The sequence below is a fragment of the Lolium perenne genome, chromosome 2, assembly GCF_019359855.2.
Source record: "Lolium perenne isolate Kyuss_39 chromosome 2, Kyuss_2.0, whole genome shotgun sequence".
Lineage (NCBI taxonomy): Eukaryota > Viridiplantae > Streptophyta > Magnoliopsida > Poales > Poaceae > Lolium > Lolium perenne.
In genome coordinates this window covers 126,780,352-126,852,440 of record NC_067245.2, presented here as the reverse complement: position 1 = coordinate 126,852,440, position 72,089 = coordinate 126,780,352, and the positions used below count along the sequence as shown (strand labels likewise).

Below are 72,089 nucleotides of genomic sequence, written 5' to 3'. Positions count from 1 at the left end.
CCAGAAAATGCATAAATATGATATAAAGTGTGCATAAAACATGTAGATATTATCAATAATGTGGCATGGAACATAAGAAATTATCGATACGTCGGAGACGTATCAGCATCCCCAAGTTTAGTTTCTGCTCGTCCCGAGCAGGTAAACGATAAACAAAGATAATTTCTGGAGTGACATGCCATCATAACCTTGATCATACTATTGTAAAGCATATGAGCTGAGATCAAATCATTCAAAGCAAGTGTCTATATTGATATAAGAGATGATAATGCAAGAGTTAGACAAGCTAGAAGTTTTCATGAACTATTGCTTTAAAGACATGCAACCGTACAAAGTTCATTAAAGATGTATTAAGTATTCAGCATAGAAGTTCTATCCTTCATTCCAAGCATCAAGTAAATTTTCACAACATAAGAAGGATTCAGTCAAGTAAACATAAACATGAACGTCATGAATCAACTGTTTCGAAGTCTACTCAACCGGTGAGCGCAAGCATTTGGTATTGGCACCAGGATGTTATGGCATAAAGAACGTTAATGGGGGTTTGGAAGGCCAAATGGAAGAAAGGCTTGCAAAGCTGTAAATGACCATTAGACAAGAGGAAGCCTTATGATCGATGCTATGCAAGGAGTAGTGATTGCCATGCAACGGATGCACATAGAGCTATATGTGTATGAAAGCTCTCCAATGGAACTAGTGGGGGTGCATCCAACTTGGTTGCTCACGAAGACCTAGAGCACTTTTGAGGAGGCTCATCATTGGAATATACAACCCAAATTCTATAGTGTAAATTCCCCACATAGCTATACTAGTAAAACATGAAAACTCTCTCATATGAATGTAGGTGCTAAACATGAGCACAAATGATGACTATGAATAATGCGGGTGCTAAAACATGAGCACAAGTGTGGATAAAAGATAGTAATGCTGCCCCCTTTTTCTTTATTCTCTTTTTTTCTTTTTTTCTTTTTTTTTCTTTCTTTTTTTTCTTTCTTTTCATTTTTTTTCTTTCTCTTTTTTTTCTTTTTGATGGCCTCCACGGCTCTTTTCATTTTTAGGGGCAACATCCTAATATGACAACACACTTTTTTGGTACAAATAACTCATAATGAATGAAACATGATGTATGAAAATGTATGCCTCTGCCAGTGTAGCAGGATGTGCAATGATCTAGCGTAACATGGGTAAACCACACATCAGCTGTATATGATCATGCAAAGCAATATATAAATAATAAATGACAACATCGCATGTAATGTAAAAATGGATGTTGCATGGCAATATATCTCGGAACAGCTATGGAAATGCTGTGGTAGGTAGGTATGGTGGCTGTTTTGAGGAGATGTATGGGCTTATGTGTAGGAGAACAAGAGAAAGTTCTCCCACGGGTTTGGATGTACCGGTGAAGTATGCACAATTCTCAATGTGAGCAAAAGGAAATGCACAGTACCGAAGAGGCTAGCAAATTTGGATGGTGGAAGTGCCAAAAACCGTAGCTTAACATTAGTCAAAAAGAACTCACAAGCTTATTGCAAACAACTAGCAGGTTCATCATTAAGAGCATGATTAAAATTTACTCCAAGGAGGGCCGTTCACGGTGGCACAAGTACCCCGCTAGCTCCCTCGACCTTCAGCACAACTTAGTTATTACGATGAACTCTCAGACATGGAAAGCTATCAAGTCCAACTACGCCTTCAACTATTTAAATAGAGTTTGTAGTACGGCACAAGCTTAAAGACAACAATCCACTACTAATTTTAACTTATTTATCCAGCAAGCCTTACCATCTAAATACCTCAAAACATTTGCAAAGAATCAAGTTATCAAAGCTCAATGTTCTACAAGTATTTTATTATACACTACCACATGCAACATTTCCCGTTTCCAACCATACAACAATTTAACGAAGAAGAAACTTTGCCATGAATATTATGAGTAAAGCCTAAGGACATACTTGTCCATATGCTACAGCGGAGCGTGTCTCTCTCCCACATAAAGAATGCTAGGATCCATTTTATTCAAACAAAACAAAAACAAAAACAACCCGACGCTCCAAGCAAAGCACATAAGATGTGATGGAATAAAAATATAGTTTCAGGGGAGGAACCTGATAATGTTGTCGATGAAGAAGGGGATGCCTTGGGCATCCCCAAGCTTAGATGCTTGAGTCTTCTTGATATATGCAGGGGTGAACCACCGGGGCATCCCGAAGCTTAGAGCTTTCACTCTCCTTGATCATATTGTATCATCTCCCTCTCTTGATCCTTGAAAACTTCCTCCACACCAAACTCAAAACAACTCATTAGAGAGTTAGTGCACAATCAAAATATACATGTTCAGAGGTGACATAATCATTCTTAACACATCTGGACATTGCACAAAGCTACTGAAAGTCAATGGAATCGAAAAATCCATCGAACATAACAAAACAGGCAATGCGAAATAAAAGGCAGAATCTGTCAAAAACAGAACAGTTCGTAATGACGAATTTTATTGAGGCAATAGACTTGCTCAAATGAAAATGCTCAAATTGAATGAAAGTTGCGTACATATCTGAGGATCACTCACGTAAATTGGCATAATTTTTTGAGTTACCGACAGAGAATTTTGCCCAGATTTGTGACAGCAAAGAAATCTGATTCTGCGCAGTAATCCAAATCTAGTATGAACCTTACTATCAACGACTTTACTTGGCACAACAAAGCACAAAACTAAGATAAGGAGAGGTTGCTACAGTAGTAAACAACTTCCAAGACACAAAATAAAAACAAAGTACTGTAGTAAAAACATGGGTTGTCTCCCATAAACTCTTTTCTTTAACGCCTTTCAGCTAGGCGCAGAAAGTGTGTATCAAGTATTATCAAGAGACGAAGTGTCAACATCATAATTTGTTCTAATAATAGAATCAAAAGGTAACTTCATTCTCTTTCTAGGGAAGTGTTCCATACCTTTCTTGAGAGGAAATTGATATTTAATATTACCTTCCTTCATATCAATGATAGCACCAACAGTTCGAAGAAAAGGTCTTCCCAATATAATGGGGCAAGATGCATTGCATTCAATATCCAAGACAACAAAATCAACGGGGACAAGGTTATTGTTAACGGTAATGCGAACATTATCAACTTTCCCCAAAGGTTTCTTTGTAGAATGATCAGCAAGATTAACATCCAAATAACAATTTTTCAATGGTGGCAAGTCAAGCATATTATAAATTTTCTTAGGCATAACAGAAATACTTGCACCAAGATCACATAAAGCATTACAATCAAAATCATTGACCTTCAACTTAATGATGGGCTCCCAACCATCCTCTAGCTTCCTAGGAATAGAAGTTTCGCGTTCTAGTTTCTCTTCTCTAGCTTTTATGAGAGCATTTGTAATATGTTTCGTGAAAGCCAAATTTATAGCACTAGCATTAGGACTCTTAGCAAGTTTTTGTAAGAACTTTATAACTTCAGAGATGTGGCAATCATAAAAATTCAAACCATTATAATCTAAAGCAATGGGATCATCATCCCCAATGTTGGAAAAAATTTCAGCAGTTTTATCACAGGCAGTTTTAGCGCTTTTAGCAAGCTTGTGCAGTTTTTCGCGCTTTGCATTTGAAGTGGAAACATTGCCAACACCAATTATTTTACCATTAATAGTAGGAGGTGCAGCAACATGTGAAGCATTAGCATTACTAGTGGTGGTAATAGTCCAAACTTTAGCTATATTATCTTCTTTTTCATTTTCTTATCTTTCCCACCTAGCACGCAATTCGGTCATCAATCTTATATTCTCATTAATTCTAACTTGGATGGAATTTGTGTTATCACCAGAATTTGACCAAGTCAGAGGTGGGCCGCGATCAAGATGGATTTGAAGAATATACATGGAAGAAATACGTGAATCGGCCTGTTATGCAAAGTTTGGGCTAGTTGGCCCGTGTATCTGTAATATAGTAGGATACGTGTCGGTTAGTTAGAGTTTGTCTCGTGCACGGTGGGGATTTTTCCCACGTTAGAAAGTCCCCTGGACTATAAATATGTATCTAGGGTTTAAGGAATAAACAACAACCATCGTTCAACACAAATCAATCTAGGCGCATCGCCAACTCCTTCGTCTCGAGGGTTTCTTCCGGGTAAGCATCATGCTGCCTAGATCGCATCTTGCGATCTAGGCAGTACAAGTTTATTTGTTACCATGCGTTGCTCGTACTGAAGCCTTTTTGATGGCGAGCAACGTAGTTATCTTAGATGTGTTAGGGTTAGCATTGTTCTTCGTATCATATGCTGTCGTAGTGCAACCCTTATACATCTAGCCGCCCTTACACCTATCTTAGGTGTAGGGGCGGCACCCCGCTTGATCATTATTTAGTAGATCCGATCCGTTACGGTTGCTCCTTGTTCTTCAAGGATTAGTTTAATATCTGCAATAGTTAGGCCTTACAAAGGGTTGGAGGATCCAGCGGCGCGTAGGGTGTCGTCTGCTAGTCCTAGACAGGATGTTTCGGGGATCAACCTCGTGTTGGTTTTTAGGCCTTGTCTAGGATCGGCTTACGATCACCGTGCGTGGCCGCGAGGCCCAATCGTGAGTAGGATGATCCGATTATGCAGTGAAAACCCTAAATCGTCGTAGATCGCTTTAGCTTTATCTTGATCAAGCAGGATCACCATATGTTCGTGCACCTCGTACGAATCATGGGTGGATCGGCTCCTTGAGCCGATTCATAGGATAACCTGAGAGCCGATCGAGGCTCGTATTTAATGTTTACGTGTATGCCATGCAGGAAACTAAGCGAGGCATCTCCATCACCTTCCTGACCAGGTATAGGTCAGGTGGCACTCCCTTGCACCAGCATCGGACGTGCGTACCAGAGGCTTTGCGGGCCGTCGCTCGGAGGGACCAGGGCCAGCCGCAGCCCTAAGTTGTTCCCGGCTCTACTGTGTTGCCCGTCGCTGCCCACCGGTGGGTTTCTGACCGCAACACATTCTGGCACGCCCAGTGGGACAATCTTCTACATCAACCACATCGCCATCTACATCTGAGATGGCGGACGGCACTCCAGTCACGTACGAGGATCTGACCGACGAGCTCAAGAAGAAGTATGATGAGGTCAAAGCTATCCTCGAAGCCGACCTCATCGGCTCTTTTCACAGGACCCGTTCACATGGCATCAGGTGGAAGGGGTTCTCGCCTGATGGTGCGCTCGATGGAATAGACCTGTCCGCCCCGTCAGAAGAACGCACCAGGTCCCTGCGTCAGGAGATTAACTATCTGGTGGCTCACTCGCTGCACCGCCACTCTGAGAACCTGGTGAACACTTTGGAGCGTGTCGCTCTTCGCGTGATCCAGGAGATCATGAGGCACCAGTACTCTCCGTCAGGACCAGCTCTCGCGACACACCAAGGAGAGATGCCACTCCAGTCCCGTCCACCGCTGCCATTTGCGTTGGCAGCACCAGAAGTGCCGAATTAACCGGCATTCGTCGTCTACAAGATCGGTGGTGACCCTAGTGACTGCCAGTTCTTGCATGAGGCGCCTAAGGAGATCCCTCACGGGTACATGTGCACATACGTGCCAGACTGCGGTAACTGGGCGCTCACATGCCAGGCCGCAACAGCAGGGACTTCTGGGAAAGCAGGAGGAACGTCAGCAACAGATCTTGAGAAGCAGACGTGGCTAGCTAAGTATGCCACTCCGACGAACCTCCAGAGCTCAGCTCCTGCAGTTGGCTCAGAGCTGGAAAAGCAAGCATGGCTGGCTAAGTACGCCACCCCGGCGAATCTTCAGAGTTCAACTCCTGCAGCCAGCACCGCGGATCAAATCAGCACGATCCTGAGAGACCAGTTCGGCATGGTGCCGAAAAGGAGGACAATTGGCTATTCCAAGCCGTACCCCGACGAATACGAATTGGTCCCGCTACCACCCAAGTATCGGCTCCCTGACTTCTCCAAGTTCAGTGGATCAGATGGTTCCAGCTCCATCGAGCATGTGAGCCGATATTTGGCACAGCTAGGAATGGCCTCAGCGTCGGATCCACTACGCGTGAGGTTCTTCGCACAGTCCCTCACGGGATCGGCTTTCGGGTGGTACACCTCGTTGCCACCAGACTCGATTCGGACTTGGAAGCAGTTGGAAGAACAGTTCCACATGCAGTATCACTCAGAAGCTTCCGAGTCTGGCCTTGCCGACCTAGCACAGATACGTCAGAAGCGTGGAGAAACTGTGGCAGAATACATCCAGCGCTTCAGAAATCTAAGGAACCGATGTTATTCGGCTCGTGTAACTGAAAAGGAAGCAGTCGAGTTGGCAGTGGTGGGCCTTGCCTCACAAATCAAGGATATGGCCTCCTGCGAGACTACCCTTCACCGGCGCACATGGTTCGTAAAGCGTCAAGGCATATGAACAGCGCCATCCGGACTTGTACCAGGACAAATTCAAGCGTGCAGTAGTCCTGGTCGAGGCAGATGAAGATGAAGGTTCTGCGGGAGATCAAGAGGTAGCAGTGGCTGAATGGACTCGGGGGGCAACCCCCGTGTCCTGCAAATGGGTAAAGCCACCAGGTCCGCCCAGAGGGTTCGATTTTGACGTGACTAAAACTGAACAAATCTTCGACCTCTTACTCAAGGAGAAGCAGTTGAAGATACCCGAAGGCCTCAAAATCCCCACGGTACAGGAGCTGAACGGAAAGCCATACTGCAAATGGCATAACTCGGTCTCCCATGCCACCAACGACTGCAGGGTGTGGCGTCGCAGATCCAAATGGCGATAGAACAAGGACGTCTGATTTTTAACCGCACGCCATGAAAGTCGACACCCACCCCTTCCCGCCGTTAACATGGTGGAGTACACTTACCCCGAAGGTTGCCAGCCAGGATCCTCGTTCAGCATCAACATGGTAGGACCTGGACACCACTCTGGCAAGGATGGAGACGAGGGCAGCTGCTCTCGTAGCAAGGACACAGAGGAGGCCGCTCCACGCGATCGGCTCCGTCACGATGGCAAGCGCTGCGTCACAGAGGGAGAAGTAAAGAACATAAGATATCAGCAACCTCTCTCTGATCACCTCCTCAATAAGTATGTCAGTCAATATAGCCAACGCCGGCGATCCAGCGACGATGACGATGAAAGAGATCGTCTGGATAGAGAAGCCAGAAGACATCGTCGGCATGATCGCGATGAGGAGGAGTACGAGCGCCGTACCAAGGAAAAGTCAAGGGAGCAAGACGACGAGGATAGGCACTGGGACTGCCCCTTCTTCAGACACTGCTGGGATTCAGGAATGAGCCGATTGCCTACGATCGGCAATTGCCCAGAATGCAACCAGAAGAAGAAGGAGGCAGCCAACGTGTCCGTGTTCCAACGCTTAGGGCCTCTCCCGCCTCGAAGCAAACGCGCTGAGTCCCCTCGGATGGAAGATCTTGAGGATCTGGAAAACGAAGAAGAAGAAGAAGACAGGTACCACCGGCCAAGGTGGTGCCTTGATGGGCTCAGCCGTTCCCAAAAGCGTAGGGTTCAGCGATTGCGCGGCTTGGAGGAAGCCGAAAGGTTATACCTGCACACGCTAAGGAAGGCGCGACCTGATCTGGCCGCAAAGATCCAGTGAACCCTGGATGAAGAGGGTCGACCACAAAAAATGGTGTGGCGCCCCAAGCAAAGGAAAGCCGATGATGAAACATCGGCTGGCACAAACATGGTGCTCGTCCTTCCAACGGAGTTTGGTGCTCCAGGATTACACGAGGCACTCAATTTCGACGACTGCGAGCACATCAACGTGACACAGGATGGGGCTAGGTTGGTCTTATCCACTGGCCCAACCGTGTAGCAAGCGCAAACCGATGAGCAAATGTGGCGAGGCCGATCCTTGAGATCGGCCCCCAAAGATCTATGAGGGAACACTACAGAGCCTTCATTGGGCGATCAATATGGAGGCCGATTCCAGCAATCGGCCAAAATTATCCTCACCACATGTTCTGCTTATGTTCAACATCGATCTACTGGGCAGCGGTCACGTCGGCGGATGAGAGTCAACACGAATCCTAACGGAGCCGACGTGCAAATACAGTGCCTTGGTTAACCACAAAGCCGATATCTGCAGTCACCTGGCAGATTCAGCTCGGGGGGCATCTAATCAGATGAACATGTGCAAATGGACATGTGTGCAGTGAAATGTTAGGGGCCGATAGGAAAAATCGGCCGGTAAAAAAAAATTCACGATATGCAGCCGATGCAAGGACATCAACTTTAGAACTAAGGAACAAAGCCGATGCACAGTCATCGACTCTAGTACAATTACACAAGACCTACCAGCTATGTGCTCCAGGCTCAGATTTTCGCAAAGATGGTTTTTCAGTTCGGCTTCAAGAGCTTCTATTTCCTTGGAGGGAATGTTTCCTTGGAGAGCTTCTATGTCCTTGGGGTGGAAGAAAACTGATTAACGGGGGCAAGTTTGGCTGACTTTTCCTGGTGACTGTCTCAGAGTTACCTGAGTTCAAGGCCCTCAGTCTGATCTGTGCATCCTCACCAATATTCTCGCCATGACTGAGGCTCGGGGGGCAACTAACTTGGTAGATGCTCTATTTTTGGGAGCCGATTGGAGTTGCATCGGCTGACCCTGCATCATGACCTTCTCCGAAAGCGGTGAGCTGTTTGCAGAAGAAGATTGCTAAAGTTACGGAGAGGAGCTGGAAAGGGGAGCCGTCGATTTTTACAGGGTTTGGACCGTCCTGTTGCTGCAAGAAAAGGAAGTAGACTGGATTCTCAAAATAGCCGATGAACAGTCATCGGCTATAGGATTGCGAAATATTATGGTCAGGTATCAAATCACAGTCTGAATTTGAGAAGTGCTTGACTGACGGTCTAATCGATATCTGAGTCCGGCTTCATGGGCGTCTAAGGAAAAAAGAAAAATCCGATACGTTGCTATCGGTCTTGGTGTGGCAAGCGGAAGGATTGAAATTGGATTAATTGAAAGATAAATTGGAAGAACAATTATCATTAATTCAAAGGAGCGGCTTTACAGGAAAGAGCCGATGGCTCTCAAAAGGGGGATCTGGTGCCTAGTGCACTGCTACTACTAGTCCTACTCTACTAGTCGTCGCTGTCCTCATCGTCGCCGTTGTCGATGCCGTCGGCGCTGCTCCCAGGAAGTTCCTCGTCGCTGCTGCCCCAGCCCTCGGCCGGAGCTTCTTCTTCCTCGTCATCATCATCATCCTCGCTGTCCGCCCAAGAGCGGAAGCGCTTTGTCGGCGGGTATCCGATGGAGGAGGAGGATTCATCCTCCTCCTCGTCCTCCTCGTCATCATCATCGTCTTCGCTGTCCGCCCAAGCGCGGAATCGCTTTGCCGGCAGATGCTTAGTGGGGGAAGAGGGATCATCCTCCTCCTTTTCCTCTTCTTCCTCTACTTCTTCTTCTTCCTCCTTCCCGTCGGAGGAGGTGGGTTTCACCCAGGGATGGAGGTCGTCCTCGCTTTCACTTATCAGCTCCCCTTCGATGAGGAACTTGAGGTCGTCTTCCCCGTCGGTCAGAGGCAGGTCGCCATCTGACCCGACGAATGCTTCGGGTGGACCGTCTGGCACATGATCGAAGTTCCACTCCGGCTCGCTTGAGGAGAAAGACTGGAGGGAGAGGCCGGAGGAGACGGAGGAAGAGGAAGACATTGCTACAGGGGAAGAGGGTTTTTTGGTGCCGATAGCTAGAACAGAGGAAGGGGATGAAGAGGGCTAATCAATCGGCACGGTTAAATAATGGGGAGCCTAGTGGAGATTTAATGCCATTGCAGTTTCCGAGGAGGTGATGCTAAAGCTATCAAATTTTGCAGAGAAGCTGAGAAGACAGGGCATCATGATGAAGGATACTGCAACGGTTCTGCTCTGCCACGACATGACCCGACGAAGAAAAAGCAGAGTGATTTTGGAATTATCAATTCCAAAACCAGGGGGGCATGTGTTATCACCAGAATTTGACCAAGTCAGAGGTGGGCCGCGATCAAGATGGATTTGAAGAATATACATGGAAGAAATACGTGAATCGGCCTGTTATGCAAAGTTTGGGCTAGTTGGCCCGTGTATCTGTAATATAGTAGGATACGTGTCGGTTAGTTAGAGTTTGTCTCGTGCACGGTGGGGATTTTTCCCACGTTAGAAAGTCCCCTGGACTATAAATATGTATCTAGGGTTTATGGAATAAACAACAACCATCGTTCAACACAAATCAATCTAGGCGCATGGCCAACTCCTTCGTCTCGAGGGTTTCTTCCGGGTAAGCATCATGCTGCCTAGATCGCATCTTGCGATCTAGGCAGTACAAGTTTATTCGTTACCATGCGTTGCTCGTACTGAAGCCTTTTTGATGGCGAGCAACGTAGTTATCTTAGATGTGTTAGGGTTAGCATTATTCTTCGTATCATATGCTGTCGTAGTGCAACCCTTATACATCTAGCCACCCTTACACCTATCTTAGGTGTAGGGGCGGCACCCCGCTTGATCATTATTTAGTAGATCCGATCCGTTACGGTTGCTCCTTGTTCTTCAAGGATTAGTTTAATATCTGCAATAGTTAGGCCTTACAAAGGGTTGGAGGATCCAGCGGCGCGTAGGGTGTCGTCTGCTAGTCCTAGACAGGATGTTCCGGGGATCAACCTCGTGTTGGTTTTTAGGCCTTGTCTAGGATCGGCTTACGATCACCGTGCGTGGCCGCGAGGCCCAATCGTGAGTAGGATGATCCGATTATGCGGTGAAAACCCTAAATCGTCGTAGATCGCTTTAGCTTTATCTTGATCAAGCAGGATCACCATATGTTCGTGCACCTCGTACGAATCATGGGTGGATCGGCTCCTTGAGCCGATTCACAGGATAACCTGAGAGCCGATCGAGGCTCGTATTTAATGTTTACGTGTATGCCATGCAGGAAACTAAGCGAGGCATCTCCATCACCTTCCTGACCAGGTATAGGTCAGGTGGCACGCCCTTGCACCAGCATCGGACGTGCGTACCAGAGGCTTTGCGGGCCGTCGCTCGGAGGGACCAGGGCCAGCCGCAGCCCTAAGTTGTTCCCGGCTCTACTGTGTTGCCCGTCGCTGCCCGCCGGTGGGTTTCTGACCGCAACAATTTGCTGTAGTATTAATTTTATTATGATGATTTTCATTAGGCATAACTTTCGATTTCAAAAGATCAACATCAGCAGCAAGACTATCGACTTTAGAAGCAAGTATATCAATTTTCCCAAGCTTTTCTTCAATAGATTTGTTAAAAGCAGTTTGTGTACTAATAAATTCATTAAACATGGCTTCAAGTCCAGGGGGTGAATTCCTATTATTGTTGTAAGAATTCCCATAAGAATTACCATAGCCGTTGCCATTATTATAAGGATATGGCCTATAGTTGTTACTAGAATTGTTCCGGTAAGCATTGTTGTTAAAATTATTATTTTTAATGAAGTTTACATCAACATGTTCTTCTTGAGCAACCAATGAAGCTAACGGAACATTATTAGGATCAACATTAGTCCTATCATTCATAAGCATAGACATAATAGCATCAATCTTATCACTCAAGGAGGAGGTTTCTTCGACAGAATTTACCTTCTTACCTTGTGGAGCTCTTTCCGTGTGCCATTCAGAGTAATTGATCATCATATTATCAAGAAGCTTTGTTGCTTCACCAAGAGTGATGGACATAAAGGTACCTCCAGCAGCTGAATCCAATAGGTTCCGCGAAGAAAAATTCAGTCCTGCATAAAAGGTTTGGATGATCATCCAAGTAGTCAGTCCATGGGTTGGGCAATTTTTAACCAGAGATTTCATTCTTTCCCATGCTAGTGCAACATGCTCAGTATCCAATTGTTTAAAATTCATTATGCTACTTCTCAAAGATATAATTTTAGCAGGGGGATAATATCTACCAATAAAAGCATCCTTGCATTTAGTCCATGAATCAATACTATTCTTAGGCAGAGATAGCAACCAATCTTTAGCTCTTCCTCTTAATGAGAAAGGGAACAATTTTAATTTTATAATGTCACCATCTACATCTTTATACTTTTGCATTTCACATAGTTCAACAAAATTATTAAGATGGGCAGCAGCATCATCAGAACTAACACCAGAAAATTGCTCTCGCATAACAAGATTTAGTAAAGCAGGTTTAATTTCAAAGAATTCTGCTGTAGTAGCAGGTGGAGCAATAGGTGTGCATAAGAAATCATTATTATTTGTGGTTGTGAAGTCACACAACTTAGTATTTTCAGGAGTACCCATTTTAGCAGTAGTAAATAAAACAAACTAGATAAAGTAAATGCGAGTAACTAATTTTTTTGTGTTTTTGATATAGCAAACAAGATAGCAAATAAAGTAAAACTAGCAACTAATTTTTTTGTATTTTGATTTAGTGCAGCAAACAAAGTAGTAAATAAAACTAAGCAAGACAAAAACAAAGTAAAGAGATTGGGATGTGGAGACTCCCCTTGCAGCGTGTCTTGATCTCCCCGGCGACGGCGCCAGAAATTTGCTTGATGCGCGTGGTTGACGTATTGTCTTTTCGTTCGACACGCGTCCGTTGGGAACCCCAAGAGGAAGGTGTGATGCGCACAGCGGCAAGTTTCCCTCAGTAAGAAACCAAGGTTTATCGAACCAGTAGGAGTCAAGAAGCACGTGAAGGTTGATGGCGGCGAGATGTAGTGCGGCGCAACACCAGGGATTCCGGCGCCAACGTGGAACCTGCACAACACAAACCAAGTACTTTGCCCCAACGAAACAGCGAGGTTGTCAATCTCACCGGCTTGCTGTAACAAAGGATTAGATGTATAGTGTGGAAGATGATTGTTTGCAGAAAACAGAGAACAAAGATTGCAAAGAGATTGTATTTCAAAGATAGAGAATTGGACCGGGGTCCACAGTTCAATAGAGGTGTCTCTCCCATAAGATAAACAGCATGTTGGGTGAACAAATTACAGTTGGGCAATTGACAAATAAAGAGGGCATGACCATGCACATACATATTATGATGAGTATAGTGAGATTTAATTGGGCATTACGACAAAGTACATAGACCGCTATCCAGCATGCATCTATGCCTAAAAAGTCCACCTTCAGGTTATCATCCGAACCCCCTCCAGTATTAAGTTGCTAACAACAGACAATTGCATTAAGTATTGCGCGTAATGTAATCAATAACTACATCCTCGGACATAGCATCAATGTTTTATCCCTAGTGGCAACAGCACATCCATAATCTTAGAGATTTCTGTCACTTCCCCAGATTCACGGAGACATGAACCCACTATCGAGCATAAATACCCCCTCTTGGAGTTAAGAGTAAAAACTTGGCCAGAGCCTCTACTAATAACGGAGAGCATGCAAGATCATAAACAACACATAGATATAAATTGATAATCAACATAACATGGTATTCTCTATTCATCGGATCCCAACAAACACAACATATAGAATTACAGATAGATGATCTTGATCATGTTCGGCAGCTCACAAGACCCGACAATTAAGCATAATGAGGAGAAGACAACCATCTAGCTACTGCTATGGACCCATAGTCCAGGGGTGAACTACTCACACATCACTCCGGAGGTGACCATGGCGGCGTGGAGTCCTCCGGGAGATGATTCCCCTCTCCGGCAGGGTGCCAGAGGCGATCTCCTGCATCCCCCGAGATGGGATTGGCGGCGGCGGCGTCTCTGGAAGGTTTTCCGTATCGTGGCTCTCGGTACTGGGGGTTTCACGACGAAGGCTTTAAGTAGGCGGAAGGGTAGGTCAGGGGGCGACGCGAGGGGCCCAGGAGACAGGGCGGCGCGGCCAGGGCTTGGGCCGCACCGCCTGCCCTCCTGGCCACCTTGTGGCCCCACTTCGTTGACTCTTCGGTCTTCTGGAAGCTTCGTGGCAAAATAGGACCCTGGGCGTTGATTTCGTCCAATTCCGAGAATATTTCCTTACTAGGATTTCTGAAACCAAAAACAGCAGAAAACAGCAACTGGCACTTCGGCATCTTGTTAATAGGTTAGTTCCAGAAAATGCATAAATATGATATAAAGTGTGCATAAAACATGTAGATATTATCAATAATGTGGCATGGAACATAAGAAATTATCGATATGTCGGAGACGTATCACTTAGTCACTCTAAAATGAAGCTTTTGGGAGGTTTTTGAAATTTCCATGTTTGAAACCAAAAACCACTTCTCTTCATGCTTGACTTCATAAGACGAAGTTTAGGGTCGATAGGGGGTAGATACATGATTTGTCTGGTTTGAATATGTCTAGACCTTGTTTATCAACTTGAATGCTTACTATATGACATAAGAGGACTATGTGCATTGGTATTTCATTTTTTGATTTCTATGCCCATTTGAATCTTGGTAAATCCTAGGTTTGAGCAAGATTTAAACAAGTTTAACATGTGAAAATGAAAAGGTAAGTCTGGATCCTTCTCTTAGAAACTCCAAAATGAAGCTTTTGGGAGGTTCTTGAAATTACCATGTTTAAAACCCAAAACCACTTATGTTCATGCTTGACTTCATAAGACAGAGTTTAGGGTTAGGGGTAGATACATGATTTTTCTGGTTTGAATATGTCTAGACCATGTTTATCCATTTGAATAATTACTATATGACATGAGAAGGCTATGTGCTTTTGTTTTTCATTCTTTCGATTTTTTCTAAATTTTTATGCCCATTTGAATCTTGGTCAAATCCTAGGTTTGACCAAGATTTCAATAAGTTTAAACGTGACAATGAAAAGGTAATTAATCATGGATCCTTCTTAATTAACCAGTCAGTCTAATTAAAATGAAGCTTTTTTTGAGGTTTTTGAAATTTCCATGTTTGAAACCCAAAACCACACTTCTCTGCTTCATGCTTGACTTCATATACAATTAAGACAGAGTTTAGGGTTAGGGGGTACATGATTTGTCTGGTTTGAATATGTCTAGATCTTGTTTATGAACTTGAATGTTTACTATAGGACATAAGAAGACTATGTGCTTTGGTTTTTAATTTTTTTTTTGAATTTTGGTCAAATCCTAGGTTTGACCAAGATTTAAACAAGTTTAAAACATGAAAATGAAAAGGTAAGGCTGGATCCTTCTTAGTTACTCTAAAATGAAGCTTTTGGGAGGTTTTTGAAATTTCCATGTTTGAAACCAAAAACCACTTCTCTTCATGCTTGACTTCATAAGACGAAGTTTAGGGTCGATAGGGGTAGATACATGATTTGTCTGGTTTGAATATGTCTAGACCTTGTTTATCAACTTGAATGCTTACTATATGACATAAGAAAACTATGTGCTTTGGTTTTTCATTTTTCTGATTTTTTTTGGAATTTTGATGCACATTTGAATCTTGGTCAAATCCTAGGTTTGACCAAGATTTAAACAAGTATAGAACATGAAAATGAAAAGGGAAGCCTATATCCTTCTTAGTCACCCTAAAATGAAGTTTTTGGGAGGTTTTTGAAATTTCCATGTTTGAAACCCAAAACCACTTCTCTTCATGCTTGACTTCATAAGACAGAGTTTAGGGGTTAGGGGGTAGATACATGATTTGTCTAGTTTGAATATGTCTAGACCTTGTTTAATTACCAACTTTAATGCTTACTATATATATGACATAAGAAGACTATGTGCGCTTTGGTTTTTCATTTTTCTTATTTTTTTTGAATTTTGATGCACATTTGAATCTTGGTCAAATCCTAGGTTTGACCAAGATTTAAACAAGTATAGAACATGAAAATGAAAAGGGAAGCCTATATCCTTCTTAGTCGCTCTAAAATGAAGCTTTTGGGATGTTCTTGAAATTTCCATGTTTGAAACCCAAAACGATCTTTCTTCATGCTAGACTTCATAAGATCGACAGGGGGTAGATCGATACATGATTTGTCTGGTTTGGATATATCTAGACCTTGTTTATCAACTTGAATGCTTAAGACATGACATAAGAAGACTATGTGCTTTTGTTTTTCTTTTTTTATTTTATTTTTTGTGCCCATTTGTATCTTGGTCAAATCCTAAGTTTGACCAAGATTTAAACAAGTTTAAAACATCAAAATGAAAAAGGAAGCATGTATACTTCTTAGTCACTCTAAAATAAAGTTTTTGGGAGGTTTTTGAAATTTCCATGTTTGAAACCCAAAACCACTTCTCTTCATGCTTGACTTCATAAGACATAGTTTAGGGGTTAGGGGGTAGATACATGATTTGTATGGTTTGAATATGTCTAGACATTGTTTATCAACTTTAATGCTTACTATATGACATACAAGACTATGTGCTTTGGTTTTTGATTTTATTTTTTTTGAATTTTCTGCCAATTTGGTTTGACAAAGATTTTGACAAGTTTTACACGTGAAAACGAATAAGTAAGCCTAGTTCCTTCTTAGTCACTCCAAAATGTACCAATTGATAGGTGTGTTAACTCTGCTTCATGGAAAAAATAATGTCATGTAAATGAGTTAACTTGGATTTCCTACCCTTGAATCCATAGGAAACTTTGTTCTAATGCACTATAATAATCAACCGAGTTTTTACACCAACGGGTCTGTCACTTACGTGTGGTGCCCATGCGTGAGGTCCCACACTTCAGTGAGCACAAGTCACGTGCAATAGGTACGCAAACTCCCAGCCATTTTCTTTGTCAAGAGAAGACGCATCAGGATTCAGGATGCGTATTGGGAGTCTGTGGGTCCTTCTGGATCCTTCGGTTGTCCCTCTCACAAAAAAAACAAATCTCTCTCATTCTTGGCCTCGCTCGACTCGCTCGCTCGCTCGCACCTCCTCCTGCTCACTGACAAACCCTGCACAATAGTCAACATCGGCACCCGAAAAAGGGGAGACACCATAATGCTCTCCCTTCTTCTGTCCTTCCGAGTGATCCCTCTTCCTCCGAGTTTCACTAGCTAGACGGGCAAACACACATGTGCTGCATAGTAATAATAAAAAGATGAGTTGAAAAATCGACCTACGAATCTATAATTAAATAGGTTAAACTAGGGTTTTGCCCAGTACTACAGATCAAGGTTCAAAAAAATCCAACTACGGGGTTCGAACAACCCCATTTCTAATCCAAGAATTTTTTCGACCTCATCCAATGGCCTCAAACTATAGGGTTAGCATCTAGTGCAGTATGTATGAACATGTATGCACTATGTGTGATATAACTTGTATGTCTTTCAAATTTGAACCAAATTTGAATAAGTTTGAAATATTTGAAATGGGGCTTTTGCTTTAAACGTTTGAAACCCAAAACGACTTCTCTTCATACTAGACTTCATAAGACCGAGTTTAGGGTTAGGGAGTAGATACATGATTTGCCTGGTTTGAATATGTCTAGACATGCTTGTTTATCGACTTGAATGCTTACTATATGACATAAGACGACTATATGTGCGTTGATTTTTCATTTTTTTTTTGTTTTTTCTGAATTAATGTTTATGCCCATTTGAATCTTGGTCAAATCCTAGGTTTGACCAAGATTTAAACAAGTTCAAAACATAAAATGAAAAGGTAAGCCTGGATCCTTCTTAGTCATTCTAAAATGAAGCCTTTGGGGGGTTCTTAGAAATCTCAATGTTTGAAACCCAAAACCACTTCTCTTCATGGTTAACTTCATAAGACAGAGTTTAGGGTTAGGGGTACATACATGATTTGTCGGGTTAATTTGAATATGTCTAGACATGCATGCTTGTTTATCAACTTGAATGCTTACTATATGACATAATAAGACTATATGTGTGTTGGTCAAATCCTATGTTTGACCAAGATTTAAACAAGCATAAATCCTGAAAATGAAAAGGTAAGCTTGGATCCTTCTTATTCACTCTAAAATTAAGCTCTTGGGAAGTTTTTGAAATTTCCATGTTTGAAACCCAAAATCACTTCTCTTCATGCTTGACTTCATAAGACATAGTTAAGGGCTAGGGGGTAGGTACATGCTTTTTCTGTTTTGAATATGTCTAGACCTTGTTCATATCGATCAACTTGAATGCTTAATATATATATATATATATGACATAAAAAGGCTATGTGCTTTGTTTTTTTTTTTGATTTTTCTGAATGTTTAATGCCATTTGAATCTTGGTCAAGTCCTAGGTTTGACCAAGATTTTAGCAAGTTTAAAACACATGAAAATGAAAAGGCAAGCCTGGATCCTTCTTAGTCATTCTAAAATGAAGCTTTTGGGGGTTCTTGAAATCTCAATATAATGTTTGAAACCCAAAACCACTTCTCTTCATGCTTGACTTCATAAGACAGAGTTAAGGGTTAGGGGTAGATACATGCTTTTTCTATTTTGAATATGTCTAGACCTTGTTTATCAACTTGTTGAATTAATGCTTATTTTATATGACATAAGAAGGTTATATATGTGCTTTGGTTTTTCATTTTTATGTTTTTTTAATTTTATGCCCATTTGAATCTTGGTCAAATACTAGCTAGGTTTGACCAAGATTTAAACAATTTAAAAACATGAAAATGAAAAGGCAAGCCTGGATCTTTTTTAGTCACTCTAAAATGAAGCTTTTGGGAGGTTCTTGGAATTTCAATGTTTGAAACCAATACGACTTCTCTTCATGCTATGCGCGCATGGCATACCTTGCATATCATTCGTGCATATATTTCAATATATATTTGAACATATTCTTGGGGATATATATATATTTCAATCTCTCTCTCTCTCGATCTATATATCGTTGGTGGCCAAGAAACACACTTATATATATACGCATGCACTTTATGCGCAAAGGCGCGGGTGCCTCCAATAATGTGTGTGCACTCGATCGATGATCCCTAAACCTTAAACCCTAAAACCCTAATCCCTAATCCCTAATTATACCCTAAACGTACACCCTAAACACCCTAAACACTAAAACCTAAACCCTAGACCCTGAACTCTAAACACTACACCCTAAGCCCTAAACCCTAAACACTAAACCCTAAACCCTAACCCTAGACCCTAAACCCTAAACCCTAAATATATTTCAATCTCTCTCTCTAGATCTATATATCGTTGGTGGCCAAGAAACACACTTATATATATACGCATGCACTTTATGCGCAAAGGCGCAGGTGCCTCTAATAATGTGTGTGTGCACTCAATCGATGATCCCTAAACCTTAAACCCTATGTTTGACCAAGATTTAAACAAGTTAATTTAAAACATGAAAATGAAAAGGTAAGCATGGAACCTTCTAAGTAACTCTAAGATGAAGTTTTTGGCAGGTTTTTGAAATTTCCATGTTTGAAACCCAAAACCACTTCTCTTCATGTTTGACTTCATAAGACAGATCGAGCTTAGGGTTAGGGCCAGGGTAGATACATGATTTTTCTTGTTTTAATATGTCTAGACCATGTTTATCAACTTGAATGCTCATTATATGACATAAAAAGGCTATGTGCATTGTTTTATTTTTTATTTTTTATGCCCATTTGAATCTTGGTCAAATCCTAGGTTTGACCAAGATTTAAACAAGTTTAAAGGTAAGCATGGATCCTTCTTAGTCATTCAAAAATGAAGCTTTGGGGGGGGGTTCTTGAAATCTCAATGTTTGAAACCAAAAACCACTTCTCTTCATATGGTTGACTTCATAATTAAGATAGAGTTTATGGTTAGGGGGTATAGTAGATCGATACATGATTTGTCGGGTTTGAATATGTCTAGACATGCTTGTTTATCAACTTGAATGCTTACTATATGACATAAGAAGAATATATGCGCGTTGGTTTTTAATTTTTTATTTTTTCAGAATTAATGTTTATGCCCATTTGAATCTTGGTCAAATCCTAGGTTTGACCAAGATTTAAACAAGTTTAAAACATAAAATGAAAAGGTAAGCCTGGATCCTTCTTAGTCATTCTAAAATGAAGCTTTTGGGGGGTTCTTGAATCTCAATATAATGTTTGAAACCCAAAACCACTTCTCTTCATGGTTGACTTCATAAGAAATAGTTTAGGGTTAGGGGGTATATACATGATTTGTCAGGTTTGAATTTGTCTATACATGCTTATTTATCAACTTGAATGCTTACTAGCTATATGACATAAGAAGACTATATGTGCAGTGGTTTTTCATTTTTTGTTTTTCTGAATGTTTATGCCCATTTGAATCTTGGTCAAATCCTAGGTTTGGCCTAGATTTAAACAAGTTTAAAACATGAAAATGAAAAGGTAAGCGTGTATCCTTATTAGTCACTCTAAAATGAAGCTTTTGTTGGGAGGTTTTTGAAATTTCCATATTTGAAACCCAAAACCATTTCTCTCCATGCTTGACTTCATAAGACAAAGTTTAGGGTTAGGTGTAGATACATGATTTGTTTGGTTTGAATATGTCTAGACCTTGTTTATTAACTTCAATTCCTACTATATGACATAAGAAGACTATATATGTGCGCTTTTGGTTTTTCATTGTTTTTTGATTTTTCTGAATGTTTATGCCCATTTGAATCTAAAGGTGAGAGAACACGTTAATGGTTATTCTAACAAAGGTCATGCTTGGTATCTTACCTATGTATTATGGTACATCACAAATGTAAAATGAAAGTATGTACATCTCTATAAACCCTAAACCCTAACCCTAACTATATAGAAAAAGATGAACAATCCATGCTTTTCGATTGCCTTTTTTGTTTGGCTTGATTTCAAATTTAGTGGGGAGGGGAGGTAGGGGACGAGTGTGTTTCTTTCGATGCCTCTCTCGTATTTGCTAGTTTTTGGGGGTCACACAAATTCAGGGTAGCATACTGCCCACCTCCTCCCTTCACGCGCGGAAAAAGTGTTAGGCGAGTAGTAAAATGGCATGACCAACAAGTTTCAAGTAAAATTTCGAATATAACCAGAATGTACCAATTGATAGATGAGTTAACTTGGCTTCATGGAAAAAATAATGTCATGTAAATGAGTTAACTTGGCTTTCCTACCCTTGAATCCATAGGAAACTTTGTACTAATACAAAGATAATGATCACCTGAGTTATTACACCAACAGTCTACACCGACGTGTGGTTCCCATGCGTGAGGTCCCACACTTCAGTGAGCACAAGTCATGTGCGGTAGGTAGGCAAACTCCCATCTTCTTTGTCAAGAGAAGACGCATCAAGACGCTCTCTCTCTCTCTCTCCAGTTATCCACCTCTAAAATCGATGCATATGTAGCGGCTACATATATATTCTTGGTCATAATCCCCTTATCTAAAGATGATGGATGCATGGCTTCACATCGTCGTCGCTTTCATCGTCATTATCTTCGTCGTCCGAGTAGTAGTACTTCCTGCACATTGTTCCGTCGAACACCTTCACTGTGAGCACATCATCGCCTTCATATTTGAAGTGTACGAAGCAGCCGAAATCCACACCGTGCGCGATGGCGAAATTCTCCCAGCCCTTGTCGAGGTACATCCGGCCTTGTCCGTCAAATAGGACCTCCACGGTCCAGAGACGAGGACCGCAGTCAGCTGCTCGCAGATACACCTTAGCTGGCTCCTGGCCGTCAAGATAGTCCGCAAACTTTTTTGGGAGAGCCTGCAAAGAGATCGAGCGCCGATCATTTAAAATTAAAGGTTTTTTAGAACATGCCCATAATCAATCACATGCATCATATATGTGGGAACGCGTACGTACCTTCTTGACCAAAGGGTCTTCATAGACAACGATGAAGAACTCCTCTATGATCAAAGGCAGTGTTGACGGTGGTGGTGGCAATGATGATGATCCATCACCCCGGCCGCCCCTTCCCCTACCCCTTCCCCTTCCCCTTCCCCTTCTGGTCGGCGTCCGAGACGTGGAAGCCATGGCAATGGGATCAAGTGTATGTGAACGAAGAAGAGAGAGGCAGAACCTATTGACACAAGGGATGGCCGTTGTGGTTGTTTATAAGGAAGAGATGACCATTGTAGGGGTTAACACAGTAAATTAAGGAGGAGGTGACCGTTGTGGGGGTTTTACACAATAAATTAAGGAGGAGATGGCCGTTGTGGGGGTTTATATCTCAACAAAAAAGTAACACGGACTATTTTGACAGAAATGGAACTTCGTGATATAGTTTATCATTTTACCGTGAAAAGTAATGCCTAAAATAAAAGGTAATTCATGATAGTTTATCATTTAACGAATGGGGTACATAAGATACTGGTCAAAATGGCGCCTCTACATTTTTAAGATAAACTATGACATATTTTAGTGCCAATTCCCAACTCTTTACGACTTTTAGTGTTTTTAGCCAGTTTCACACATTTAAATGACTATATGCTGATTTATTGGAAGTAATTCAAATTTGAAATGTAGGTGTGTTATAACTTGGTCATAGAAATCCCCCAAAATCATTTTTAGATTCATATTACTTACTATATAAGAAGGCTATGTGCTTTGGTTTTTCATTTTTTTTCTGTTTTTTTTTTAATTTTATGCCCATTTGAATCTTGGTCAAATACTAGCTAGCTAGGTTTGACCAAGATTTAAACAATTTTAAAACATGAAAAGGAAAAGGCAAGCCTGGATCTTTTTTAGTCATTCTAAAATGAAGCTTTTGGGAGGTTCTTGAAATTTCAATGTTTGAAACCAACACGACTTCTCTTCATGCTAGACTTCATAAGATCGACCGAGTTTATGGTTAGGGGGTAGATACATGATTTGTCTGGTTTGAACACATGTCTAAACCTTGTTTACCAACTTGAATGCTTTCTATATGACATAAGAAGACTATGTGCTTTTGTTTTTCATTCTTCTATTTTTTTTTTTGAATTTTATGCCCATTTGAATCTTGGTCAAATCCTAGGTTTGACCAGGATTTAAACAAGTATAAAATATGAAAACGAAAAGGTAAGCCTGGATCCTTCTTAGTCACCCTAATATGTACCTTTTTTTGGGAAGTTTTTTAAATTTTCATGTTTGAAACTCAAAACCACTTCTCTTCAGGATTGACTTCATAATTAAGACATAGTTTAAGGTTAGGGGCAGATATATACATGATTATCTGGTTTGAATATGTCTAGACCTTGTTTATCAACTTTAATGCTTACTATATGACATAAGAATGCTATGTGCTTTGGTTTATCATTCTTTTGGTTTTTTCCTGAATTTTTATGCCCATTTGAATCTTGGTTATGGGTTCGACAAAGATTTAAACAAGTTTAAAATATGAAAATGAAAAGGTAACCATGGATCCTTCTTAGTCACTCTAAAATGAATCTATTGGGGGCTTTTTGAAATTTCCATGTTTGAAACCCAAAACCACTTCTCTTCATGGTTGACTTCATAAGACAGAGTTTAGGGTTAGGGGTAGATACATGATTTGTTGGGTTTGGATATGTCTAGACCTTGTTTATCAACTTGAATTCTTACTTTATGACATAAGAAGGCTATGTGCTTTGGTTTTTCATTTTCTAATTTTTTTGAATTTTATGCCCATTTGAATCTTGGTCAAATACTAGCGAGGTTTGACCAAGATCTAAAATGAAGCTTTTGGGGGGTTTTTGAAATTTCCATGTTTGAAACCCAAAACCACTTCTCTTCATGCCTTACTTCATAAGACAGAGTTTAGGGTCGTTAGGGAGTACATACATGATTTTCCTGGTTTGAATATGTCTAGACCTTTTTTATCATCTTGAATGCTTACTGTATGACATAAGAAGACTATGTGCATTGGTATTTCATTTTTTCATTTTCATGCCCATTTGAATCTTGGTGAAATCCTAGGTTTGAGCAAGATTTAAACAAGTTTAACACGTGAAAACGAATAATTAAGCATGGATCCTTCTTAGTCACTCCAAAATGTACCAATTGATAGATGTGTTAACTTTGCTTCATGGAAAAATTAATGTCATGTAAATGAGTTTTAACTTGGATTTCCTACCCTTGAATCCATAGGAAACTTTGTTATAATGCACTACAATAATCAACTGAGTTTTTACACCAACAGGTCTGTCACTTACGTGTGGTGCCCATGCGTGAGGTCCCACACTTCAGTGAGCACAAGTCACGTGCAGTAGGTATGCAAACTCCCAGCCATCTTCTTTGTCAAGAGAAGACGTGTGACGCCCCAAAACTGGTACCGTGTGGATCCCAGCGAATCCGCCGAAATCCGCACGATATCGATTTTAGGAGACGCACCACCAAGCGCTTCGTACACGCCGAAGCATGCACGCGATGCAGGTGGAATCAATCACGAGCACTAGCATTACAACAGGATTACAATAGAGCCCACAAGAAACATATATATTACAACAACGACTCCCACGAGTCAAGATACAAATAGACAATACAAAGATCCAAATCATACAGAAGATCAAATACATCCGAGTACGGACAAGATACAAATTGGACTAAGAGTCCTGAAGATAACCAGTGGCATCCATAACCCTGCCCAGGCCAAGCCGGAAGGGTAACCTTGCTAGCGTCGTCTTCATCGAACATATCTTCATACCTGCCCGGTTATATCCCGTTGAAGCAGCAATAAGTACGGGTTCGTACTTAACAAGACTTCAAGACGTATAAGCATTCGTGAACCAGTCGTCCTTTGTACTTGAGGCACGCAGGGGACTTAGAGGACGCAAGAGGAACGTCATAGGCAATATGGTGGGGTTAAGCGGCAGCGCGCAAGCACTAAAAACCTATAGAGACACTCTACAACATTCGTCTATCAGAGAAGGTGAGAGAGCGCATAAACTAACAGTTCTATACTCTGCAAACATAACGCAAGGAAGTACTTACAAGGGCACTCACACGGTTGACAAGTTTTAACCATTTATTATTAAAGTTGTACTAACTTACTACGCAAGTTATTATTAATGAACAACATGTGTAAGTTGTCTATGGTCGAGTCATACAGCTCCAAGTCGTCCATAACCGCGGACACGGCTTATCGATAAGATGTACACCCTGCAGGGGTGCCCAAATGTGCCCACACACACGATCGACCCACTTATGACAGGTGGATATCACGACTCGCACTCTCCTTCACGACAACAATGTCCAGGAAGCCACCTAACCAAGTTGAACCCGAATCGAAGTCCGGCCGTATCTCCGAAGCGGACTTAGCTGTTTGAGTCTACGGCTAAGTCAGTTCTGAAAGTATAGAGATGGTAAACCTAGAGGGGGGGTGAATAGGTTTCTACAAATTTTAATTCTTTCTTTGCAATATTAGGCTTTGCGGAATATAAAGATGAGCCTAATGCAAACTAGGTGAAGCAACCTATATGAGGATACAACTAACTCGAGCACGAAGGCTCTCACAAAAGCGATTAAATCACAAGTAAGGAGTTCGGTTAGAGATAACCGATAGCACGCGGAGACGAGGATGTATTCCCGTGTTCCCTTGCTTTGCAACAAGGTACGTCACGTTTGGAGGAGTGGAGGTCCCACGAAGGATTCCCCGCGCCACGAAGGCTCACCCTATTCTCCGGAGCCTATCCCACGAAGGAATAGCTCACTCACTTGTGGTAGACTTTGAGGTAGCCTCCAAACCTTCACAATCTTACCCGGAGCAAATCCACAGCCCGGATGCTTCCGGACTCCTCTTGCCTACCTAGGGTTTCCAAGGAACCCTAGGAAGCAAGCTTCTCACTGAATACAAGGGGGAATGAGATTTGGCTTGGTAGAACGGTAGATCGGGTCCTCCTCTAATGATTCCCCGGAGGGATTTGAGTTTGAGTGGAGGAGGAGGGAGATCTGAGGCTTTTGGTGTTTCTAGCAATGGAGTATGAGAGAGAGAGCTCAAGAACAGTTTGTAGTGTAGTACCTTTTTGTCTAGAGGTAGGAGAAGGGCTATTTATAGTGTTCTTCGAAATATGGCCATTTGCCACTTGCCACCTCAGCTTTTCCTCGACAAACCCGGTCGACCGGGCCACAGACCGGACAGCCCGGCTGAGAGGCCGGTCTGACCGGGCCAGTGACCGGACGCCTTTTGCTGGTCCTGGAGCTCCTCCGGTTGGCGGCCGGTTGGCGCCCGGTTGCCGCCCGGTGGACCGGACGGAGCACCGGACACGCCGGTCGAGAGCCCGGTTGACCGGGCGCAAACCGGATCTGCTGGCTCCTCCTTTGGAGCCCGGTTGCCGCCCGGTTGACCGACCACCACGCCGGACTGGTCGGTTGCTGGCCCGGTTGGACCGGGCAGGTGACCGGATTTCTCCTGTAACCCCTTTTTGATTGTTGTTGAAATGGGGGGTCACCTTTAGCCTTCTTGTTCCTTTGATACACCATTTACGCCTCATTGCCTAATACCTGAGATTGTACTTATAAACATATTAGGCCAAATACTTTAGCACGGTGTCATCGTTACCAAAATAATGGATAAGGGTGAAATACCCTTACAATCTCCCCCTTTTTGGTATACGATGACAAACTGAGCTAGAGTCACAAATAGATATTATGATAAGCTCTAAACCTTGATTCCATATAAGATATTACGAAAGCTCCCCCATAATGTGTGCACTTGGAGAATTTGCGTTTGAATGCAAAGTGCACCATTTGAGAAACATGAGAAGCTCCCCCAATATCTTTAGGAAACAAGCATGGTATGGAGATGTGCATATCAAGATATATAAGCATAGCATAATCATCCTAACATGGAGTAGCACACATAATAGTCATCCATACATATCCATACACGAATAGCAAATGGTTCTTGGAAAACTCAAAGTAATCTAGCACAAGCCATATAAAATCCAAATAAAGCAACTCCCATGGCTTGTGGCGATCAAAGAACCCCCGTGGTCTAGACTCTACTCTCTTCTCCCCCTTTGGCATCGGAACACCAAAAAGGCGAAGAAAAGAGGAGAGATGCTATCGCACCCATCAGTAGTGACCAAACCCAAGCGAGGAGGAGCTCTCGCGTGCATCATCAGCACCGGCATCATCATCACCGGCACCATCATCACCCTCATCATCATCAGCAAAGCCAGCAGGAGGAGCACGAGCAGGCCTAGGGAGAGCACCATGAGCGTACACAGAGTAGTCGAAGTTCTGGAGCATCTCATCGGTAAGAGGAGGCATCTCCCACTGAGGTGCTATCACAGGCTCCATCTCAGGGCCAGGAGGAGGAACAGAGTGGTTCTTTGAGGCCATGAATTCATTCTGGCGCCTCCGTGTCTCTTGGACCATAGTAAGGGTCTGATGGGCAACATCATGGCTTCTCTTGCACATTTGGAACATGCATGTGAAGAAACGAGCGGCCCCATGCTGGGAGCGCCGAGAGTGACTGGAGCTAGCATCATGATCATGGTGTGCCTTGGAGCGGCGCTCAGTGGTGGGCATCATGGAGGGAACGTCTGAACGAGTGGCCTCCTGAATGGGGAACCTGAATGGATCCATGATGACTTTCTCACCAATAACGTTCCGAGGAGCAGGAACAATGTAGTTGATGAGCCGCTGAACATATTGGGCGTAGTTGGGAGTCATGCGGTCCATAATTGCCCTCTTCAGTTCACAGTAGATAAGATCACAGCCATCAATCTTCCTCACCCTGTCAGGATGACAATAGTACATCAAGTTGAGGTGATAGTTCCGGACTTCACTGTGGTCTCCAGACTTGCTGATGAGGTTCTCCCGGAATAGCTTGGCAAGTACCAAATAGGAGTAGTACATCCCAGAGATGGTGGGAGGTCCAGGCGAAGGGTTTGGAGGATAGCAGAAAGAGATGTCACCCCTAGTGAGCCTGGACCATGAATGAATCTTGTACCCTGGATCACTGTCATCACCACAACCCATGGCTGCACGGAACTGAGAGTAGGAGCATGAGTACTTTGTCTTGCCGGTCATCCAAGTGAGGGTGCGGTCTTCATCATCATGGAAGAAGACAGTGCAGTGAAACTGACGGACAAGGAGGGGACAAAAGATAGGATCATCTTGAGTATCATCAGGCTTGAGGCACACAAGGTCATACAATCCCAGACTCCTCAAGGTTTGAACCACAAACCGATACTTGGTGGCTTCATGCAAGGCCAGTTCTTCAGGATTGATAGCCTTGGGTGATACAATATTACCATGCTTCATAAATTCATGAGAATCATAGAAACCCTCCCAGAGGGCTGCCTGTGTGTTGGTCCAGAATGCCTTGTCCGAACGAGTGTAAGTTGGCTTCTCAAAGCGATACGGATTCAGTGTCCTCCACTCCTGCCACTCAAGACGATTTGCAGCCCCAACATTGATGGTTGGTACTACCTCATCATCCTCTTGGACAACATTCTTGTCCTTGCGCTTGGTAGCAACAGACTTGGTTCTGCCCCGAGCTGAGCTGCGTGTCGCACTTGCTGAGCTTGGGGGGGTGCACGACTACTAGAACGGCGGGGAGGATCAGCCATCCTACCTCGCTTGGCAACATTGCCACGTGGTGGCTCACCACTCCAACTTCCTGTGAATGAGAAAAATATAGCAAGGATAGCAGTGGGATAAGTGTACACGTCATCAATAAGAGAGAATCCAAAAAGCATAGCATATATTCAAGTGTAGTGATGAGTTTGTGTGAAAACTGGGCAACCCGGCGCACAGGCCGGTCAAACCGGGCAGCAGACCGGACGATCCGGTTTGCGACCGGTTGACCGGGCCACACACCGGGCCGGCCGGTTGAGCGGCCGGTCGACCGGGCTGGAAACCGGGTCTGTCGATTTGTGATGTTGTGCCCAGATTTCTACCACAAATTCATGCAAAAACTCGAAAAACTTGAGTACATGCTATAGCAATAGAGTGAAGAATGTGCTTTGTGTGGAGAGACACTCTAAAGGCATGAGGACTTGCAAACCCTAAACCTAACCCTAAGATTTCCTCAAATTTTGGCAAGAACTTGCAATGTGTGAGGAGGACTAGAACTTAGGGAGGAAAGGAGAGTACATTACCCGAAGACATTGTCCTCCTTGATCAAGGGAACAAGAAGAACACAAGGTAGGGCTTGAAAACCAAGAACTCCAAAAATTCCCAAGCTAGTTGGAGAGGGACCAAATCCTTCGGTGGAGATGTTCCAATGGACCCGATCTATGGTGTGGTGAAGTTTGGGGAAGTTCTTGTGGTGGGAAGTGCCTAGATCTTGGTGGAGGTGTTGAGGGCGCCGGCCATGGAGGTTGGGGATTGGGGAACAATGGGGAAGAAGACCCCAAGGGGTATCTCTTCCCAATATATAGTGGGCTGCGCGACCGGTCAGATATCCGGTCAGACCGGGCTGGTGACCGGCTGACCCGGCCCAGACCCCGGTTGCCGCCCGGTCCACCGGACCATCCGGTCAGGGACCCGGTCCGACCGGGCCAGCGACCGGCCAGCCCAGAATTGTCGAATTTTGCCTCGTTTTTGCCCCTATGCTGTGTGTAAGTGTGTGTAAATGCTCAAATGATGACATGTACATATAGATAGATAGATGATGATGAGATGAGCATAGACATGGGGTTGGAAACACAAAGTTCTCTAGGCATACCCATTGGAGAGAAAATCCAAACAAGATGTGAATAGCAACAATGGGCATGATTCGAAGTGTATATCAAGAATCATAAGTTAGTTTGAAATAGTTTTTGCAATAAGATCATTTGGCCTTATATAGTCAAATCAAGTGGTAATGAAGGCTCAATGAGGGGCGGGGGATTACTCCCCCTATGTGAAAGCGCAAATGTCATGAGACCTCGAAGAGACATGCTTGGGTCCATATAATGACATTGGGTCTATTTATGTTGCACACATAGGTATGCATCATACCAAGACATGGTAAGATGACTATCCCCATATGTGCTATGCCTCTAAGCTAGATAGCAAGATAAATGCAAGAATATAGTGCAAGAAGTTAATCAATCCAAGTTTTTAGGATCAAGAATACCAAGTTCTCCTCTCAAGTTAACAAAGCGGGCTTCATCCAAAGGCTTAGTGAAAATATCCGCCAATTGGTAGGTTGTTCCCACATGAGTGAGATCAATATCCTTATTGGCAACATGATCACGTAGGAAGTGATGGCGAATGTCAATATGTTTGGTGCGACAATGTTGAACCGGGTTGTTGGCAATCTTTATTGCACTTTCATTGTCACAAAGAAGAGGCACCGTACCAAGAGACACACCATAGTCTTTCAAGGTTTGCTTCATCCATAACAATTGAGTGCAACAAGATGCCGCGGATATGTATTCGGCTTCGGCGGTGGATAGGGCGGTGGAGTTTTGTTTCTTGGATGACCAACTCACCAATGACCGGCCAATAAATTGGCAAGCCCCGGAGGTAGACTTCCGATCAACCTTATCACCGGCCCAATCAGAATCCGAATAGCCAATGAGTTCAAAGGTTGACCCCTTTGGATACCATAGCCCGAGAGTAGGAGTGAGAACAAGGTATCTTAGTATCCGTTTGACCGCCACTAAATGGCTCTCCTTGGGAGCGGATTGAAAACGAGCACACATCCCTACACTTAGCATGATATCCGGCCTAGAGGCACAAAGGTAGAGCAAGGATCCTATCATGGAGCGGTATACCTTTATGTCCACATCCTTCTCACCGTCACATGAACCAAGTTGCCCCTTTACGGGCATGGGTGTCTTCATTGGACTTGCATTGGTCATGTTGAATTTCTTGAGCATGTCCTTCACATACTTTTCTTGAGAGATGAAGGTGCCTTTTGCAAGTTGCCTCACTTGGAAGCCTAGAAAGAACTTCAACTCTCCCATCATGGACATCTCAAATTTCCTAGTCATCAATAGCTCAAAAGCTTTGTTATGATTGGGGTTAGTTCCACCAAAAATAATATCATCAACATATATTTGACATATAAAGAGGCCACCCCCTTTAACCCGCTTGGTGAAAAGGGTGGAATCGACCGTACCCATGCAAAACCCATCATGTAGTAAGAAATCCCTAAGGAACTCATACCAAGCACGTGGAGCTTGCTTGAGACCGTAGAGTGCCTTATGGAGTAGATACACGTGGTTGGGTCGGCATGGGTCTTCGAAACCCGGGGGTTGAGCCACATATGCGGTTTCTTTTAGGGGACCATTCAAAAATGCACTTTTCACATCCATTTGATATAATTTGAAATTGTGGAAAGATGCAAATGCAAGCAAAAGACGAATAGCTTCAAGACGGGCTACCGGCGCAAAGGTATCCTCAAAATCCATACCTTCTATTTGGGCAAACCCTTGCGCCACTAACCTTGCTTTGTTTCGTATAACAGTGCCATTCTCATCTTGCTTGTTCTTGAATACCCATTTGGTCCCAATGACATTGATGCGATGATCCTTGGGTCTCTCAACTAGAGACCATACTTCATTACGAGTGAAACACTCCAATTCTTCTTGCATGGCAATTACCCAATCCGGATCAACCAAGGCTTCATGTACCTTAAGTGGTTCAAAACTAGACACAAAAGCATGATGTTGACAATAAGTGATAAGTAATGCATGGTGTCTACGAGTTACCACTCCTCTTGAGATGCTACCAAGGACTTGATCCACTTTCATGTCACTTGCCCTTGTAGCGGCCTTGATCTTCCGAATGGTTCCTTCATGATCAATGAATTCATCTCTTGCAAGTACTTGATCATGAGGGACCACTTGAGCTTGATCATGAGTTGAGGATGTCTCTTGATCGTCATCATGATCTTGCTCCATGGAATGAGGATCTTCTTCTTGTTCTTCGGACTGAGACTCATCTTGAGTGGAGGGTGGTTCTTGAGTTGCACTTGATGGTTCGGCTTGAGTTGAGCTAGGCTCTACTTGTGGCGTGCTTGAGACATCTACTCCATCATCTTGATCATCATTATGAACCTCCATGGGCCGGATGTGTCCAATGCCCATATGCTTGATGGCACTAGATGGATCAACATCATTACCTGCAACACATGGAACAACTTGCTCCACTTGGGAGCCATTATCCTCCAAGAACACCACGTCACAAGATACTTCAATAGTCCCGGAGGACCGGTTGTAGTATCTATAGGCGTGAGAGTTCTCCGCATATCCAACAAATATACCCTCTATGGTTCTAGTTTCAAATTTACCGAGCTTTCCTTTGTTGTTCTTAACAAGGCATTTGCATCCAAAGACACGAATATACATGACATTAGGCTTGTTACCGGTAAGTAGCTCGTATGGGGTTTTGTTGTGGAGGGGACGGAGGAAGAGCCGGTTGGAGTAGTGGACGGCCGTAGAGATGGCTTCTCCCCAAAAGTTGTGGGGTGAGTTGAATTCACTCAACATGGTTCTTGCCATCTCAATGATAGTCCGGTTCTTCCTTTCAACAACACCGTTTTGTTGAGGGGTGTATGGCGCCGAAAACTCATGCTTGATGCCCTCATCATCCACAAACTCTTGCATAGTGTAGTTCTTGAACTCGGTGCCATTGTCGGTCCTAATTGCCTTGATCTCGGATTCATACATACGTTGAGCTTTCTTGGCGAAGGTGATGAACTCTCTATGGGTCTCGTCCTTAGACTTAAGGAGAAAGACCCAAGAGTATCTTGAGTAATCATCAACAATGACAAGTCCATACTTGCTTCCACCAAGAGTATCATAGTGTGATGGCCCAAAGAGGTCCAAATGAAGGAGCTCCAAAGGCCTAGATGTGGTAACAATACTCTTGATGGGATGCTTCTTCTTGAGTTGCTTTCCGGCTACACATGCACTACAAACACGATCTTTCTCAAAAGAAACACCGGTTAGTCCCACAATATGCTCACCCTTTAGGAGTTGTTTAAGATTCCTCATGTTAACATGACCAAGGCGGCGATGCCACAACCATCCTTCTCGCCATGCTTGGCCGCCATTAGACATGTGGAGAAGGAGGGGCTCTCTTTCGAGAGGTCAACCACATAAAGGTTGTTCTCCACAAATCCAACAAGGACCAATTTGAGATTGTCACTCCTAAAGACTTGCACATAATATTTAGTGAAATATGAATTGTACCCGGCATCGGCAAGATGATATATAGAAAGTAAGTTATAGCCAAGGTGTTCAACAAGCATAACCGTCTCAAGGCACAAGTCCTTAGAGATTGCTACCTTGCCATACCCAAGTACCTTTCCCTTTGAGTTGTCACCAAAGGTAATGCTTGACTTCTTGTGGATATCTTCAATGAATTGATCAAGCACACCTTTTCCTCCGGTCATATGATTGGTGCATCCACTATCAAACACCCATTTTGGACCACCTGAGGAATACCCCTACAAAATCAAGTAGAGGATTTAGGAACCCATCGATTAATGGGTTCCTTTGCAATGGCAACAATATCTTTTGGTACCCAAATTGAGTACTCTCTATAAGCATAGCCATTAGGAGGGCCAACATAGTTAGCATAGACATCACCATAATAATCAACAAATAATGCATAGTGATCGTTTGGCCCCGTGCTGGCACCACTAGTGGCTTTGCCCTTTGAGGCTTTGCCATTGTTAGTGACCTTCTTGTTCTTATCTTGAGCGGGTTTCTCCTTCTTGTAGTTGTTCTTCTTGTGGGACTTGGGAGTATATCCAAGTCCATACTTTTGATTGTTTGACCTTTGCTTACTCAAGAGGTCATCCAATCCCATCTTGTTCTTGGCGGTGGTGAACTTTGCAAGTTCCTTTGTTAGCCTAACATTTTCCTCAAGAATAGATGCTTGCTCACAAGAAGATTCATTAGGATGATAGTCAAGACCATATTTGGTCACCAAGGACTCAAGATATGCATTGGTCTCAACATGCAAAGAAAGTTCCTCTTGTAAACGAACATGTTCCTCAACAAGTTTAGCATGCTCACTAGTAAAGGAAATGGAGGAACAAGCAAGCTTTTCAACATCAATGGGATCCTTCATTGATCCAAGAGCCTTTTTGTAGGATTCTTGAAGTAGATCATGATTCTCTCCAAGTTTCTTGAGCTCATCCTTGACAAGCTTGTTAGCTCTTTCAAGGTGGTCAAGATCCCTAGTGAGAGAAGCATGAGCAACTTCAAGTTCCTTCTTTGAAGCATTGAGCTCTTGGGTCAATAATTGAGCCCTATCAATAGTTTCTAGGTCCTTAACTTTATCAAGTTCATAAGTTTCAATTTGTTGCTTAAGGCCTTGAGATATGCACCTTTCGGTTTTTAGCTCTTGTCTTAGGAGATTGAATCTCCGTTCCTTCTCATTCAATTGATATTCTAATTCCTCAATGGACTCATCCTTTTCTTTGAGTGAGTCCATCAAGAAATCAAACTTGACAAGAGCTTCACCACGAAGGGTGCATCTAACATCATATAGTTCCTTAAGCATAGTTAATTCTTCTTGATCTTCGTTTTCATCATCAAGAACACTAGATAGGGAAGGTGGAGGTTCCATTACCTTGGTTTCCCTTGCCATAAGACAAGAGCCAATGATTGGAGAGGAGGGAGAGTCATCGGAGTCATCATCTTGAGTTGTTCTTGCCATGAAAGAAGAGCCAACATCATTCTCCGTGGAGTAATCTTTGGAGTAGTCATATGTGAAGAGTGACCCGGGCTTAGAGTATGCCAAACCGGCCACTCCGGCCTCCTTCTCCTCATCTTCCTCTTCTTCATCGGACAAGTACTCGGCCCCAACAAAAGCTCTTCCCTTGTTCTTCTTGTACCGATCGTTGATTGGGTTCGGCTTCAATCTTGGCTTGACCCCTTTGATGAACTTTGGCTTGTCTACCCTTTTCTCATAAGGGCACTCATTTGCAAAGTGGTTATCTTCATCACAATTGTAGCAAGTTCTCTTCTTCTTCTTGTCATTGAGGAGCATTGGGAACTTTGCCTTGTACTTCTTGGCAAAGAAAGCAAAGTCGGTAGCAATGTCACTAGTTGAAGTCATCTCTTCATCTTCTTCAATCTCATAGTCTTCTTTGCTTTCATGGTCGGCTCTAGCTTTGAGAGCAAGGTTGTGTGACGCTTCATGGTTGTGTGAGGCTTCATCAACACGGTTCATTGCCTTGAGCCTCTTTCCGGCTTTGGCCATGCTTTCATTGGCGGCCACATAGGAGACTAGATCATCGGAGTTGAGATCGGCACTCTTGGTCATGATTTGCAAGTTGAGTCCAAGGTTGGTGTCTTCTTGTTTGACGGCAATCATAGCAATGACCTTGGATTTTATGAAGGCTTCTGCTCATCTCAAATCCGTCATTGTACTTCTCAACACCAAGTCCCTTGACCCTTACTTTCAGAGCACCAAGCCTAGCATAGGCATCAAATATGGATTCTCCATCTCGAATCATGAATTGGTAGGCCTCTTGCTTTGCGGTCTCATAGAGAGCTGATTGGATCAAATCGGTTCCCTCTTGTAGTACTACGATCCGATCCCACAACTCTTTAGCGGAGACAATGTCATCGACTTGATCAAGAAGCTTGCGGTTGATGCCACTTCTAATCTTGTCACGTGCGGATGCATTGAGTTGACGGTTGTAGAACTCGGTGGAGGTCAACCGAGTGGGATCTTGTGGCTCCCGATGTCCATGAACAATGAGCTCCCATAGCTCCACACTCGCACTGCGAATATGAGATTCCATAGCAGATTTCCAATGTGGAAAGTGAGTTCCATCGTAATGGGGAACGGTCCCACTATGGTTTATATGAGGCATGGGTGAAGTGTTTCTAGGATAGTTATAGTTAACATCATGGTAGGACTCCTTAGAGACCGAAGCCCCACTAGAAGTTCCACCCGCAGCTTAGGTTCTTAAGCATGGCGTCATTTCGCCATTTGGTTTTGTAGCTCATCCTCCTTTTTCTTCTTCTCGGCCTCATATGCCAAGAATCTAGATTTCATCTCTTTAACCGAAAGGTTAGAGTCTTCATCTAGACCCTCGAAGAGTTTATCCATCTCACTCTTAAGGCGGTGAAGCCCTTAATAAGAGTCCAGGCTCTGATACCAATTGAAAGTATAGAGATGGTAAACCTAGAGGGGGGGTGAATAGGTTTCTACAAATTTTAATTCTTTCTTTGCAATATTAGGCTTTGCGGAATATAAAGATGAGCCTAATGCAAACTAGGTGAAGCAACCTATATGAGGATACAACTAACTCGAGCACGAAGGCTCTCACAGGCAGTTAAATCACAAGTAAGGAGTTCGGTTAGAGATAACCGATAGCACGCGGAGACGAGGATGTATTCCCGTGTTCCCTTGCTTTGCAACAAGGTACGTCACGTTTGGAGGAGTGGAGGTCCCACGAAGGATTCCCCGCGCCACGAAGGCTCACCCTATTCTCCGGAGCCTATCCCACGAAGGAATAGCTCACTCACTTGTGGTAGACTTTGAGGTAGCCTCCAAACCTTCACAATCTTACCCGGAGCAAATCCACAGCCCGGATGCTTCCGGACTCCTCTTGCCTACCTAGGGTTTCCAAGGAACCCTAGGAAGCAAGCTTCTCAATGAATACAAGGGGGAATGAGATTTGGCTTGGTAGAACGGTAGATCGGGTCCTCCTCTAATGATTCCCCGGAGGGATTTGAGTTTGAGTGGAGGAGGAGGGAGATCTGAGGCTTTTGGTGTTTCTAGCAATGGAGTATGAGAGAGAGAGCTCAAGAACAGTTTGTAGTGTAGTATCTTTTTGTCTAGAGGTAGGAGAAGGGCTATTTATAGTGTTCTTCGAAATATGGCCGTTTGCCACTTGCCACCTCAGCTTTTCCTCGACAAACCCGGTCGATCGGCCAGACCGGACAGCCCGGCCGAGAGGCCGGTCCGACCGGGCTGGACCGGACGCCTTTTGCTGGTCCCGGAGCTCCTCCGGTTGGCGGCCGGTTGGCGCGGCTGCCGCCCGGTGGACCGGACGGAGCACCGGACACGCCGGTCGAGAGCCCGGTTGACCGGGCGCAAACCGGATCTGCTGGCTCCTCCTTTGGAGCCCGGTTGCCGCCCGGTTGACCGGCCACCACGCCGGACTGGCCGGTTGCTGGCCCGGTTGGACCGGGCAGGTGACCGGATTTCTCCTGTAACCCCTTTTTGATTGTTGTTGAAATGGGGGGTCACCTTTAGCCTTCTTGTTCCCTTGATACACCATTTACGCCTCATTGCCTAATACCTGAGATTGTACTTATAAACATATTAGGCCAAATACTTTAGCACGGTGTCATCGTTACCAAAATAATGGATAAGGGTGAAATACCCTTACAAGTTCCTAGGAGATGCTGATGAGGTCTAAGACCCCGTGTGTGGCCCGATCTTGCGGTTGACCCGAAATCCAAAGGAGGGAGAGAGGGAGAACGCGAAGAACACGATGAACATGAAGAACACGATGAACTCACGCACGCACACCAACCCGATACAATCGATACTTACCCCGTGGCTCGATGGACCATGCCAATAGAATCAACCCGGAAGAGACACGCGGTAGAATTCCGAGCGGAGAGATTGGTGAGGGAGATGAATCTAGGAGTGGGAGAGAGAGTGGGTAACACTAGAATCTCACACACCAAATCCAATCATCCAACATAGGTAGCCTTGATACAAAGGGGATGAAACCCTAGGGAGACAAAGCTCATCTTCATGTTTAAGCTATCATCTTGTCTAAAGAGGTAAGGGGGCGACCTGGGGGCTTATATAGGCATACAAGGCAGCATGGGTCGAAAAAGTACAAGTGGGTGGGTCAAACCCGACGAATCCGGTCACAGGGCCGGTCTGACCGGGCCTGGGACCGGCCCATCCGGTTCACAACCGGATTCTGGACCGGGCGGTGACCGGGCGAGGCTTCGGGAGCCCCGGGATTGCGTCCGGATGGCACCGGTCCGTCGTTCGGCCGAAAACCGGCCGGCCGGTTAGGGGCCGGTCAACCGGGCCTGTGACCGGGTGGCCGGTCAGGGGGCCGGTCAACCGGGCCTGTGACCGGCCGGCCTCCCTCCTCCCGCTTCTTCTTCCTCTTCCTTCCTTCTTCCTTCATTCTTCCTTCCTTCTTCTTCTTCTTCCTTCTTCCTTGCACCATGATGAATGGCTCCTCTTCCCTTCCCTCGCTTCCTTGCACCATGGGTGTTCCTCCTCTCCGGTCCTCGATGACTCTTGTACCTAATGACATATAACATGCCGACATGAGGTAGCATTCCATTCAAGGTATCTACGAGGTCGAGTATCGAGAGGAAGGAGTTCACCTTGACGCGTGTAGCGTGGGTTAGGGTTGAAGGTCCACTTGGGGGACTCTTTGGCCATGGTGTAGCGTCGACGATAGGCGGGGCTGCACTTGATGGTCTTGGTGTAGCGACGTCGGTGACCGGGGCTACATCATCTCCCCCCCTTGGGGAAGAGTCGTCCTCGACTCTTGTTCCTCCTCATCGAAGAGGTAGTCTATGACGGGTGTCCCATGTTGTGGTAGAGGGATAAAGTCGCGGTCGAAGAAGAACTTGGAGAAAAACCACTTGCGAAGGGAAAGCTCCAAGAGGCATTTGGCAAAAATGGGAACCAAAAGAGTGTGGGTGTATCCAACATGTGGAAGGGCAAAAATTTGTGCATGTAAGAGTTGTATGGTGTCAAAAATGTGTGGTGTAGCATTGTCCCAAACAAGTGGAACAAACAAAAGGCAAGTATCGTCGGCAAAATTTGGGACAAAATTGTTATGTGCAATGGCAAAGCGATGGAGACTTCAAACTTGGGAGAGTATGGTTGGCTTGAGCCGAGTATGAGTGTCCTCAAGTGTGAAAGAATCCATTGCAAATGCCAAAGATGAAATGAGAAATCCAAAGAAGAGCAACTTTTTGTGTGACATGTGGCACAAGATGCATACGGTGTCTCTCACATGTATGACATGGTCCTTGAGATTCTCGGAGTGTATGATGAAAGCATCAAAACATACAACAATCATTGTGCCAATAAGATGTGTCAAGATATGTTGCAAAAGAGGCAAAAGAGGCGACGAGGAGTTGGACCAAACCGGAAACTCGACAAGGCAAGCCGGAAACACACGAGGGCGAAGGCTTGTGGGAACATACCCTTTGGTGTGATTCCCGCGGGTTAGGTCCTTGTTGGGGTAGCTCTCAATTGCGCGTTTCGTGAGCTCATGCTCCGTAGCGGTGGAGGTAGTCATTCGGGTACCTATACACACAAAAGAGAAAACAAAAAGCGTGTGTGCATGGTAAAGGAACACATCATCCATCATGATGTTCCAAGACTTGTGCACATCACCATTAGTGTCAAGCAAGATAGTATGAAATGCATGGCGATAGTGCAAATGGCATGAAGGTGCATGTGTGGTATGTGGGTACTCATGATCATCAAAAATGGAGAAGGCTATGGGGGCCATCTCGTGGACAATGAAATAAGCATGTTTGCATACCAAGCATAAGAAAGGGGAATTGTTCACAATCTTGGATGCAACGATCATGGAGTAGTGCAAACATTTTGGGCAAAGCATGCGGAAGCTAATATCATCATTGTCATTGCAAGCAATACATGTGAAAGAGCAAGTAGGTAACATATTGCAAGCAATGGTTGGAAAATTGAAGCTCTCATAGCATGGCATGGTCATGGTATCACAAACACTCAATTCCACATGATCAACAATATTATCAAGCAAAGCATCACATGGGAAAGTAAAAGTAGCATGTGACGTAGCAAATGGGTCATCAAGATCATGCATGCATTCATGAGTCATCATGTCCACTAGTGGGATCATGGCATCACCAACACCTATGTTGTTACCTTTGTAGGCCGACTCATGTGAAGTAGGTGTGGTGGAAGTAGGAGGATCCATGTGGTCGACTTGTCCATCTTGGAGCAAGCATGGTGAGATATCATCATCTTCATGCACCATGTACATCGTCTCCATGAGCGGGAACTCGTCCTCCGTGGAACCTAGTGCAACATAAGAAGACACAAACGAGGGAGAGGTTAATGTGTTAGCAAATGCGATGTCCTCCATGGACCTATCATCTACCTCTCTCAACTCACTTAGTGTATCACTCATGTCCTCCAAACGGAAGCACTCAAACTCGCATATGGGGTGGAAGTCACTCAACTCACTATCACTCTCACTCAAGTGGGCTAAGTGGCTCTCATCCTCACATGGGATTGGTACCAACTCATCAATCAAGCATATAGGAGTAGGCTCGACTTTCGCATCTCCATGCGCCTCCTTGGTTGAAGGGAAGTTCCCATGCTCAACCAGCTCAACTCCATGCGCCTCCTTAGGTGAAGGGAGAATCCCATGGTCACCATGCTCAACTCCATCGCCTCCCAAGTCGTCCTCAAGTGGTGGCGTCGTGGTGTAGTAGAGAGCTAGGCTCGAATCCACATCAACCTTGAGTTGACCTTGGCGATCTTCATCTTGAAGTGTGGGCGCGATAGGCATCTTGGAGACTTGTGCATTGAGATCGTCGAAGTAGAGCTTCTTGGCGCTTGGCGTTGTGCATTGCCATGCCACGTGACCCTTGGCCTTGCACACCTCACATAGGAGATTGGGACATTCCCGTGGAGGGTGGCCCTGTTGCTTGCACTTGTAGCATCGGAGTCCATAGGCACGTGACGAGGTAGAGGCCATTGTGGTGGTGGCACAAGAGGTGGAAGTCGCCTTATGAGGAAGGTATGCTCGATGTGCACTTGCCATCCTTGGAGTGGTAGGCACCCTATCATGGTGTTTGTCGCCTTCATGTCGAGGCTCTCGTCTTCGTACATCATCACCATGGCTTGAGTGGTGTCGTCGAAGACTCGTGGAAGATGTTGGTCGATGGCGATCATGAAGTGGCTTGTGGCGGCGAAGCTCATGTGGTGACGTATGTCGATGATGGTCCTTGCCATGCCTAGATGATGGCTCATGCGACTTGGCATATTGCTTGCGGCGCCTTGTGGAGCTTGGAGAAGAGTGTCGATGACGCTCATGGTGGGGACGCTCTTGATGCTCCATATGGTGTACTTGAAGTCGACGATCTTGTGCATAAGCACTCTCATGGTGGCGCCTTGTGGAGCATGGAGAAGTATGTCGATGACGCTCATGATGGGGACGCCCTTGACGATCCATATGATGGTGCCCTCGTGGAGGTCCTCCATCTTCATATGTAGCTCCATTGGCCAAGTAGGGGTATGTAGGAGCATCGTCTTTGCTCCTCGTGGAGCGTAGGTGAGGCTCCGCCATGGTGTCGATGTCGTACTCGTGGCGTTGCTCCACCATGTCGTCCATGAGTGGTGAGCCATTGTCGATGTAGAGCTCGTCGATGTTGTCCTCAAGGTTGTGCTCCACCATGTTGTCCATGCTTGAAGAGCCATTGTCGATGTAGGGCTCGTCGAAGTTGTCCTCAAGGTGGCGCTCCACCATGTCGTCCATGCTTGAGGAGCTATTGTTGATGTAGAGCTCCTCGACGTCGGTCATGTCGGTGATGCTCGCGGAGCCATAGTCGGTGTCGAGCTCCACATGTTCCTCCACATCCGCGGTGCTTGAAGAGGAATCCTCCTCGAAGTGCTCCGTGTACTCCTCCGTGTCTTCTTCGTCGCTATACATGTTAGCACGAGAATATCTATATGGTGTATGTTAGTGGAAGAACACTACCCCGCAACCTTACCGTGGTATGACAAGATTGGGGTGATCCAACAAAACCGAGAGTTAGAACAATTGTATCGGGTACTCACACAAAAGCACACGCAAAAGCTAGCAAATATGGTGTTAGGTGAGTATGGTGGAAAGCCAAAAGACGAAATCCGAAATCAAGTGTATTGTCAAGAGTGGGTGAAATCCAAAAATTCAAATGTCAAAGCGATGATCACTATAAACACGGAAAAGATGTGGAACGCACACACGAGATGAACGGGGTTAGTGCGACCAAGGAATGAGCGGAAAAGTGTAAGAAGCCCTTAAGCAAGGGTGCTTGGTGTCACACTAACACAAGAAGAGATCAAAGCTTTGGTTGCAACGGAAGAGACAACAAGATTCACACGTGGCCTCTCTTCTCGTATCTCTCTTTGCTTAAAAGCTTTTTCTCTTTTGTATATGGTGGCACTTGCACTCGTTTGTATCTTTGGTGGCACGTGGACACTTTTGTATGTATGGGCGTATGGATGTATGGATGTATGGATGTATGGATGTATGGTGCTACTCGCACTCTTTTTGTGTTTTTGGGGCTTTTTCACGCACTATGTTAGCGTTAGCCTCGCTTTTGCTATCTTGCCAAACGAGTGTTTGCTTGGGTGCCTTACTCAACGCGACACACACACCTCACAATGCGGGGCCACGTGCAATGTCTCGCAACACTTGATAAGCAATGCTCGATAGGATAGATCGCAAAAGAAGATGGGTTACAAGGGGAATGCAAGTTATACCTAGATGTTAGGCGGTGATGAACACACAACTTGCGATGATGGTGGTGGTGTCAAGAGTACGTTTGCAAGTCCGGGGTGCCGAGGATGTCGTCGCTTGCTTCGGAGCTGCGGGTTAGTTTCACAAACAAGGCACTCAAACCGAAACAAGCAAACACAAGTTAGCGGAAGAAGTCGGGTCAATATAGCTTGGCGGTGGTGGCGGTGGTATGCCGGTGGAGGTGGTGTCGATGCTCTTACGGATGCGGCGGTGTTTGTTGGGGCCGCGGTGGTGTTTGCCGGTGGTAGGGTATGATGGCGGTGCTTGCCGGCGGAGGAGAGGAGTGGCGGTGGTCGGCGGTGGAGGTGGAGGGGTGGCGCCCGGTTCAGGGGCCGGTTGGGCCGGACCTGGGGCCGGCCTGGCCGGTCACACGGCCGGTCGACCGGGTTCTGCGCCGGCCCGGCCGGTCTCGGGCCCGGTCAACCGGTGCTCAACCGGACAGCTCGTTTTCTCTCTCCTGTTCTTGAGCAAAACCAAGCCAAATCGACCAAATCGAAGGGGAAACGATGGAATTGGGGCCTAAAAGTTGGGGAGATAGTAGATCAAGCACTCCAACACCAAATCCATGGACCAAAACCACTCAAAACGCAACGAAATCGCAGATCGGTCAAGAGGCAAATTAGGGCTATTTTTGGGGATTTTTTGGGGAAAATTTTTAGAGACGAAATTGGATGGGTGGGGGGTCAAATCCGCGGAAACCAAAGGCTGCTGATACCATATGATGAGGTCTAAGACCCCGTGTGTGGCCCGATCTTGCGGTTGACCCGAAATCCAAAGGAGGGAGAGAGGGAGAACGCGAAGAACACGATGAACATGAAGAACACGATGAACTCACGCACGCACACCAACCCAATACAATCGATACTTACCCCGTGGCTCGATGGACCACGCCAATAGAATCAACCCGGAAGAGACACGCGGTAGAATTCCGAGCGGAGAGATTGGTGAGGGAGATGAATCTAGGAGTGGGAGAGAGAGTGGGTAACACTAGAATCTCACACACCAAATCCAATCATCCAACATAGGTAGCCTTGATACAAAGGGGATGAAACCCTAGGGAGACAAAGCTCATCTTCATGTTTAAGCTATCATCTTGTCTAAAGAGGTAAGGGGGCGACCTGGGGGCTTATATAGGCATACAAGGCAGCATGGGTCGAAAAGGTACAAGTGGGTGGGTCAAACCCGACGAATCCGGTCACAGGGCCGGTCTGACCGGGCCTGGGACCGGCCCATCCGGTTCACAACCGGATTCTGGACCGGGCGATGACCGGGCGAGGCTTCGGGAGCCCCGGGATTGCGTCCGGATGGCACCGGTCGTCGTTCCGGCCGAAAACCGGCCGGGCCGGTCAGGGGGCCGGTCAACCGGGCCTGTGACCGGCCGGCCTCCCTCCTCCCGCTTCTTCTTCCTCTTCCTTCCTTCTTCCTTCATTCTTCCTTCCTTCTTCTTCTTCTTCCTTCTTCCTTGCACCATGATGAATGGCTCCTCTTCCCTTCCCTCGCTTCCTTGCACCATGGGTGTTCCTCCTCTCCGGTCCTCGATGACTCTTGTACCTAATGACATATAACATGCCGACATGAGGTAGCATTCCATTCAAGGTATCTACGAGGTCGAGTATCGAGAGGAAGGAGTTCACCTTGATGCGTGTAGCATGGGTTAGGGTTGAAGGTCCACTTGGGGGACTCTTTGGCCATGGTGTAGCGTCGACGATAGGCGGGGCTGCACTTGATGGTCTTGGTGTAGCGACATCGGTGACCGGGGCTACATCAGATGCACATTGGATCAGAGCTCACTCTGGGGAGATGACCAATGACCTCACTCTTTCGGATGCCGCTTAACATCGTATCCCACCTATACGTGCGTACAAGAACAAAGGGATACAAGGCATAAGGCTTCCCCAAAAGTAACAGAAGGAAACAAGCTTGCACGCACGCATCAAAAAGGAAACGTTATAATCTAGTTGTGGCCACTGGACAAAGCTGTAGATTCCGGCAGTGGTCGAGGGGAGACCCATAGGCATACCCACGTGTGGTTAGAGCGCTCAGTCTCAGAACAGATAACAGGAACTCGGGTCCTAAGCTTTAAAGAAACACAAGTGAGCCGCCATAAAACGAGCAACTGACCCACCGATGTCTCCGCTAACAATTATTAACAAGTAGCCATGATACTTCCAACAGATAGGTAACCATAAACCATGTGTCATGTTCCCCAACTGATAACCCGATAAGATAGCGGTAACGGTAACGAGATATAAACAGCACTAGCATGCACTACGACTCGCAAGGCAGACCCGATAACCAAACATCAGCTGTAGGAGGTTGGTGGTTGGTGATGGCAATATGGGCTGCTTGAGGTAACAAGTGGAAGGGACACGTGACAAGAACGCAACTTAAGGATAGCATGAGGGAGAAGGCAAAATAAAATAGGTGAGCGACTCCTGCAGGGACAGGAGTATAGGGAAAATGCTTGCCTGTTAAAGCTTGCCGAGGGACATCCGGAGACCTTGTCGTATCTCACCGCACCACTTCGCGGTCCTATCCGGGAAGAAGCAAATACTGGAACACACAACGATTGCAAGTCTTACTACTACGGATAAAGAAGAATCGGCATGAGCAAGATGATATGCATGACATGGCAAAGATGGTGCAATGCATCTTATCCAAATTAATCGGAGTCGGAACCCCGGACAAACAATTAGGTTGGAGTTGCATTTCTACCGGCAAAGTTAGGTGTTGTTTAACATGGCATGTGTGAGCTACATAATTTTAAATGAAATCGGGAAAACAATTAAATTATATCCCACATAATCCAAGTCATTTATTAGGTGATATGCAAAACTATATGACACTACATGATGTGAGATACAAATATGCATATGAATGACAGATTTATATTCTACATATACTTTTGACTCGGAAACATACTACATTTTTTTAAAACAGATTTAAATGGCAAAAGATGTGATAGTTTGAATTGTACAGGGATGGTTCAAAAAGTTGGGATATATGTGCTCTGACTTGAAACGGACTGCAGGTGTTTTTTGAAAACTGAAACAGAGTGGCGTCTGTCTTTCCTGGGATTTGATCTTGGGCTGCTGGAATTGGATCAAGAGCATGAACAGCAGGCTAGGAAACGTTTTTGGAGAGCTACGGGTAACAGACTGAAAACTCCAGTCAAGCTACAGGTAACTGAAAGTGTCACTTTTTAACTGGATTTTTAACAGATTCTAAAATCTGGAACATCGGATGGTAAAAGAAAGATGTGTGTGCCATTGGAAAGTTAGATACACAAGCTAGCAGGCAAGCTGCTGGATCGTTTCATGTTATGCATAGCTAGCTAGCTAAGCAACTTAGATAGCAGGTGGATGGATATAGAATTGCAAGATGTTGCTAGCTGAAATAAAACAAGTGAACAATCTGCTGCTGCTGTGCTGAACATGATTGAGACACATACATGCACGATCCTAAGTAACAACATAGAGCAAGGATTTAATTGCACCGGCCAGAATTTGATCTACAGATCGATCAAGCAGATAAAGGAGCCACAGTAGCCAAAGGGCTACTGCTCAGATTCATAATCAAAGGGAGGCGTGGGGACTTTTGAAGCAACCCAGGTCGACGTTCTGGCCAAGAGTTGGAGCTACGCGATGCACTGTCGAACCTGATGAAACTGAACAAACAACAGGGAACCGTGGCGAGGTGAAGAGACTGATCGGCAACGGAGACCAGCAAAACAAGCCTTGAGCTGCTCGTGTGGCGCAGAGATGGAGCATGGTGTGTGTGCGTGGTGAAAAAGCAAGCAGCAGCAAGCGTGCGGGTGAGCTGTGGTGGGTGCATGATGCAGAGGCGTGCACGGCCAGGACGTGCTTGGCATAGCATCGGTCATGGCGGGCGCCTGCGCGGAGTCGAAACAAAGGTGGAGCAGGGGACTTAGGAGAGGAAGATGAGGGCTGCTCACCTAGGTGTGCTGGCGAAGGAAACATGGTCGGAGACGAGGTCGACGACGGGTACTCCGGGTAGAAAACCATGGCGAGGCAGAATTGCAACAGCTACAGGTGGCGTTTCCGGCAAGGAGACGAGGTTGAAGATGAAGTCCCGAAGCTGCACCTGCTCCGTGGACTCAGCGAAGATGAAGAAGATGCCATGGCGGTTTCATCCCCACGTTCAGCGCGGCGAACGACGGCGAGAAAAAGCGACGCAGTTCAGGAAAACTCCGGCGAAAACCCTCGGTCAAAACAGCGACAGTTCCGTCAGAATTTGGCGACACCAAACAGCGAGCAAACAGGGAGGGGAAGAGGGGGAAAAGGGGCGCCATCTCACCAGGAAACTGATGAACACCTCGGAGGTGGCGGGCGACGTCGGAGGCGGCCGGAAACAACGATTTCCTCGCCGGAGTCGGGGAAGAGAACGGGGTCGTTGGTGTCGATTGCGTGCTCGATTCGAGGATTATTGGGTCGAGGATGGACAACGTGATGAGGGTAAGCTCTTGGTGGCCTTGGTTCGGCGAAAGGTGGTCGGAGACGACGGGGCGACGGCGACGCTACGGCGGATGTGTGTGGTGTTTTTCTCTGAAACTTTTGTCCCTTTCTTCTGCGTGGTCTAGGGAAAAGAAGGGGCGGCGGCACAAGGATGGAGAGGGAGTGGGCTAGGGTTTGCTGCGGATTAGGAGGGGACGCGATGGTTGGCTTGGTCCAGCTAGGGAAGGATCAGGTGAGCACTAGCTCACCTTTTCTGCCTGGAAGAAGAAGGCTCACGTTTTCTGTCTGGAAGAGAAAGACAAACATTGGAGCTGGCTCCAGGAAAAGAACGAGCCTGAAGATGTGCTCGGCCTCTTGCAATTTTTCTGGGAAAGTTGCAAATAAATTTGCAGAAAGGCAAGAGAGAACTTCTGAAAATTTTAGAGAGTCTAAGATGAGGAAAACAGAATGAGAAGGTAGGATGGAAAACACACTTTGAAAAGATTTATTAATGACCAAAACAATTTGCAAGAATTTAATATTTGGTTTTGGGGTTTTGTTAAATAAGAGGAGAAATGAGGCGGATCTTATAAACCATACAATAAAGAAATAAAAAAATAGGATTTATTAAAATAATTTTATTTTGCCAAAAACATGTAGACATGATGCAACATGATGATGCATAGAAGAAAACAAACAAACAAATCTAATAGGGGTTTTTTTTTCCGGGGCCGTTACAAGACGCATCAGGATGCGTATTGGAAGTCTGTGGGTCCTTCAGGATCCTTCGGTTGTCCCTCTCACAAAAAAAAATCTCTCTCATTCTCGGCCTCGCTTCGACTCGCTCGCTCGCTCGCACCTCCTGCTCACTGACAAAACCTGCACAACAGTCAACATCATCACCCGAAAAAGGGGAGACACCATAATGCACTCTTTTCTTCTCTCCTTCCGAGTGATCCCTCTTCCTCCGAGTTTCACGCGACGGGCAAACACACATGTGCTGCATAGTAATAATAAAAAAGTAGAAAAATCGACCTACGAATCTATGATTAAATATAGGTTAATCTAGGGTTTTGCCCACTACTACAGATCAAGTTCAAAAATATCCACTTGAATGGTTCGATTTTGGGCTACTAATGTGCGTTGGTTTTTTAATTTTTTCTGAATGTTTATGCCCATTTGAATCTTGGTCAAATCCTATGTTTGACCAAGATTTAAACAAGCATAAACATGAAAATGAAAAGGTAAGCTTGGATCCTTTTTAGTCACTCTAAGATGACCAATCTAGTTTAGGGTTAGGGGGTAGATACATGATTTATCGGGTTTGAATATGTCTAGACATGCTTGTTTATCAACTTGAATGCTTACTATATGACATAAGAAAACTATGTGCTTTGGTTTTTCATTTTTCTGATTTTTTTTGGAATTTTGATGCACATTTGAATCTTGGTCAAATCCTAGGTTTGACCAAGATTTAAACAAGTATAGAACATGAAAATGAAAAGGGAAGCCTATATCCTTCTTAGTCACCCTAAAATGAAGTTTTTGGGAGGTTTTTGAAATTTCCATGTTTGAAACCCAAAACCACTTCTCTTCATGCTTGACTTCATAAGACAGAGTTTAGGGGTTAGGGGGTAGATACATGATTTGTCTAGTTTGAATATGTCTAGACCTTGTTTAATTACCAACTTTAATGCTTACTATATATATGACATAAGAAGACTATGTGCGCTTTGGTTTTTCATTTTTCTTAGTTTTTTTGAATTTTGATGCACATTTGAATCACAGTCAAATCCTAGGTTTGACCAAGATTTAAACAAGTATAGAACATGAAAATGAAAAGGGAAGCCTATATCCTTCTTAGTCGCTCTAAAATGAAGCTTTTGGGATGTTCTTGAAATTTCCATGTTTGAAACCCAAAACGATCTTTCTTCATGCTAGACTTCATAAGATCGACAGGGGGTAGATCTATACATGATTTGTCTGGTTTGGATATATCTAGACCTTGTTTATCAACTTGAATGCTTACGACATGACATAAGAAGACTATGTGCTTTTCTTTTTCTTTTTTTATTTTATTTTTTGTGCCCATTTGTATCTTGGTCAAATCCTAGGTTTGACCAAGATTTAAACAAGTTTAAAACATCAAAATGAAAAAGGAAGCATGTATACTTCTTAGTCACTCTAAGATGAAGTTTTTGGGAGGTTTTTGAAATTTCCATGTTTGAAACCCAAAACCACTTCTCTTCATGTTTGACTTCATAAGACAGATCGAGTTTAGGGTTAGGGCCAGGGTAGATACATGATTTTTCTTGTTTTAATATGTCTAGACCATGTTTATCAACTTGAATGCTCATTATATAACATAAAAAGGCTATGTGCTTTGTTTTTTTTTTATTTTTTTGATTTTTATGCCCATTTGAATCTTGGTCAAATCCTAGGTTTGACAGTGATTTAAACAAGTTTAAAACATAAAATGAAAAGGTAAGCTTGGATCCTTATTAGTCATTCTAAAATGAAGCTTTTGGGGGGTTCTTAGAAATCTCAATGTTTGAAACCCAAACCACTTCTCTTCATGGTTAACTTCATAAGACAGAGTTTAGGGTTAGGGGTACATACATGATTTGTCGGGTTAATTTGAATATGTCTAGATATGCATATGCTTTTTTATCAACTTGAATGCTTACTATATGACATAATAAGACTATATGTATGTTGGTCAAATCCTATGTTTGACCAAGATTTAAACAAGCATAAATCCTGAAAATGAAAAGGTAAAAGCTTGGATCCTTCTTATTCACTCTAAAATTAAGCTTTTGGGAAGTTTTTGAAATTTCCATGTTTGAAACCCAAAACCACTTCTCTTCATGCTTGACTTCATAAGACATAGTTAAGGGCTAGGGGGTAGATACATGCTTTTACTGTTTTGAATATGTCTAGACCTTGTTCATATCGATCAACTTGAATGCTTAATATATATATATATATATATATATATATATATATATATATATATATATATATATATATGACATAAGAAGGCTATGTGCTTTGGTTTTTATTTTTTGATTTTTTTTGAATGTTTAATGCCATTTGAATCTTGGTCAAGTCCTAGGTTTGACCAAGATTTTAGCAAGTTTAAAACACATGAAAATGAAAAGGCAAGCCTGGATCCTTCTTAGTCATTCTAAAATGAAGCTTTTGGGGGTTCTTGAAATCTCAATATAATGTTTGAAACCCAAAACCACTTCTCTTCATGCTTGACTTCATAAGACAGAGTTAAGTGTTAGGGGTGGTAGATACATGCTTTTTCTATTTTGAATATGTCTAGACCTTGTTTATCAACTTGTTGAATGCTTATTTTATATGACATAAGAAGGCTATATATGTGCTTTGGTTTTTCATTTTTATGTTTTTTTAATTTTATGCCCATTTGAATCTTGGTCAAATACTAGCTAGGTTTGACCAAGATTTAAACAATTTAAAAACATGAAAATGAAAAGGCAAGCCTGGATCTTTTTTAGTCACTCTAAAATGAAGCTTTTGGGAGGTTCTTGAAATTTCAATGCTTGAAACCAATACGACTTCTCTTCATGCTATGCGCGCATGGCATACCTTGCATATCATCATTCGTGCATATATTTCAATATATATTTGAACATATTCTTGGGATATATATATATATATATATTTCAATCTCTCTCTCTCGATCTATATATAGTTGGTGCCCAAGAAACACACTTATATATATACGCATGCACTTTATGCGCAAAGGCGCGGGTGCCTCCAATAATGTGTGTGTGCACTCGATCGATGATCCCTAAACCTTAAACCCTAAAACCCTAATCCCTAATTATACCCTAAACGTACACCCTAAACACCCTAAACACTAAAACCTAAACCCTAGACCCTAAACCCTAAACACTACACCCTAAGCCCTAAACCGTAAACACTAAACCCTAAACCCTAACCCTAGACCCTAAACCGTAAACCCTAAACCCTAAATATATTTCAATCTCTCTCTCTAGATCTATATATCGTTGGCGGCCAAGAAACACACTTATATATATACGCATGCACTTTATGCGCAAAGGCGCATGTGCCTCTAATAATGTGTGTGTACGTGCACTCGATCGATGATCCCTAAACCTTAAACCCTATGTTTGACCAAGATTTAAACAAGTTAATTTAAAACATGAAAATGAAAAGGTAAGCATGGAACCTTCTTAGTCACTCTAAGATGAAGTTTTTGGGAGGTTTTTGAAATTTCCATGTTTGAAACCCAAAACCACTTCTCTTCATGTTTGACTTCATAAGATAGATCGAGTTTAGGGTTAGGGCCAGGGTAGATACATGATTTTTCTTGTTTTAATATGTCTAGACCATGTTTATCAATTTGAATGCTCATTATATGACATAAAAGGCTATGTGCTTTGATTTTTTATGCCCATTTGAATCTTGGTCAAATCCTAGGATTGACCTAGATTTAAACAAGTTTAAAACATGAAAATGAGAAGGTAATCATGGATCTTTCTTAGTCATTCAAAAATGAAGCTTTTGGGGGGTGCTTGAAATCTCAATGTTTGAAACCCAAAACCACTTCTCTTCATATGGTTGACTTCATAAGACAGAGTTTAGGGTTAGGGGGTAGATCGATACATGATTTGTCGGGTTTGAATATGTCTAGACATGCTTGTTTATCAACTTGAATGCTTACTATATGACATAAGAAGACTATATGTGCGTTGGTTTTTCATTGTTTTTTTGTTTTTTCTGAATTAATGTTTATGCCCATTTGAATCTCGGTCAAATCCTAGGTTTGACCAAGATTTAAACAAGTTTAAAACATATAATGAAAAGGTAAGCCTGGATCCTTCTTAGTCATTCTAAAATGAAGCTTTTGGGGGGTTCTTGAATCTCAATATAATGTTTGAAACCCAAAACCACTTCTCTTCATGGTTGACTTCATAAGAAATAGTTTAGGGTTAGGGGGTATATACATGATTTGTCGGGTTTGAATTTGTCTAGACATGCTTGTTTATCAACTTGAATGCTTACTAGCTATATGACATAAGAAGACTATATGTGCATTGGTTTTTCATTTTTTGTTTTTCTGAATGTTTATGCCCATTTGAATCTTGGTCAAATCCTAGGTTTGACCTAGATTTAAACAAGTTTAAAACATGAAAATGAAAAGGTAAGCGTGTATCCTTCTTAGTCACTCTAAAATGAAGCTTTTGTTGGGAGGTTTTTGAAATTTCCATGTTTGAAACCCAAAACCATTTCTCTTCATGCTTGACTTCATAAGACAAAGTTTAGGGTTAGGTGTAGATACATGATTTGTCTGGTTTGAATATGTCTAGACCTTGTTTATTAACTTCAATTCCTACTATATGACATAAGAAGACTATGTGTGCTTTTGGTTTTTCATTGTTTTTTGATTTTTTCTGAATGTTTATGCCCATTTGAATCTAAAGGTGAGAGAACACGTTAATGGTTATTCTAACAAAGGTCATGCTTGGTATGTTACCTATGTATTACGCTACATCACAAATGTAAAATGAAAATATGTGCATCTCTATAAACCCTAAACCCTAACCCTAACTATATAGAAAAAGATGAACAATCCATGCTTTTCGATTGCCTTTTTTGTTTGGCTTGATTTCAAATTTAGTGGGGAGGGGGGGTAGGGGACGAGTGTGTTTCTTTCGATGCCTCTTTCGTATTTGCTAGTTTTTGGGGGTCACACAAATTCGGGGTAGCATACTGCCCACCCCCTCCCTTCACGCGCGGAAAAAGTGAGTTACTAACTTGGCTTTCCTACCCTTGAATCCATACGAAACTTTGTACGGAGTTCTAATACAGTATAATGATCACCCGAATTATTACACCAACAAGTCTGTCACTTACGTGTGGTTCCCATGCGTGAGGTCCCACACTTCAGTGAGCACAAGTCACGGACAATTTTTTGCATATGTTGCAAAGGATAAAAGGTGGAAGAGGGATCACACGGAAGGAGAAGAGGAAGGGAGAGCAGTCACGGCCTCGAAATGCCTCAACCTTTCCGGGAAGTGATGTTGATCGGCACGCAAGGTTTTTCAAAGGTCTGCAAACCTGCGATGCGGCGATTTTGACAGTAAATAACCCTTTTGGCAAAGAAAAGCACGGACTGACCCTCCGAGCAATCTATTTCACCGGACTAACCTTTTTGTGTGGCTCATTCCGTGTTTTTCTTCGCCAAAAGGGTTACTTTGTCAAAATCGCCCCTCGCAAAGGCAGCCTAGGCCCCCGTCTAATATTCTTTTTTTTCAATGACAAAAGGGGGGAGATAGAGAGAGAGAGTCTTGACGACGTGTCTTCACTTGACAAAGAAGATTGTTGGAAGTTTGCCTACCTACCGCACATGACTTGTGCTCACTAAAGTGTGGGACCTGCATGCATGGGACCCTGCAGCCCTCTTAGGGCAGACGTGTGAGACGCAAAATATGGTTTTTAGTTTAGTAAGGCAAAAAATAAGCCTTGGAGGGCCGAGGCGGGGCGGCCGTCCGCCATTTTATACCTTTACGCCCCACACCTCGTTTCATTTGTCATGTCTACCAAGGAAGAGCTCGGAGGAGAAGATGCGGTCCTAGCTTCTCGACCCCCGGCGCCCACGCATAAATACTACTACCAAGTACACCGTCTCTAACAATCCTGCTCGCGAAGGGAGATCTCGGAGGAGACGATGCGGGCTCAGCGTCCCCGCCGTTGATGAGCCAGGACACAAGGGTTACTACGCCTCTTTTAATTACCTTCGTTTTGGCCGGTAATACTCGGACTTATATCTCGTTATCTTCCGCAGAGAGGGTCGATATCGCCGGAGAAGATGATGTGAGTGCGTATGATCAAGCTCGCAGGAGAAGATGATGTAAAGGAGATGGTCAAGCTCGAGCAGAAGATGATGTAAAGGAGATGGTCAAGCTCGGAGAAGATGATGTAAAGGAGTTAGTCAATCTCGGAGAAGATGTGGTGGCATTGGACCAACCGCGGTCGTTGGGCGAGATCCCGAGATTCACTTACCTCGTTTGCACCGGTAATGATATGCCCGATCTATAACATTTTGAACATTTTTCGTCGGCTTACACATGAGCTATCTCGGCTTAGGGTCAACAAGGCCCCGGGAGCGGAACTTCCGCATCTCGGCGCCGAGAACTCCGAGTTACGCCGTAAGTGCCCCCGGGGAATCGCACGCGCAGTGCAAGACATCCATTCGCAGGATCTCTCATCCTTCGACTTCAGGTTCCAGCGAGAGGTCGTAGAAGAAGATAAGTTGCCAGCTTCCCAGCCGTTCAAGAGGATGAAGGAGCTGAAGATGGAGGTTAATATTAGCTGACGTGGGGTTGCTTGTTTTTGGTACTTGAGTCACTGACATGTAGACACCACTTAAGTCTGTCCTACATGTTAGTGACCACATTCGTTAATCAGCTAATTTGTGCATTTCGTTTGCCGGTAACGCTCGATATGTTTGTTGTTACCTTTGGCAGGATCACTCCCCTTGCTTATCCTGTCGGAGGATGAAGTTGGATCTTGCCAGCATGCGGGAGGAGAACAGAGAGTTAGGGATCAAGATATTTCGGTACAGGCAGGCGGTGTCTTTCCTAGAAGTGGATGAGATCACGGCCTGCGCTCGTAGGAGTTGTGACGAGGCCATTCATCTGGGAGAACGGATCAACGCTCAGCTTGTCTCTTTGATGGAAGTCGCAGAACGCGTGATTTTCAAAGCTAGAGAGGCGCGGGAACGACTTCGGTGGTCAAGATCTCGCATAGCAGTTTAATGATGTGCGCTTATTAGTTGCCTTCTACTTTTGTAATTATTCACAATTAAGTATGAATCAATGGCTTGCCTTTTGTGTGACGGAGGAAGTTGCACATACCACCACTTGTCGGTGCAGTTTTTGCACATAACACAATTTGAGATTCTTTTTACACAAATAACCAGATTTTGACGTAAACTTTTGCACAAAAAACAACCTTACTCCATGTTTTCTTTTGTCTTCTAAAGACATGTAGGTGCTTCGAAAAATACCTCCGTTCCAATGCTTAAAGCTTAGTATATTTTTCTTGAAAAGTCAAACCAAGTAAAGTTCGACCAAACCTATCAGCACATATAATATTTTGTAGACACCATATGAAAATATAATTTATTTTCTATCTAATAATATTGATTTTGTATCTTGCATATTAATGCATTTGGTAAAAACTTAGTCAAACTTTCTATCTAATAATATTTTCGACTTTGTATTATTTTTATTCATTTTCCCCCTAGTTGTCATGTTTTCTGTCCGGCTTCCCCAGCCCATCCATCCGTAACCCACATGCGCGCGTGACACGAGTAGTGGGAGACATGGTGCCCAAAGGGATAGCTTTTATTAATGGTGGTGACGGTTCCCTAGGCCAATGCTGGCGATACGTCTCATCATCGCTAGCTGTGCCTTCCCCATGCGGCCGTATTAATGCACACCACTGCTCCTTTGCGCCTCCGCGGCTGATCAAGTAAGTTTGATCATAAAAGATGATCACATAAGCTCGATGATTACCTATAACCTAAAAATTATCTTAATTTGTAAACGAAGACATAAAATAACTAGTTGTTTGATTAGGAAAGACAAAGGAAATTTCTATTGAGATTGAGTTCATTTCATAGTTGTTATAGACACATAGCAATATTACCAAGAGATAGGATTGTAGAGAAATCAATCCATAGGTATTTTGGAGGGTTCTCAATCCTTTGAATCAAGCAAGCTCTATAGGAAAAATCCCTATGTGTAAAAATCCTACTCCGTACAAGATACCTTTAGAAATCCTTTGAACCAAACAAACTCCGATTCATATTAGTTGACTATAATATGGATATATCTAGACACATTTTAGTTCAAGATTCATCCATATCATTTGACAAGTAATATGAATCGGAGTGAGTATATTAAATGGAGTAGTATATATTGTTCGAAAAAATTAAGTTATACTGTACTAATAAAGAAACCATTTCTATGGTCAAACTGATTTGACGGGACAGTAATTGCACCAGGACGTAGTGGCGTGCTATCCTAGCCGAAGTTTTACTCGGCGCCTCGATGCAGCTGCTGAAGAATAAAAAAATTCATATCCACTCCTACTCTTCACCTCCATCGTTTCCATCCTTGGCTCTCCACTTCCATCATCGTTCTCCACTCGCCAAGCGCTGCTAGCAAATTTTTCATCCTCTAGATCTCCCATTTGCATAGCTTTCTCTCCTCACCCCTCCGCAGAACCGCAGCACTCCTCCTTCCCTCTCGACTCTCCTACAAAACTCCAATCACACATACTTGCTTCCGCCCTCTTAAATCCTTCTCGTCTCCATGGCGGCATCGAACGACGACCAGCTGTATGGCGACTGGGGGAAGCTCCCCGCCGAGCTGTTCAATCTCATTGCCCAGAGTCTGGACGTTACAGTCGACGTCCGGCTGGCCGCATGCTCCAAAACGCTGTGCCGCCATGTCGCCGACAACATGGATCTACACCATTGGGATGGACCCTGCTTGCTGATGCCCGATTCTGCCCATTGGCACTATGATGATAGTAGTGCGCACCACACGGTGTACCACGTTGTGCCCCTCGACCATCCTCGGCGCACAACCATCATGCCGTTCATGGACAATAGATTCTGGGTTGGCATGAACGGCGACTGGATCGCCGGCGTGGACAGTGGTGGGAACTGGTTCCTCGCGAACATCTACACGCACCAAGAAATCTCCCTACCATCGTCGGAAACTTGCAACATTTTTCAGGAGGAATGGATTGGCTTCCCCGACTTGCCTCCTGAAAGGTACATGACGTATGGGCGTGCCATGTTTTTGTTGAAGATTGTAATTTGCGAAGTGCCCACAAAAGCTGGACATTACTCAGATTACAAGCTCATCGCTCTATTCAATTCTGGACTCCCTTACCTGGCTAATGGTAGCCAGGAGTGGAGGTTATTCTCTCTTGCTAGTTGGGGTGTAGATTACAGTGACGCCATCGAGCACAACGGCTTCATTGTTGCGGTGGATGGGTGGACCGGCACCACATATTGCTGGGATCAATCACAGGCTGGTAATTCTTCAATCCATATGATATACTTCGCAATAAATTTTAATATCAAGCCCATTCATGATATATTGTAACTGAATTAACTAATTGGTCAATAAGATTTTTTTCACCTTTCAAATGACTGTGCACCATTTAATTATCCTAACCTGACTGAACCATTGCTACAAACGAATTACAGTAGTATATGCAGTGCACTAATCTGTCAACCCAAACCAGATTATTGCAGTATATGAATGCATTCCTGAATCGCCATCGCATGCTCTTATCAGAATATGAATAAGGAGCTTAGCCCTGGCCTCTTCATCAATTGATGCATGCAAACTTTCAATTTATTTGAATATTCGATGTACTCAAAGCATTACAATCATGGATCAGATAAGGTTGAGACATATATCTACCATCAATGAATATGAGTGTAATTAACATACATCTCAAATGGGAACAATTTTATTTCTTCGAGTTTTTATACAAGTATAATGACTGCATCCTCCATTTGATCCTACAAATGTGAAGTTGCAGCTACTGGTATTTTTGTCTTCCTGAGCCATTCAAACACTATTTTTTTGTCTCCGTTTACAATGCAGATGCCCACCTTGCCCTGCCATTCGTGATCCCATCACCGATGAAGGAACCGTCTGGCAGATGGTTTTTAGCTCGATCAGCCGATGGCAAGCGCTTGATGATCATCCATGATGATCGGTATATACGTAGCAATGATCACCTTGAGCCTGTAGAAGTTCCACATCATGGTAATGGCCTTATCCTGCGAGAGTATCCTGCCCCTGTCATACATATTTTTGAGAAAGATCTATCCCTGATTGGACCCAATTGGAGTCGAGTTGACAGCCTTGGCACACACTCTCTGTTCATTGGACTGAATTATCCAATGAACCTGAAGATAAATGATGGCAATGCTCCTGATGGAACATTGACTCCGTTCATGAGGTCAAATTGTGTGTACATCGTGTATTATGCATTTTGGGAACCAGCATTTAGTTGTATTTGTCGTTGTAACCTGCAGCAAGGGGAAAATGAGCTCATGGGAGTTATCACCCTTCCAAAAGATGGTTGGGGATTTCCCCGACAGGCGACAATGTGGTTTAAGCCTAGTCTGAAAAATATCCGCATGTTGATGCAACCCTAAACTGAGCCATGAATCTTTCTGGAGAAAATAATCTTTTTTGTACGATATGTTTGAACAATTCAGTAATCTGTTCCGTATCTTAAGATGCTCTTCCTTTTTTCTGAATCTTATATACCTGGACCCATTTCAGTGTGTCTGTTTACTCATTTTAGTGTGTATGTAGCCCACATTGAAGTAATCTAATCTTATTTTTATCCTTCGTAAACCAAGCAGGTCTGTTTATTTTTAGTTTCATTTCAGCAACTGTTATTAGTATATGCACACCTTTTTTTTAATGTTGAGAGGAGTATAAGGGCATTACAATGCTATATACTATATGGCACTAATAGAGAACAAATGAATGTCAAAAGATTGTAAAATCCTCCAGGTACTCTCCTTGCAGCGCTAATTGCTGATGGCAGACTGACTTCCTGTTGGTTCCGGTGCTTTAGCTAGGACAGGTGAAAAGAGTTTCACGCCCTGCTTTCTTTTGCGTCGACAGTAGGCCTACCGCAGGAATTCACCTCTCCAACCGCAGAACGACGAGGAAATAATTCCTAGCGCCCTTGCAGTAGCGCCTGTGTTGGACGTGCCCTAATGTTTTCCTGCTAAAAGGTGCAATCTTTTAAGCACTTGGGTACGGTATTTCCCCACCAGCCTGGATGTAGGCCGCCAAACGCGTCTTAAGTTTTAAAATAGCGTGCTAAATGAATTAGCGGCAGCCTCCTTCAAACGATATGAACGCTATATCGTGGTAATAGTGTGGTATATTTTAAATAGCATTTTCAAAATAATACTAAATATAGCCTAAAAATAAATAATTTTACTAGAGCGAATAGATATATATAGTCCAAAAGTGACTGAATCATACATACATAACCACATATAGAAATAGATCTCAAGTATTTTAGAAGGCTAACATCAACATTTCACAAGGCAACAACATAGTATAAATTATTTATTAAAACATATTAGCATTAGCGATATTATCTTCTGACTTAGAAGTGGAACCAACAGATTGTAGTTCATCACCACGAAAAAGTGAAAGCAACTTGCCTGAAAAAATAGCGCGCTAACACTATGAAGTTTTAGGGCGATATAGCATGCTGTTTCGCAAATAGCGCCTCAGCGAGCAAAATTACTAAGCGTGGACCCTCTAGATATGCTATAGCGCGCTTTTAGTGGAGAAATAGTTAACTGGGCTTCATTGAGGCCCTGGTTTGACAAAGCAGCCTGAGTACGCATCTAAAAAAAAATCTGCCTGAGGACGCATGCTTGTAAAAAAGAGAGAGCAGACTACAATTACTTCAGTCCCGAACCATCTATCTCTCCAACATACATCACCTCTTTTACACTAATGATCGCCATGAACGGCTCGCCTCCTCCCTCCACCGGAAGCTGCCTCGGCGGTAACGGCCGCCGACACGTATGAACATCGCCGATATTTCCTGAACTCAGCCGATTTGATCCACCGCATCCTCCAAAGAGCTTGATGGACGTCCGCCTCTTCTATCCAGATCGTGACTAGAGAAGGATCTACGGGTACATCTGTTTCTTACCCTTTGGCAGCATCGGTTCCATCTCTTGCGGTACTTTCTTCTCTCGCTGGAAGCACCATCCTGCTCGGCATCGATTTCCCCGGCGGCGGCACCAGCTTCTCCGGTTGCGCCGACCCCAACCCCCGCGGCACGGTCTTCTTCGGTGGCGGCACCACCAAAAGTGGCTGTAAGTTGTCCTGAACTCACTAGGATGCAGGTGTAAGTAGTCAATGATAGTTGGGATTTTAACAAGTTCTTTTTTCTTTAATGATGGGAAACCGTAGTAGTATTCTTCTGCAAATGTTTTTTTAATGACGGGAAATAGTAGATGTTAAGTACTAGTTCTGACAAAAAAAGATGTTAAGTAATAGTATCCATCACAGAGCAGGGTTTCGCAGTCTGAACATACAAATATATGCTCCATGTTACCTGCTTCGTAAAGTCTGAAAGCTTGCTCAGTACATGTAAAATCAAATTGTCTTGCTGCTGCTAGATTTTGTGCAAACTAATTAAAGAGATAGCTAGATGCATTTTCTCCATGTATGTTACGTTTTGATTTATATGCTGTTGATTGATATATACCGTGCTTAACTAGATGCAGAAGCAAACTCGCTCCAACGTCAATGAGCAACTACAACTTAGGACTGTCGATTGTACATGTCCTCTCGCACCCCCGAGTTCAGAATTCAAAGAAATTCACTAGCCAAAAAGCCAACGGTGACGGGCAGGCGTGATGCAGCAATTCAACGTTGTATATTAAAAGGGCGAGGGAAAGGCCGCCCTAAACGGGTTGGTCACTCGGCGGACCCTCCTCAGCCCTCGCGCTTCTATGTGCAACTGGACGGCAACGATGACATGTATATGTTGGTCATCCCCAGAGAATTCAAGCAATGTCTGAAAGGGATTCTTCCCAGGCCTATCAAGCTCAAGACCAGCGTAGGTTGCGCCTGGTATGTGCACATCGATGAGTACCAGGGTGAACTGGTCTTGAAGGATGGTTGGTTCGGGTTTGCAGAGGCGCATGAACTGCAGCTCGATGACATTCTCGTCTTCGAGGTGAAAGACACTTCCTTGATGAATGTGTTGATCTACGATTGTAACACCTCCACCTGAGGGTAATATTTTGTGCTGATCACCCTTAGTTTCATGCATGATCTGGAGTGCTATTAGGTAGAGGGGATCAGAAACACATCAATATTTTATTGAATTAACTAGATGCTTCTTTTGGACCTGGGGTAGTGCTCATTGATGTTCATGCTGAACTTGGTTTTTGTATTAAGCTGAACTGGGATCGATACAATGTGATGAGACTTTGTTAATTAGCTAATATAGTATATGTTAGACATGTTTTATTTTACTTTAATTTACTGTGATATGCTGCGGTAGTTTCAATGTGCGGTCTGATGTTTTGTATTATACCTAGCTACATGGAGCTCAACATTTTATTTTAGAAAGTGTAAAAGTGACCAATTTTTTTGATCTGATTGTAGCGAACGATTGTAGCGAACACAAGTGCAGATGGTCAAACCCCCAAAACTTCTCATATTCATTGTTACATGGTCGAGATATAAAGGTATTTTACGCACTGGTTTAATACTCAACTGCTTACATCCATGTTTGTTTGCAGTTTTTTTTGACACCTCTTAATGCTCCCTCCGATCCATTTTTTTTGAGATACTGTTAGTTGTAGAGATATCCATTTTATCATCAAGTAATGAGGATCAGATGGAGTATCGTTTTCATTTTACCAAAATAAATGGATATACTGTATAGTACAACGTAGCCTGAGGACCTTAGCTCTGAATGCAATTTCTATGTGCACACTGATCGGATCATAACCCACACGACCTGTCTCACTGGTATGTAGGTCCGGGCCCCACCAGATACTGATAAAGCCCAATGACCCGCCGGGTGAAGTTTTCTGTGTGGATTCCTGCGTACCTGGCTTCGTTCCTCCAAGAAACGCGCATTTTTTTGACCTGGGGGACACGCGCATTTATTCCCTTGCTGATGTATCATTCTCGCTTCTCACAGCCCCCTCATGTTCAGATCTCCCCAGATCCCTCACCGTCCATCTCCCCTGAGTCCTCTCCCTACACCACCGGCGTCCACCACCGCTCGGACTACGCGGCTTGGACTCCGTCCTCTACGGATGCGGCGACATCGCACCTAAAAACTCCACTAAGGCGGCGCGGCATCCCCGATTCTCTTGGTCCATGGCTGCAATGGCGGTATGTTTCCCCCGAATCACTAGCGTTGTCGGTCACATCTTTATTATATCTAAGCTGTATTGCCGGTTGCTTAGCATTGTTTGATATAGACTATTTCTCTCATCCAGTGTATATATTAATCCTCTGTTAAAGACTCGGGCTACACATGCACGCATGCTAGCTAGGTTGGGACTGGATCTAATGTGTGCAATAATAATCGTTCAAATATGATATTGGTCAATCCACGGCCGATAATCACATATGAGGACACCGAGCATGCATGTCTGGCTTATGGACTCTTTAGGCCGACGCTGATTTTTTTTGTTTGCTTGGTCGATCTGTACTGGCGGATGATGAACTGCAGATGCATTACTCTGATGCTAGACCTAGCCAGCAAGCATGCATGGCTCATGCTAGCTTGATTTCTATTCTCATAGCTACTATTTATATCGATTTGGCTTCTGCGATACAATGATATACTATGCTGAATAATTTGATGATACAAGGTTGTACATATCATCCTAGCTAGATTCAGAAGCTTATTGTTCAGACTGTGTGTTCGATAAGAACAATGATCCGCTGACTTTGCTAGGTGCCTTTGATTATGCATTTGCTTGGAATTACGGTCAGAAGCTAGAGGCATTATCTAATTGAGGCCTCTTTATTGCAAAGTGTTCAAACAAGAAGCTCAAGCTTGGAGAGAGCTTATCATGGAAGGAGACATCTCAGAGAGCCAGCCCAAGTGTGCAAGGTGTTTAGGCGCATCGATGAGGAGAATACCGCCGGACAGCCTTCTCGTAAGGTACTATGTACATCGGAGTTAGAGGTGATTACCATCCCCAATCGTGTTCTACCCTGGTTTTACGGTGGGTGTCCAGAGTCCATCAACCTGAAGATGTCCACTGCATGCACCTGGATTGTGGACCTGAAGCAACAAGATGGCAATGTTTTAATGGACGCAGGATGGCCAGAGTTTGTCAAAGCACATGACTTGAAGGTAGGATACCTCTTGACCTTCAAGAAGATTGACACCAAATCATTGCAGGTGCTCATATTTGGTTACAATTGCTGTGAGAAGGTTATATGGTGTTCAGGTTATCACCCATCGCTGGGGCAACAAAATGAATCACAGCTGTATTAAGTTGTCTTACAAATGTTCTGTAGAGAGAGCTGGTCTATAATAGTATAATGATGCATTGTGGTGAACATGATGGTACCATTACTGGATTAGTGGATTGCCTAGCCCTTTCCATTAGTTTAGACTTTTGGTTGTGTTGGCTTGTGTATGAAGCTTGGCATGGTATCAGAGCCCAGGGTCTCGAGTTCGAGACCTGGCTTTCGTAATTTATCCTAAAAATTGGTGCTGCCCTCCGTTGCCCTCCTCGGAGTCCACGTATATGCCTCTTGAGAGTCTCCTTGTGTTGACCTCTTCCCTTCTTCCGGTCACACGTGAGGAGGGGTGTTGAGATGTATAAGTGGATTGCCTAGCCCTTTCCATCAGTTCTGACTTTTGGTTGCGTTGGCTAGTGCATGAAGCTTGACAACCTTATTTATATGTACAGCTCTCTAGTTGTACTATTAATTATTATGTGCTTATGTTGGCTGGATTGTGATGAACATGAGATGTTCTGTTGTTTCCGTAAAGAAAAAAACGTGATGTTTTTTCGAATCCCGCGCTGGATATGTTTTGCACAAACTAGTGAAGTGCCCGCTGACAAAACATATTATGTGCAAATAGGCAACCCTCAGTAACGATCATGGGTTCAAGCGTCCAGATCCAAAGGTTGCCTTGACATCGGCAAGCTACGTATGAACAGTTGGTTGACTTGTAGATTTGGACATTGGATCGAAAATAGATAGGTAAGAACTAAGTACTGTAGCCTGTAGCATATGTACTGTTCATGGTCTCATTCCGGGTTCAAGTGCTACCCCATGTAGCACCACTTTTTTTTTGTGGTTAGCCTGCATAACCTTCCCAATAAAAAAGTACTACCTTCCCGCATGGGCCAATTGTTTGTACTTTAGCTGCCGCCGGCCATGTACATGGTGATTGTTGTCACCGTTTACTTCGCTGATAACAATCCAAAAACATTTAATGGGCCTCCGACTCATGCCATTGGGGCCCTTCCTAATTTAAACACGGAGATCCTATGATTGGCCCTCAAGAAACCGAGATTCTACATATAAAGTTATTTTTATTTCGTATCAATTATGATTATGATTCTTTTTAAATGCGCATAGCCAGTATGCGCATCTACATGGGATCTATATTTTGATATATTCATATAGTCGATTTCAAAATTTTCATAAATTATTTAAAGTTCCAAGATTTATTCTATCAGTTTGCAAGATCTTTGAGTGTATTTGTAATTTAAAAAAATGACAAACCTCTTCATCAGATTGTTGTTAACAAGTGTAGTGTTGTGAACCCAAAATATATTACATACTTCCTCGTAGATCAAATTTGAACTAATTAAGTCGAATTAAAACCTGGATCAACAGTTAGTATGGATTAGGTGCATGGAGTACGAAAAACAAATGAATAGGCAATATTTCAGTTTTTCCTTCAGTTGAGAATGCTAGAGCAGGACCAATTTGCCAGTAGCGTCCCTCAACATTTGAAGGTAAAGACAAACAGAAGGGATCGAAAAAAAGCAAGTATCCTACATATCTCGGGTTAAAACATATCGAGAAATCACATATTTCTTGTACATAGAGGCTGACATCGTGGACCCATCGACCAGCCGTGGAAAAAAAATCCAAGAAAGGAAGCAATTATCGTACAGAGAAGCTGACATGTGGGACGCATTTTGCAGCAGCGTCCTCAACTTTAACAAAGGCGGCAGGGGATCGAAAGAAAAAGCAAAGTTGCCAGAAATCAGCGGTCAAAAATAAATCCAAGAAATGAAATGTTTATTGTTCATAGAGGCTGACATGTGGGACCCACGAGCCAGCAGCGTCCTCAACGTTTCAAAGGCGGCAGGTGATCGAAAAAAGGCAAGTGACCATATATCAGGTGCCAAAAATAATCCAAGGAAAGAAACTTTTATTGTACATAGAGGATGACATATGGGTCCCGTTTTGCAGGAGCGGTCTCACCGTTTCCAAGGCGGCACTGGATCGAAAAAAGAAAGGAAAGGTTTATCGTTCAGAGAGGCTGAGATGTGGGACCCATGGGCCAGCAGCGTTCTCTTAGTTTCAAAGACGGCAGGGGATAAAAAGGCAAATAGCCAGTAATTAGGGTCAAAAATAAATCAAACAAAGGAAACTTTTACTGTTCATAGAGGCTGACAGGGACCCAAGAGCCAGCAGCGTCTCAACGTTTCAGAGGCGGCATGAGATCGAAAGAAAAAGGCAAATCCCAAGAACTTATGGGGCAATAATAAATCAAACAAAGTAAAGGTTTATTGTTCATAGAGGCCGACATGTGGGACCCCGAGCCGGCAGTCCCCAACGTGTTAAAGGCGGCAGGAGATCGAAAGACAAAGGCCAAAAATCAGTTGGTAAAAATCCAAGAAAAGAAACATTTACCGTTCGAGAGGCCGACATGCGGGACCCATGAGGCAAGAAAGATCCTCAACGATTCCAAGGCGGCAGGGGATCAAAAGGGGTCAAAAATAAATCCATCATAGGAAACTTTTATTGTTCATAGAGGATGTAGGACCGACCTGCCAGTAGCGTCCTCATCGTTTCAAAGGGGGCAGGGGATCAAAAGAAAACGGCAAATAGCCAGAAATAGGGGTAAAAAATAAATCCAATTTAGGACACTTTTATTGTTCATAGAGTATGACATGCGGGACCCATGAGCCAGCAGCTTCCTCAACGTTTCTAAGGCGGCATGAGATCGAAAGGAAAAGGAAAGTGACCAAATATAAGGAGCCAAAAATAATCTAAGGAAAGAAACTTTATTGTGCATAGAGAATGACATGCGGGTCCCATTTTGCAGCACCGGTCTGAAGGTTTCAAAGTCGGCATTAGATCGAAAGAAAAAGACAAGTGCCAAAAATCAGGAGCCAAAAATAATCCAAGAAAAGAAACTTCTATTGTACATAGAGGATGACATGCGGGTCCCATTTTGCAGCCGCGGTCTCAATGTTTCCAAGGCGGCACATGACCAAAAGAAAAAGGAAGTAGCCAGAAATAAGGGTGTCAAAAAATCCAAGAAAAGGAATATTTCAATTAGGCTATTTCTGGCCATCTGGGCCTTCAAACTATCCCGCTGGACGCCTTTTGATTCGTACAATTTCAGCCCATTCCAAAACAGGAAAGTCCTATGCCTCGCAAAAACAAAAAAAACAAGGAGATTCAACATATAAGTTTGTTTATGTAAAAATAAAGATTTAATTTATCCCTTTGCAATAGCTGAGAGCAAAATACACTGTTTATTGTCTGCAAAATAATCAAGATATCACATGTTTCTTAATACGGGGAGGCTGACATTGGGGACCCATGCGCCAGCAGCGTGGTCAACGTTTTAAAGGCGGCAGGGATGGAAAGAAAAAATAAACCAAAAATCTGTTGGTACAAAATCCAAGAAAATAAACATTTTCGTTCTGAGAGGATAACATGCGGGACCCATGAGGCAGCAGCATCCTCATCGTTTTATATTAGAGGCTGACATGTCGGACCTGTGAGCCAGCAGCGTCCTCAACGTTTTAAAGGCGGCAGGAGATCGAAAGAAAAAATAAGCCAAAAATCATTTGCTATTCAAAATCCAAGAAAATAAACATTTACCGTTCTGAGAGGATGACATGCGGGACCCATGAGGCAGCAGCATCCTCAACGATTCCAAGGCTGCAGGGGATCAAAAGAAAAAAAAGGAAATATCCAGAAATTAATTAGGGGTTCAAAATAAATCCATTAAAGGAAAGTTTTATTGTTCATAGAGGATGACATGTGGGACCGACCTGCCAACAGCGTTCTCATCGTTTCAAAGGGGGCATGAGATCAAAAGAAAAAGGCAAGTAGCCAGAAATTAGGGGTAAAAAATAACTCCAAGAAAGGAAACTTTTATTGTTCGTAGAGGATGACATGCGGGACCCATGAGCCAGCAGCTTACTTAAAGTTTCAAAGGCGGCATGAGATCGAAATAAAAAGGCAAGTGACAAAATATCAGGAGCCAAAGATAATCCAAGAAAAGAAACTTTATTTACATAGAGGATGACATGCGGGTCCCATTTTGCAGCAGCGGTCCCAACGTTTCAAATGCGGCTTGAGATCAAAAGAAAAAGAAAGTAGCCAGAAATTAGGGGGTCAAAAAAATCCAAGAAAATAAAGTTGATGGACATAGAGGATGACATGCGGGTCCCATGAGCTAGCAGCTTACTCAACGTTTCCAAGGCGGTAGGGGATCAAAAGAAAAAGGAAATAGCCAAAAAATCAGAGGGTGAAAAAAAACAAAAAAAATGAACTTTTATAGTACATAGAGGATGACATGCGGGTCCCATGAGCCAGCAGGTTCCTCAACGTTTCAAACGTGGCATGAGATCGAAAGAAAAAGGCAAGTGACCAAATATGAGGAGCCAAAAATAATTCAAGAAAAGAAAGTTTTATAGTACATAGAGGATGACATGCGGGTCCCATGATCCTGCAGGTTCCTCAACGTTTCAAACGTGGCATGAGATCGAAAGAAAAAGGCAAGTGACCAAATATCAGGAGCCAAAAATAATTCAAGAAAAGAAACTTGATTGTACATAGAGGATGACATGTGGGTCCCATTTAGCAACAGCGGTATCACCGTTTGAGAGGCTGCACGGGATCGAAAGAAAAAGGCAAGTGACCAAATATCAGGAGCCAAAAAAAATCCAAGAAAAGAAATTTTATTGTACGTAGAGGATGACATGCGAGTCCCATTTTGCAGCAGCGGTCTCAACGTTTCCAAGGCGGCACAGAACCAAAAGAAAAATGAAGTAGCCAGAAATCAGGGGGTGAAAAAAATCCAAGAAGAAAGATTTCAATTGGGCTGCATCTGGACATCTGGGCCTTCGAACTATCCTGCTTGGCCTTTTGACTCGTACAATTTCAGCCCACTCCAAAACAGGAAAGTTCCGAATTTTCTTTAAAAAAAAGGAAAGTCCTATGCTTCGCAAAGACAAAAAAACAAGGAGATTCAACATATAAGTTTGTTTATATAAAAATAAAGATTTAATTTTCTGTTTGAAATAGCTCAGAGCGCAATACACTGTTTATTGTCTGCAAAATAATCAAGATATCATATGTTTCTCGTATGGGGAGGCTGACATCAGGGACCCATGAGCCAGCAGCGTCGTCAACGTTTTAAAGGCGGCAGGGGATGGAAAGAAAAAAGAAACCAAAAATATGTTGGTACAAAATCCAAGAAAAGAAACATTTTCGTTCTAAGAGGATGACATGCGGGACCCATGAGGCAGCAACATCTTCAGCGTTTATTGTTCATAGAGGCTGACATGTGGGTCCCGTGAGCCAGCAGCGTCCTCAACGTTTTAAAGGCGGCAGGAGATCGAAAGAAAAATTAGCCAAAAATCATTTGGTAAACAAAATCCAAGAAAAAAAACATTTACCGTTCTGAGAGGATGACATGCGGGACCCATGAGGCAGCAGCATCCTCAACGATTCCAAGGCGGCAGGGGATCAAAGGAAAAAAAAGGAAATATCCCGAAATTAATTAGGGGTTCAAAATAAATCCATCAAAGGAAACTTTTATTGTTCACAGAGGATGACATGTGGGACCGACCTGCCAACAGCGTCCTCATTGTTTCAAAGGGGGCAGGAGATCAAAAGAAAAAGGCAAATAGCCAGAAATTAGGGGTCAAAAATAACTCCAAGAAAGGAAACTTTTATTATTCGTAGAGGATGACATGCGGGACCCATGAGCCAGCAGCTTACTCAACATTTCAAAGGCGGCATGAGATCGAAAGAAAAAGGCAAGTGACCAAATACCAGGAGCCAAAAATAATTCAAGAAAAGAAACTTGATTGTACATAGAGGATGACATGCGGGTCCCAATTAGCAGCAGCGGTATCACCGTTTGAGAAGCGGCAGGGGATCGAAAGAAAAAGGCAAGTGACCAAATATGAGGTGCCAAAAAGAATCCAAGAAAAGAAAGTTTTATAGTACATAGAGGATGACATGCGGGTCCCATGAGCCTGCAGGGTCCTCAACGTGGCATGAGATCGAAAGAAAAATGCAAGTGACCAAATATCAGGAGCCAAAAATAATTCAAGAAAAGAAACTTGATTGTACATAGAGGATGACATGCGGGTCCCATTTAGCAGCAGCGGTATCACCGTTTGAGAGGCTGCACGGGATCGAAAGAAAAAGGCAAGTGACCAAATATGAGGTTCCAAAAAAAATCCTAGAAAAGAAAGTTTTATAGTACATAGAGGATGACATGCGGGTCCCATTTAGCAGCAGCGGTATCACCGTTTGAGAGGCGGCAGGGGATCGAAAGAAAAAGGTAAGTGACCAAATATGAGGTTCCAAAAAAAATACAAGAAAAGAAAGTTTTATAGTACATAGAGGATGACATGCGGGTCCCATTTAGCAAAGAATGTATCACCGTTTGAGAGGCGGCAGGGGATCGAAAGAAAAAGGCAAGTGACCAAATTTGAGGTGCCAAAAAAAATCCAAGAAAAGAAAGTTGATTGCTCATAGAGGATGACATGCGGGTCCCAATTAGCAGCAGCGGTGTCAACGTTTCCAAGGCGGCAAGGGATCAAAAGAAAAAGGAAGTAGCCGTAAATCGGGTGTCAAAAAATCCAAGAATAGAAAGAATTTTGGTTCATAGAGGATGACATGCGGGACCCATGATCCTGCATCGTAAACGGCTCGATCGGAGAGCGTTGAACGAGATGGCGCGATCGAGAAAAAAAACAATGCCAAAGAGGCTGCCATCTGGGCCCTACATCCCTCGGCGGTGCGGATTTGCGTTGACTCGGCCGGCGAACCCGAGAATTCGAGATGCACCACGTCCCGGGCCACCGTACGCAACGTTTTGGCCGGTTTCGTCGGGCTAGGTGGCCTCAAAAACGAGAAAAAAAAGTTTTGACATGCACAACGGACAGACCCAAAATCGTCGGCCATGGTACACCAGCAACCACGGCGCGACTTCAACTTCGTCGACCATGGCAACTTTTCTTGTAGTGGTACTCACATGAGGCTCACAAGATTTTACCTTTGACATGATAGCCTCATGGGCTAACTTTAGAAAATTATGAGAGACTAGAAGATCATCATGGGAGCTAGAAAGCTTTCCATGACTTTCTTCCAATTTCTCATAATTGCTTGTTAGCAAAGCAAGTTGAGCCCTTAGCTCAACATTCTCCTTCAAGATGGAAGCTTCACAAGAGGTAGAGTTAGTAGCACAAGCATTATCAATTATAGCACAAGGAGAAGGCAACTTAGCAAGCTCTATTTGGTTGAGAGCCTCAAATCGCTCAAGTGACTTGGTGAGAAACTCACAATCCTCAAGGAGTTTACCATGAACAATTACTAGCTCATCATATTTAATTTGTAAATCATGTGCCACCTCTAAAGCTCTATCACGAGATTCCTTTACCCTACGTATCTTTAGAGCAAAGTTCTCTTCAAGAGTTTCATTGGTGGTTTCTTGTTCTTTAAGAGCTTTACCAAGTTTTATAATCTCGTGTCCATACTTGCGCTCATGCTCTTCCTTTTTCTCAATAAGTTTTGTGCTCTTAATGGCAAAATTGAAGATTTTCATGAAGTTAGAGCGAGCAAGTTTTTTCTTAGGAAGAGCATGATAAACCGACTTTCCCAACTTGTTTAAGGAAGCAACATTAAGTCCTTCCATATCATCATCCTCATCATCACTAGATAGATAGGGTTCCAAGGAATGAGATACCTTAGAAGCCTTAGCCATAAGGCAAGTGTAGGAACCGTGCAATGATGAAGAAGATGAATTCCTTGAAGCTCCATCCAATATCTTATCTTGGCCCATAGTATCTTTGGTTTCCTCTACATTGTTAGCACAAATACTATAGGAGAGCAAAGTATCTTCATTATGGCAACAAGACAAGAGAAGCATATCATCATGGGATGAAGATATGCAAGGACTATCAACACTAGCATGTAAATCATTTATAGTGCTACAAGTGTTAAAGTCCAAAGATGAGACATTGCAATGGGATAGAGATGAAGAATCATCAAGGGAGCGCTCACCATCAACAATGCAATGTTCATCACCACTCACCATACCATTACCTTGTGTCTTACCACACGTTGGTGAAGTGGAAGGAGCGTGATCATCCTCAATGATCTTGGATCCACCATATGTATCTTGAAGCTTTGTCCAAACCTCATGAGCACTCCGGAAAGGCGCAATGGAGGAAATCACTACATGACTCACAACACGGCAAAGGACTTTAGTAGCTTGAGCATCTAGATAAGAGTTTTTCTTCTCCTCAAAAGTTGGATTTTGTGGATCCTTGGGAGGAGAAAAACCCATATCAAGAATTCGCTCCACATGTGGGTGCATGTCCCTAAAATAATCAAGCATGTAGAATTTCCAAGCATCATAATTAGTGCCATCAAATGTAAAGGGAGAAATGTGCACTAATCCTCTAGCCGACGTCATACTCTCTAGGCGGTGAAGCCCAACAAGATAAGAGAGCCCTAGCTCTGATACCAATTGAATGTTCGAGGACATCGCCTAGAGGGGGGGTGAATAGGCGGTGTGGCAAGTTTTAGCCTTTTTCCAATTTTAGCGCAACGGAAGGTAAATGTGATAGCTTTGGCAAAGGTGATGTTCCTACAATGATACTAGGACATGTGCAACAAGTAAAGGAATCAACAAGATAGTAAGAGTAAGGTGCGAGATAACCGGAGGACGCGGAGGCGAGTCGAGGTTTGTTTACCGCAGTTCCTTCCACAACAGGAAGTACGTCTGTGTTGAGGAGGTGCTAGTCTCACACAAGAGACTAGACGGCCACACCACGAAGGAAGGCCTCACCTTCTTCCTCGAGAGAGCTCCACGGAGGTGCTCTCCCTCTTCCACTAAGGCACCGGTCGAGGCGGTGATTCCTTCACAAGGTTGGGGCGAGCTTCACACACACAAGGATGCTCCCAACACCCTATGGAGCTAGTACATCACCAAGCTAGCCTCCATAGCTGCACATCTCCAATGCTCCACCATAGGAACCCATCCAATGCTCCACACAAGGAACCCTTCCAATGCTCCACCAAAGGAACGCTACCAATGCCCCACGGAGGAACCCGTCCAATGCCCCACAAAGGAACCCTTCCAATGCTCCACAAGAGGAACTCTTCCAATGCTCCACTAAGGAACCCTATCACCAAGATCCACTAAGGAAGAACACAAACACCCTACGAGATCGGAACCCCAGAGAGAGCACAACCCATGCACCTAATGCAATGGCTAAGAACACCACTAGGATGCCCAAGTTCTTCTCTCCCAAATTCTAACAAAGCTAGAAGAAGCAATTGGGGGAATAAGGGAGGAAGAACAAAGGAGGAGAAACACCAAGAAACTCCAAGAT

General features: G+C 43.7%; 1 long non-coding RNA gene across 1 annotated transcript; it reads right to left on the bottom strand.

Moving 5' to 3' along the window:
* Positions 1–24,174: 24,174 nt before the first annotated feature.
* Positions 24,175–46,928, bottom strand: LOC127333486 (uncharacterized). The gene is made up of 3 exons (XR_007871198.2): positions 46,117–46,928; positions 44,630–44,714; positions 24,175–24,401 (listed from the first exon to the last, which is right to left on the bottom strand). It is a non-coding gene; the product is annotated as an uncharacterized lncRNA (long non-coding RNA).
* Positions 46,929–72,089: the final 25,161 nt, after the last annotated feature.